The sequence below is a fragment of the Podarcis liolepis genome, assembly GCF_965112155.1.
Source record: "Podarcis liolepis genome assembly, chromosome: 6".
NCBI classification, from domain to species: Eukaryota; Metazoa; Chordata; class Lepidosauria; order Squamata; family Lacertidae; genus Podarcis; species Podarcis liolepis.
In genome coordinates, this window is record NC_139559.1 from 4,963,695 (window position 1) to 5,034,857 (window position 71,163).

General features: G+C 48.8%; 2 protein-coding genes across 2 annotated transcripts; both read left to right on the forward strand.

Moving 5' to 3' along the window:
* Window positions 1-21,238: 21,238 nt before the first annotated feature.
* On the forward strand, window positions 21,239-50,393 carry SCRT2 (scratch family transcriptional repressor 2). Its single transcript, XM_083507715.1, has 2 exons — window positions 21,239-21,446; window positions 47,990-50,393. The coding sequence occupies exons 1-2, from the start codon at window positions 21,305-21,307 to the stop codon at window positions 48,691-48,693; spliced, it is 846 nt and encodes a 281-aa protein (XP_083363841.1). The 5' UTR covers window positions 21,239-21,304; the 3' UTR covers window positions 48,694-50,393.
* A 10,332-nt stretch (window positions 50,394-60,725) lies between these two features.
* SRXN1 (sulfiredoxin 1) lies at window positions 60,726-62,406 on the forward strand. The gene is made up of 2 exons (XM_083507800.1): window positions 60,726-61,305; window positions 61,796-62,406. The coding sequence occupies exons 1-2, from the start codon at window positions 61,060-61,062 to the stop codon at window positions 61,997-61,999; spliced, it is 450 nt and encodes a 149-aa protein (XP_083363926.1). The 5' UTR covers window positions 60,726-61,059; the 3' UTR covers window positions 62,000-62,406.
* The last annotated feature ends 8,757 nt before the right edge of the window (window positions 62,407-71,163 follow it).

Below are 71,163 nucleotides of genomic sequence, written 5' to 3' on the forward strand. Positions count from 1 at the left end.
CATGAGGTGGCCAAAGTCTTGGAGCCTCAGCTTCAGGATCTGTCCTTCCAGTGAGCACTCAGGGCTGATTTCCTTCAGAATGGAGAGGTTTGATCTTCTTGCAGTCCATGGGACTCTCAAGAGTCTCCTCCAGCACCATAATTCAAAAGCATCAATTATTTGGCAATCAGCCTTCTTTATGGTCCAGCTCTCACTTCCATACATCACTACTGGGAAAACCATAGCTTTAACTATACGGACCTTTGTTAATAATAATAATAATAATAATAATAATAATAATAATAATAATAAATAATGAACATTCTGAAGGACATCCGTCACCTGCACCCAGAACAGGCTGACTCCATTTCCCCAAGGCAGGAGTCCACATTCTGCTCCCTGTGTGGATGAGTCCCTGGCAAAATCCCTTGGCATGTGACCAAACCCTCTAATTAGTTAATTTCTTGGAAAGGCCATGCATATTGTCTTTTTCTGCTGATTCCAGGGATGCAATGAGCAGGAGGTTGGATTAGGTGGCCTCAAATGTAGTTTTGAACCCTGTGATTCTACACAGAGGTTTGCAACAAATCGCAATAGCTTTGAGTGCTCCTGGTTCAAGATTCCAACCTCTCCAACTCCATTCACAAACAGAAATTGGAAGTCAGTTTGAGGGAGTAAAGTTTGTGGGTGCTTCTACAAACCTCAGTGCATCCTCACACCTGCTGACACTTCCCTTGCACATGTGCAAAGTGCCATTCTGACACTCTGAACATTAGAAACAGAGGGGATGTACAGTGGTGCCTTGGTTCCCAAACTTAATCCATTCCAGAAGTCTGTTCTTAAACCAAAGCGTTCTAAAACCAAGGTGTGCTTTCCCATAGAAAGTAATGCAAAATGGATTAATCTATTCCAAACTTTTAAAAACAACCCCTAAAACAGAAATTTAACATGAATTTTACTACCTCTATTGTTGTTCTGTTAATGGTTCTCTTGGCGTTGCAGCTTTTATCCATTTCTGCAGTCACACAACAGAAGCACTAAATATAAGCTCCAAATTGGAAGCGGGGTGCTCAAATCAGAAACGGAAAACTCAAACAGGAAGGTAAAGGTAAAATGACCCCTGACCACTAGGTCCAGTCACGGACGACTCTGGGGTTGTGGTGTTCATCTCACTTTATTGGCCGAGGGAGCCGGCATACAGCTTCCGGGTCATGTGGCCAGCATGACTAAGCCGCTTCTGGCAAACCACAGCAGCGCACGGAAACGCCATTTACCTTCCCGCCGGAGCGGTACCTATTTATCTACTTGCACTTTGACGTGCTTTCGAACTGCTAGGTTGGCAGGAGCAGGGACCGAGCAACAGGAGCTCACCCCGTCGCAGGGATTCGAACCGCCGACCTTCTGATAGGCAAGCACTAGGCTCTGTGGTTTAACCCACAGCGCCTCCTGCGTCCCCAAACAGGAAGAGGAACACACTAATCAGAAGCAGAGGACTATAAAAACAGAGCACGTTCAGCTTCCAAAAAAAAAAGTTCGCAAACTGGAACAGTCACTTCCGGGTTTGCAGCGTTCGGGTTCCAAGTTGTTGAAGAACTAAGCTGTTCGAAAACCAAGGTACCACTGTATTTGCGTGTGAAACGAACACCCTTCCAAAAAAATAATAATTGAACAGAGCCCTTGAGATACGGGTGGGTGCTGTTTCGTACTAAAATGGCATGAAACCTGCATTCAGAGAGGCAAATTCTGAAACCAGGGGTTGTCTGTGTGTCCCTGATGCCAAGTTCCATCTGTCTGGAATCCCCCATAAAGTTGGCAGAAGGTTTAGAATGATTCCAACCCCCCCCCCTCCCCTCTCGCTCCAGCCCTGGCCAATTTTCCAGGCATAAATTTGGTTGCAATTTTGCCTCCAGCCTGCAGGAGTCATCCTCAAGAGACGTCTGTGTGTGTGTGTGTGTGTGTGTGTGTGTGTGTGTGATGGGGAGGGGTATAATTAACTCGGAGCTAATAAAATGCCGATTTGGGGGTTCTTTTGTGCTGGCTGCAGAAGGCAGCATTGAGATGCAAAGTGCATCATGTCAGCGCCTGGTTGCCGATATCCCTCCTTGGCTGCAGCTGGCCAGGAATGGCCAGCTGTACATGCCAGATTTGTCTGAGGGTGCAGATCTGGAGCTGGAGTGGGGGGAGGCAGGAGAGAAAACCTTCACCCCCCCCCCCATTTCTCCTGTAAGTGGCTGACTCCATCCACTCAGGCCTCGAAATTCTCCCTGTTTGCACACAGGAGATCAGTACGATTGGACACTCTTAGGTACAGCCAGGATAGATAATAATAAAGCAGATTATTATTATTAGTAGTAGTAGTAGTAGTAGTAGTATTACCTTGCCCATCTGGGCGGCTTCCAACAGAATATTGAAAACACAATAAAACATCAAACATTAAAAACTTCCCTGAACAGGGCTGCCTTCAGATGTCTTCTAAAAATCAGATAGCTGTTTATTTCCTTGACATTTGATGGGAGGGTGTTAGGACTTGAACCAATGGAGTCAAGATACAAGAATTCTGCCTGAAAAAATCAGGACGAACTTTATGACAGAAAGAGCTTCTTTGACAGTGGAACAGTTTCCCTTGGGAGGTGGTAATAATAATAATAATAATAATAATTTATTTATACCCCACCCATCTGACTGGCAGAAAATTAAAAGAGTGTTTGGAGGTACCCCATGGATTGAGCCTGAGAACCTGGCATGAAGGAAAAGGGTTCAAGCTCCCCCTTCTTCTCCCTGTTGCTTTGATCTTAACTTCCACGGCTGCTTTCAAGTTAAATCAATCATTCGATCCATCAGGAGTTGCAACATCATGTCAATTTGGCCCTGCAGACAAGCGGGCAATGAGCCCATCAAATATCACCCAGGCACTCTTTCCTTCCCCAGGTGGTAAAGCAGGAGTGGGAAAATCTATGGCCGTCCATAGGTGGTTGGACTCCCAGGAGCCCCAGGAAGCATGGACAATGGTCATGAGAACATCAGAAGGCATCAGGCCAATGGCACATCTAATCCAGCATCTTGGCCAACCAGATGACCGTGAGAAGCATTCAAGCAGAAAGAGGAGCACAAGGAAGCTCACCCAACTGTATTCGGAAGCAACTGTGCAGGCAGAGCTTCTTTCTTCTTCTTTGGCGACAACATGTAGCCAAGTAAGATTGTCTTCCATAAACAGGGTTTTAACAGTGAGTCCATAAGTGACTGTGGAGGCCAATTCTGTGGAGGCCACACATCCTTCCAGAGTGGGGACATAGGTTTCCAGGCAGGAGTTGATCACGGTGTGGATTTGCCAAGCGTGCCTTCCTCTTAGCACGTTTCTCCCTTGCATCCTGAGTTCGAGCATCTTCAAAGCCCATGACACCTTTGGTAAAGGCTGTTCTCCAATTGCAGCACTCGCAGGCCAGTGTTTCCCAGTTGTCGGTGTTTAATAATACATATTTTTTTTTAGATTTGCCTTCAGCGAGTCCTTAAACCTCTTTTGTTGACCACCAGCATTACGCTTTCCATTTTTAAGTTCGGAATAGAGTAGTTGTTTTGGAAGACAATAAGAAGAAGGAGTTTGGATTTGATATCCCCCTTTATCACTACCCGAAGGAGTCTCAAAGCGGCTAACAATCTCCTTTCCCTTCCTCCCCAACAACAAACACTCTGTGAGGTGAGTGGGGCTGAGAGACTTCAGAGAAGTGTGACTGGCCCAAGGTCACCCAGCAGCTGCATGTGGAGGAGCGGAGACACAAACCCAGTTCACCAGATTACGAGTCTACCGCTCTAGCCACTACACCACATGATAATCAGGCATCTGCACAACATGACCAGTCCAGCGAAGCTGATGTTGAAGAATCGTTACTTCAACACTGGTGAGCTTTGCTTCTTTCAGTACACTGGCATTAGTTCGCCTGCCTTCCCAAGTGATGTGTAAAAAATTTCAGAGACACCATTGATGGAATCTTTTGAGGAGTTGGAGATGGCGTTGATAAGTGGTCCATGTTTCGAAAGCATACAGATCATGGGTAGAGTTATCAATAGCCCTCTCCTCCATGAATTGGTCTCATCCTCTTTCAAAGCCCACCAAGTTGGGGGCCATCACTGCCTCATGGAGGAGTGCATTCCAAAGTACAGTGATACCTCGGGTTAAGAACTTAATTCGTTCTGGAGGTCCATTCTTAACCTGAAACTGTTCTTAACCTGAAGCACCACTTTAGCTAATGTGGCCTCCTCCTTCCGCCGTGCCATTGTTGTGCAATTTCTGTTCTCACCCTGAAGCAAAGTTCTTAACCCGAGGTTCTATTTCTGGGTTAGTGGAGTCTGTAACCTGAAGCGTCTGTAACCCGAGGTACCACTGTACAGATCTGGCCACCCTATAAGATCAATTTCTTGCAAGTGCAGAATTAATATTACTTGGCCCTTTCAGCATTGCCAGTTCGGTAGTTTTCTGGTGTGGCATAAAATACACACTCAAATCCGTGAGCAGTAAGGGGGCAGCTGTCCCCTCCACTCACCCCACACCCATGTCCTGAGGGCAGATCTGGAGCTGTCAACCCCCCCCCCACACACACACACAACAACAACTGCAATTCAGTGCAAGAGAACAGGGGATAATTGAGCTTCCCTTCCTTTCCAAGAGTCAGAAATGCAGATCCTCCAATTTGTTTGCTGTCTTGGGTTCCCCAACAAATGGAGCAAGCAGCATGGGGTGTCACAAACAGCTCGATCCAATCAAGCTGCTAAGCGAAGACCCTCCAGTGTGTGGAGCACAGCTATCAATTTCTGCTGAGAGAGAGAGAGAGAGAGAGAGAGAGAGAGAGAGAGAGAGAGAGAGAGAGAGGAAGGTTTCTGCAAGGAGCCTGATAATTGCATTCCACCTGCATCCTCAGCTTAGGATGCTGAACTATTGATCCGAGACCCCACTGAGAGATGGGCTGGGGGACTATGCAGAGAGAGAGAGAGAGAGGCAAAATGGATTTCAGAGAAAGCCTTATGGCGGACAGCTCCATCCACAACTATTAGGTATGATTGCCTAAAATGGTGGCACCAAGCTGAGAGGCGGCATAACTTGCCTCCTCACAGCGAATGCAAACAACAAAGGCATCATTGTTGCCTGTATTTTTATTTACTCATGTTTTATTATGATTAATTAAATTTGTATACCACCCTTCATCTGTAGATCTCAGGGTAAGGTAAAGGTAAAGGGACCCCTGACCATTAGGTCCAGTCACAGACGACTCTGGGGTTGCGGCGCTCATCTCGCTTTATTGGCCAAGGGAGCCGGCGTACAGCTTCCGGGTCATGTGGCCAGCATGACTAAGCCTCTTCTGGTGAACCAGAGCAGCGCACGGAAACGCCGTTTACCTTCCCGCCAGAGTGGTACCTATTTATCTACTTGCACTTTGACGTGCTTTCGCACTGCTAGGTTGGCAGGAGCAGGGACCGAGCAACGGGAGCTCACCCCGTAGCGGGGATTCAAACCTCCAACCTTCTGATCGGCAAGCCCTGGGCTCTGTGGTTTAACCCACAGCGCCACCCGCGTCCCCTCAGATCTCAGGGTAGTTTACAACATAAAAAATACAAGATGAAAACACAAAATACAAACATGCACACAGACCAATAACCTCCTTGCCCCACCCCCTCCCAAAAACTTATTTAAAAGGGGCATCGGGTGACACTCAGCCCAAGGCCTGGTTGAGGAGGACCATTTTCACCTGGCACCTAAAGATGCACAGTGAAGGCACCAGGCGAGCCTCCCTGGGGAGAGCATTCCACCAATGGGGAGCCACTGCAGGTAAGGCCCCGTTCTCATGTTGCCACCCTCTGGATTTCACGTGGAGGAGGCACATGACAAAGGGCCTCAGATGGTGATCTCAGGGTCCGGGTTGGTTCATATGAAGAGAAGCAGTCCTTGAGGTATTGCTATCCTGAGCAGTTTAAAGCTTTGTAGGTCAAAACCAGCACTTTGAATTGAGCCCAGAAACTAATTGGTAGCCAGTGCAGTCAGGCCAGGATCAGTGCAATATGCTCAAACTTTCTTGCCCCAGTGAGCAACCAGGCCACTTAATTCTGCACATCTTACAATAATCTAACCCCATCTTTCTTCCATCAGGAAACCCAACGGGGCACACCTGTGATTCCTGCATTGAAAGGGTTTGGACCAGGGGATTACAATTCTATGATTCTGTGTGGGCCCCAGGTGGTCTCCCATCCAGGCACTGACCACCCCGAGACCTGCTTAGCTTCAGTAAGGTGGCTGCCACATGAATCCTCAGGTCAGGCCCAGACTGCACGTTGTGAGAGTTTCCCTTTTGTAAAAACTGAGCTGCCTTATATCGAGTCAGATACCACTGGTCCAACTAGCTTTGTTCCTGTTGCTCTATCCCAGCTCCTGCCAACCTAGCAGTTCAAAAGCATGCCAGTGCAAGTAGATAAATAGATACTCTTGTGGCAGGAAGGTAAACGGTGTTTCCTTGTGCTCTGGCACTCGTCACAGTGTCCCGTTGCGCCAGAAGCAGTTTAGTCCTGCTGGCCACACGATCCGGAAAGCTGTCTGTGGACAAACGCCGGCTCCCTCTGCCTGAAAGCGAGATGAGCGCCGCAACCCCATAGTCGCCTTTGACTGGATTTAACAGAAACCCGCTCTGGACAGCTACTGCCAGTCCGTTTAGACAAGAGCTAGATGAAGCGACTCAGCATAAAGCCTTTTTCTTTCAAAAGTGGAGCGACGTGCATGGCAGGGGGTTGGACTAGATGACATGGGTGTCATCCAAAATGGACGTATTATTCAATGTGAAAATTAAGCACTGCGCTTTCTACATGCTTCCAAAAAACCGCCAATGCAAGTGTTAAGGAAAACCTCAATGAGAGGCGTTGAGAGGGGTTGTTTTTCGTGGCTACGCTACGAAGTCCTGGCTCCCTTTTCCCTCCTGGAGAGACCAGGTTCCTCCTTGGCCTGCTATCCCTTCATCCCCCAAGCAGAACCCCACTTGCCCCCCCAAAGGAGACCCTTTTTTATCGCTGGCCCTTTTGACGACCGGCACGTCCAAGATCAAATTAACTTTTGCACACTTAATTATGCCTCCTTCTCCTCTCCTACCCCCACAATGAGACACACACACACACACACACACACACACACACACACACACAAGGCGGCCAGATCTCACACTCCAGTCCTTTGGGCAATTAATCTTCGCACCTCAACCAGCCAACTGGCTATTGTGCGGCCATGAATGGGATGGGGGCGCAGGCAGGAGCCATGGGGCTCAGGGCCTGTTCATGGTGATAAGGAAGAGACACACTGCCAAGGCTGCTTCCCCCTTTGTGAGGGGCTCAGGGAGAAATGGATAACCCCCCCACACACACACACACACAGGCACACTCCTCCTTGGCTGTCTCGCTCCCCTCCTCCTTCCCCTTTCGCCTTCCATCCATCTGTTTGCACAGGACTATTCCCCCAGGGTGCTGGGAAGGGGGGAAACAGAGAGAGAGAGAGAGAGAGAGAGAGAGAGAGAGCTGATCTATGGCTTTTGTGTCTCCTCGTTACTGCATGAAAGTATAATTATTTGGGGAAGGAATGGGGTGGGGGGTGGGAGGTTGCAAAATAATTGTTCTGGAGCTGAACTTGGCATCCCGATCATGAAGTCACCAGGGGCCATCAGAAAGGGGCCCATGATTTCCTCCCCATCCTCTCTCAGCGATGGAGATCAGGAAGTTCGAATCCAAGTGGGAATGTCAAAGAGAAAAAAGACCACCTTCAGCTAAGTCATCTCCTGCCCCAGTTCAAATAAACGGGAGCTGTCCAGTTTACTTCTAGAAGACGGAAAACCAAAGATTACAGCATGAGTTGCAAAATTTTACACGACAACGTACGAAATACATCAGTCATTCCTGCCTACTGGGTCTACATAGACTTTCTATCTCTTTTTCAAGTTATTAAATCTTTAGTTTTGTTTACCTACCATTTTATTTCTCTCTATTTTATCCACATTAGTATTGGTTGTATTAAACAGAGTGTGCTCATTTTTAACCGTATAATAAATTATACTCCATCCCCCCCAAAAAAACAATAAAAAAAAACCGGGAGCTGTGCAACACGATGTCGGAATCCTTGCTCCTTCCCATTTTGGGGCAAATGCAGGCAATAATATAAATTTAGCAACGGCATTCAGTTTATGCAGGACAAAGGATTCTATTTTTTCTCGGAACAGAATTTGGGCTGCCTGGGGTCCTCATTATGTTTCCGCTTTCTATCGGCATACAAGGAGACACAACTTTGTCTGCGTGGGCCTCTTGCTGCTGGGTCCTGTCACACATGAAAATAGGTAAGAACAATCTAACAAATGGGTTGGTGGTAGCAGGCAGGCAGGTTTCCCAGCACCACCACCACCCCACAAAAAAACAGCATTTGTTTGCTGGTTTGCTTCCATGCAAAATGCTCTGAGGAAGGCAAGCCCGAGTAGGGGGAAGCCACAGCCAAGAACTTGATTGATCACAATAATAATCCAGTTAATTAAAATTGGAATCTGGGAAGGAGGCATCCTCCGAGGCTCTGGGGAAGGCTTCGATACATTCTGTTATAAGCTCGGGTTTTTTTGGACTGCAAACGTTGGCACTTGGGCCTGTCTGGTGTCCACGCCACTCCTGGTTCAATTTCCCCTTGCTATGTTAGAATCAAAGAATTGTAGAGTTGGAAGGGATCCCCAAGGGTTATCTAGTCCAACCCTCACAATGCAGAAATTCAATTTTGCCTGAACTCATGACAGAGCCAAGGGTGAACTTGTGCAAATTGCAAAATGACTCAGGCTACTGCCGGGGGCAGGGTGGATGGTGGCTAATGGATTGAGGTTGAATCCTGACAAGACAGAAGTACTGTTTTGGGGGGACAGGAGGCGGGCAGGTGTGGAGGACTCCCTGGTCCTGAATGGGGTAACTGTGCCCCTGAAGGACTAGGTGCGCAGCCTAGGAGTCATTTTGGACTCACAGCTGTCCATGGAGGCGCAGGTCAGTTCTGTGTCCAGGGCAGCTGTCTACCAGCTCCATCTGGTATGCAGGATGAGACCCTACCTGCCCGTGGACTGTCTTGCCAGAGTGGTGCATGCTCTAGTTATCTCCCATTTGGACTACTGCAATGTGCTCTATGTGGGGCTACCTTTGAAGGTGACTCAGAAACTACAACTAATCCAGAATGTGGCAGCTAGACTGGTGACTGGGAGCAGCCGCCGAGACCACATAACACTGGTCTTGAAAGACCTACACTGGCTCCCAGTACATTTCCAAGCACAATTCAAAGTGACCTTTAAAGCCCTAAACGGCCTCGGTCCAGTATACCTGAAGGAGCGTCTCCACCCCCATCGTTCTGCCCGGACACTGAGGTCCAGCACCGAGGGCCTTCTGGCGGTTCCCTCATTGTGAGGAGCAAAGCTACAGGGAACCAGGCAGAGGGCCTTCTCGGTAGTGGCGCCCGCCCTGTGGAACGCCCTCCCACCAGATGTCAAAGAGAAAAATAACTACCTGACATTTAGAAGACATCTGAAGGCAGCCCTGTTCAGGGAAGTTTTTAATGTGTGACATTTTAATGTATTTTTAATCTTTGTTGGAAGCTGCCGAGAGTGGTACAATGGGCGGGGTACAAAAAAATTATTATTATTATTATTATTATTATTATTATTATTATTATTATTATTATTATTATTGATGACCCTTAGGGGTCCCTTCCAAATCTACCGTTCTGTGGTTCTGCAATTCCATGCGCAAACACTGTGCACTCTCCCCTACGGAGAGGCGCTGCGCACATATCATGTTTGAAGCAGCTTGGAAACGGCTCGGACCTCTGGTGCTCCAGCTGCTTAATTGATACGCAGATCGATCCGTTTGATTGGCCGCTGCCGGAGACCTTCTCCTGCGACCTTTCGGCACGGAGGGCCAAGCTGGGTGGGCTCCATTTGCCCACCCTGTGGTGAAGAACAGAGATCGCCGAGCGGTGGTGGGTCTAATTGATACGTGGTTGAGAGGGCCTGAGTGGAGCAAGTTGCAAAAGCGAAAGCCACAGGGCTCTTTCCTCAAGCCGTGAGCAGCCAGAGGATTAAAGGTTTACGAGAGAAAGAGACCAGAAAAAACCCTTCTCATTGTTGGCCGCCGTGTAAGTCGTCCTGCCAAGCGATGAGAAGCCCTGCGGCAAATCGAAGCTTGAGGTTGTTCAAATAAATATGTATTTACATAGTATAGCAAAGATTTGGAAGCAGCCATGCCTGGTTATTGTATCTGATTTAGACGGTCAAATTCTGAACCTTTAGAATGGAAAGTTCTGTTGATATGCTTGTGCCCATACTTCACTTACTTGCCTTCACTCACCAAACTTAGTACAGTGGTACCTCGTGTTACAGATGCTTCAGGTTACAGACGCTTCAGGTTACAGACTCCGCTAACCCAGAAATAGTACCTCGGGTTAAGAACTTTGCTTCAGGGTGAGAACAGAAATTGCACAATGATGGCACACGGCAGCAGCAGGAGGCCCCATTAGCTAAAGTGGTGCTTCAGGTTAAGAACAGTTTCAGGTTAAGAACGTATCTCCGGAACGAATTACGTTCTTAACCTGAGGTACCACTGTACCATAGAACTGTCTAGTTGGAAAGGGACGCCAAGGGTCATCTAGTCCAACCCCCTGCAATGCAGGAAATTCAACACAAAGATCCAGGGCAGATGGCCATCCAACTTCTGCTTAAAAACCTCCAAGGCAGAAGAGTCCACAACCTCCCATGGAAGACTGTTCCAATGACGAACAGCTCTTACTGCCAGAAAATTATTCCTGATGTTTAGCTGGAATCTCCCTTGTTCAGTTGGAATCTTCTTTCTTGTAGCTTGAAGCCATGGGTTTGAGTCCTACAGAGCAGGAGAAAACAAAGTTGCTACCTCTTCCATGTGACAGCCCTTTAGATATTGGAAGATGGCTCTCGTATCTCCTCTCAGTCTCCTCTCTTCCAGGCTAAAGATACCCAGCTCCTCCAAGGACTCCTCGTAAGACTTGGCTTCCAGACCCTTGATCATCTTGGTCGCCCTCCTCTGCACACATTCCATCTTGCCAACATCCTTCTTAAACTCTGGTGCCCAGAACTGGACACAGTATTCCAAGTGTGGTCTGACCAAGGCAGAAGAGACCAACCACAGAGTCTAGGACTTGCCGGTCAGAAGGTCGGCAGTTCGAATCCCCGCAACGGGGTGAGCTCCCATTGCTCGGTCCCAGCTCCTGCCAACCTAGCAGTTCAAAAGCACATCAAAGTGCAAGCAGATAAATAGGTACCGCTCCGGCGGGAAGGTACACGGCATTTCCATGTGCTGCACTGGTTCGCCAGAAGCGGCTTAGTTATGACCCGGAAGCTGTACGCCGGCTCCCTCGGCCAGTAAAGCGAGATGAGCGCTGCAACCCCAGAGTCGGCCGCAACTGGACCTAATGGTCAGGGGTCCCTTCACATTTACCTTTACTTTATGTGTACAGGTATAAAGTACAACTGACTTTCAGTTTTGTTTGTGCTAAAGAAAACTCAATAAAAAGCATTTGAAAAACAAACAAACAGAGGGGAAGTCACCTAAGGTTTTTTTTTTTTTTTTTTTTTTTGAAGAAGAAGAAGAAGAAGAGGAGGAGGAGGAGGAGGAGGAGGAGGAGGAGGAGGAGTAAAGACCCAGGAGAGGAAAATACTGAGATACAGGCTCAGCGCTGAATAGACAAAAGGGAGCCAGAAACTCAGGAGGTGTGATCAAAACTCTCCAACCACCACAAATTATGCAGCCTTAAGGAAATGCAAAACTCCTTCAGAAGTGAGGCTGTGCCATCCATTTGAGCAGCTGGCACTGTCAGCAATCAAAGCAGGGCGGCTCCTGACCCCACTCTGAAAACGCCCAACAAGTCCCTTCTGAAACTGGGGCACAATTCCCAGGCCACCATCCTCAGCTGCCCTCCTCATGCCAGCAAGGAAGAACAGCCGAAACACCTGTTTCCTCCTTCCCCTTTAAAAGGGTCCAAGATGCCCTTTCCTTTTCTCCACCCCCCTTCTTTTATTTGGGATGCTTCCCTTTCTCTCTGTGCCCCTTGACTCCAGCTGGGGTTTTATGGGACGGCTGCGATGCTAACCTGTCTTAAATCAAGGCAGCAGGGCAGGCAGGATGAAAGATGCCACAAGGAGCCAGGTGTGCCCAGCAGAAAAGATGGAGGTCTGAGGTTGTGAATGTGCCACCTGTGAGCTCTCTGCCCTCCCCCCTACTGCCTGCCCCCCAGCCCCCCAGGCTACCAAGGAGGGGGCCAGTTTCGTGATTCATGAGTGAGCGGGCCAGAGCATGTCGGGCAGGTGGTGTCAGGGAAATAACCAAACAGAGCCCAGCCATCCCCAATTCCAACTCTTAGGTTTAACACAGAAGCATTCAGATTATGATTCCCAGAACCAACGCTTAATCCTACACAGGGGCGTAGGAAAGGGGGGGGCGGACAGCCCCAAGTACCATCATGGGGGGGGGGGTGACAAATTATCAAGGAACAATAACTGCCCTACTAGGGCAGTTCATAAAAAACTTTTTTAAAAAAATGCCTGTTCCAAAGGTTCTTATTTTACTACACTAGGGATTATATAGCTATATATGAAATTTCATGCATATCAGTTAATATCTTGACCCTCCTTCACCAAAATAGCTGTTTACTTGGACATTTTCCTATGTCGTGAAGGCTGAAATTTCAATTCAGTGGAAAGCTTAATGTTCCCAACCCTAACCCTGCGGAAAGCCATCCAATTAGACTTTAATTTGATTTTGACATGTTTTTAGGAGGTAATTTAATTATTGTTTGATTTTATACCAATGTTATGTTTCTGATGTTAGCCGCCCTGAGCCCGACTTTAGCTGGGGAGGGCGGGATATAAATAAAAGTTGTTTATTATTATTATTATTATTATTATTATTATTATTATTATTAATTCCTTTGTAAGAAAATATGAAATAATGTAAAACCATTTTTGCAGGCGAAAAAAAGAAAAAGTCAATGTGTCTGTGGGGGGGGGGGTGACAAGCAATTTTCCGCGCTGAGTACCACCTGTCCTTCCTATGCCTCTGATCCTACATTTAAAAAACACACACCGCTATTTACACTTAGAATCGTAGAGTTGTAAGGGAAGAAGAAGAAGAGTTTGGATTTGATATCCCGCTTTATCACTAGCCGAAGGAGTCTCAAAGCGGCTCACATTCTCCTTTCCCTTCCTCCCCCACAACAAACACTCTGTGAGGTGAGTGGGGCTGAGAGACTTCAGAGAAGTGTGACTGGCCCAAGGTCACCCAGCAGCTGCATGTGGAGGAGCGGAGACATGAACCCAGTTCCCCAGATTACAAGTCTATCGCTCTGAACCACTACACCACACTGGCTCTCCCAGCTCTCACCTGGGAGCATCCCTTTCTTCCCCAAGCCTTGGAATGGGTCAAGAGGAAGGTGGCAGACATTCCTGAACCTCTCTGGGAGGGGAGTAAAGGTAAAGGTTAAGTGACCCCTGACCATTAGGTCCATTTGTGGCCGACTCTGGGGTTGCGGCACTCATCTTGCTTTATTGGCCGAGGGAGCCGGCGTACAGCTTCCGGGTCATGTAGCCAGCATGACTAAGCTGCTTCTGGCAAATGAGAGCAGTGCACAGAAACGCCGTTTACCTTCCCGCTGGAGCGGTACCTATTTATCTGCTTGCACTTAGTAGTAGTAGTAGTAGTAGTAGAAGAAGAAGAAGAAGAAGAAGAAGAGGAGGAGGAGGAGGAGTTTGGATTTGATACCCCGCTTTATCACTACCCGAAGGAGTCTCAAAGCGGCTCACATTCTCCTTTCCCTTCCTCCCCCACAACAAACACTCTGTGAGGTGAGTGGGGCTGAGAGACTTCAGAGAAGTGTGACTGGCCCAGGGTCACCCAGCAGCTGCATGTGGAGGAGAAGGGAATCGAACCCGGTTCACCAGATTACGAGTCCACCGCTCTTAACCACTACACCACACTGGCTCTTGGGAGACCCTAAGAGTCATCTAGTCCAATGCTGGCATCACAGCTAGAAAATCCCTGACAGGTAGCCGTTCAACCTCTGTTTAAGGAGAGACCACCACCTCCCAGAGTAGTCTGCTCTGCTGTTCTACCATCAGAAAGTTCTTCCTGACTTTTAGTCGGAATCTCCCTTCTTGCCATTTGAATCCATTGCTTCGGGTCCTAGTCCCTGGAGCAGCGGAAAACAAGCTTGTTCCATCTTCCATGTGGCAGCTCCTCAGCCCTTCAGGAGGGCTGCCCACTGAGGGCCTGAAGGGCCCTGTCCTTTCCTCTCTCAACGCCAGTGTGGTGCAGTGGTTAAGAGCAGTGGACTCGTAATCTGGTGAACCAGGTTCGCGTCTCCGCTCCTCCATATGCAGCTGCTGGGTGACTTAGGGCTAGTCACACTTCTCTGAAGTCTCTCAGCCCCACTCACCTCACAGAGTGTTTGTTGTGGGGGAGGAAGGGAAAGGAGAATGTGAGCCGCTTTGAGACTCCTTTGGGCAGGGATAAAGCGGGATATCAAATCCAAACTCTTCTTCCTCTTCTTCTCTCCACCTGGCTTGGGGCGGGGCCTGACAGGCTTCACAAGGACCACGGCTGCTGCTCAGCAGAGAGGGCTCCTCTTTCAAAATTGTTTTTAATTTTTATCTGCATTGTTTTAAATGAGACCATCTTCTTGGCTGTGAGCCCTGGAAGACCCACACCCTGCCTTGCTGGCCATTTCCCATCTGGCCTGGGAGAGTGGAGTGCGGACTGACTCCAGCTACAAAAGCTGAGGCTGTTGAACTGATTCTTGGGCTGGAGTACAGTGGTACCTCGGGTTACAGACGCTTCAGGTTACAGATGCTTCAGGTTACAGACTCTGCTAACCCAGAAATAGTGCCTCGGGTTAAGAACTTTGCTTCAGGATGGGAACAGAAATTGTGCAGCTGCGGTGCAGCGGTAGCAGGAGGCCCCATTAGCTAAAGTCGTGCTTCAGGTTAAGAACAGTTTCAGGTTAAGAATGGACCTCCAGAACAAATTAAGTTCTTATCCGAGGTACCACTGTATTGTTTACGGAGGATTGAGAGAGCTGCCGCTGTTATAAATATTATTGTTGTTTAGTTTTAGAACTTATGATTTACGTGGAAATTGTTTCCATTTGGCTGTGTACTTTTTGATGTGTTTTATTTATCGTTTATGACTTCTGCTATGTTTGTAATTGTGTAAATCTTGTCGTGTTGAGCATAGTTTCAACTATGGAAAGGCAGCTACAAATAAAAGAATGAAGATGATGATGATGATAATGATTGAAGGTGGCTCTCAAATCAACGCCCAGTCTTCTCTCCTCCAACTTGTTTGCTCAAACCACATCTCATATTTGCTCTCATTGCCTCCAACATTTCTCTGATAAAAATAGGGGAAAGCGGGACATTCCAGGATCAAATAAAAAAGAAAGATGGGATGGCTGCTGTAAATCTGGGATTGTCCCTGGAAAATCGGGACAGTCGGAAGGTCTGTATTCATGCTTTCCACCTCCAAATCACCACACGCACATAACACCCTCCTGAAACGACACATGGCCCATGAGAACAATCTGGGGCTCTTTATGACATCATAGCCCATCTGTCCTCCCGGCAAGGAGCCGTGACATCACACGCCTTGCAAGTTCAAGGTTAGCGGTCCCCCTGGAGCAAACAGAAGCCACCTCTCCAGACAACTTGCCTTTTAGGTCCGCAAAGGGCAGCTCTTATTTAAATGCCGCTGCTTAGCAATCCCCCCCCCTTTCTCCCTGAACCCCTCTTCTTGTTGCTCCTTTATTGCATGTTTCGGAGATTCCCTTTCGCAAGGCCTTGGGCGGTGGTGGGGAGATAGAAGAGTCCGGTTTTCCCTGTACCTTATCTGTTAATATGGAATCCTGTTTCCCTTTCCTTCCTCGGAGGCACAGCAAGCGAATTGGCGATTACTCATGCCCTATTTGTGCCAAGCACACTTGCCCGCTGCCCTGCGATATTTCTGCACCCCTCCCCACCCCGATGTAGTGCAATAAGCGGGGTAATTAAGTGTAAAAGACAAGGTAGGGGTGCGGATTGGGGAGGGGGGAGCTAGAGGGACGGCTGGGGAGGAGAAAGAGAATAGCCCCCCCCCTCTTTTCAGGAGCAGGGGACTGAGATAATATATGCTAATAACCGGCAATCAGAGCTGCCGAGTGGCATTAATACTGCTGACTGTGTGCAGCCCCCCTCGCCAAATGCACACAAAGAACCCCCTTCTCCGTGCACAAAAAAGGACAGAGGGGAGAGACACACAAGGAAGAATTCAAACCTTTTCTTCCACGCTAGGAAGAAAGGACCCCCCCCCCCCCAGCCTCCAGCAACCCACAATGATCTTAAAATTCGTGGCTTTCTGGGCAGCTGTATGGAAATAATTTTCCTCAGCTGAATGTGATAGCCCCCAATGTGAGGTTGGTGAGGGTTTTAAAAAAAAAGTGGGGGTGGTGAAGGAGTTAAGAGTACGGGGCTGTATTGAGGAAGGGGGAACAGATACAGAAAGCCAGTGGGGTGCAATGGTTAGAGTGGCGGACTTGGGCAGACAAGGGCAGGGTTCGAATCCTCCCTTGGCCATGAAGCTCTCTGGCTGACCTTGTGCAGGTCACTGCTTCTCAGTCTAACCTACCTCACAGGGTTGTTGTGGGGATTAAATAAGAAGCAGGGAGAACCACATACCCCTCCTTGAGCTCCGGGGTAGGGAGAAGGGGGGATATGAATTTTTTAAGATTTGCCTTGAGAGAGTCTTTGAATCTCTTTTGTTGGCATTACGCTTTCCATTTTTACTTTCAGAATAGAGTAGTTGCTTTGGAAGATGATAATCAAGCATCTGAACAACATGACCAGTCCAACAAAGTTGATGTTGAAGACAGTGGCGTAGCGTGGGTTGTCAGCACCCGGGGCAAGGCAAGTAATTTGCACCCCCTAACCCGTGGATTTGCGCCTCCTAACCCTAACCCCCAGATGTTGCGCCCGGTGCGGCCGGCCCCCCCTGCACCCCCCACGCTACGCCACTGGTTGAAGAATCATCAACCAGTTGAAGAATCATCAACCAAGACCAGTCCAATAAAGTTGATGTTGTCCAGAGGAGGGCAACCAAAATGGTCAAAGGCCTGGAAACGATGCCTTATGAGGAACGGCTAAGGGAGCTGGGCATGTTTAGCCTGGAGAAGAGGAGGTTAAGGGGTGATATGATAGCCATGTTCAAATATAGAAAAGGATGTCACATAGAGGAGGGAGAAAGGTTGTTTTCTGCTGCTCCAGAGAAGCGGACACGGAGCAATGGATCCAAACTACAAGAAAGAAGATTCCACCTAAACATTAGGAAGAACTTCCTGACAGTAAGAGCTGTTCGACAGTGGAATTTGCTGCCAAGGAGTGTGGTGGAGTCTCCTACTTTGGAGGTCTTTAAGCCGAGGCTTGGCAACCATATGTCAGGAGTGCTCTGATGGTGTTTCCTGCTTGGCAGGGGGTTGGACTCGATGGCCCTTGTGGTCTCTTCCAACTCTAGGATTCTATGATTCTATGATCCCTGCAGGAGCAACACACAAAATTATTCAAACACGCAGCAGTGATACGATCACTTACCTGGCTTGTGGCCCAGGGTGGAGGGGTGCAGGCTATTGTTTACTTTTTATTTATTGTTAAATTTAATTTCCATTCTGTGTTTATATACAATATGTATATAATTGAAATACCAATTTCAAAATAAATTTTATTTCAAGTTTTTTTAAAAAAAATCATTTTAATAGAAAAACTCCACAGGGCAGGTTGTGGGGACTCCAAATCCCATCAGCCCCCAGTAGGGATGAGGGGAGAAATTTGGCACAGTTCACATTTTAATGCACGCCTACATGATTCACGCGGGATGTGGGTAGCACTGTGGGTTTAAACCACAGAGCCTAGGACTTGCTGATCAGAAGGTTGGTGGTTCGAATCCCTGCGACTGAGTGAGCTCCCGTTGCTCAGTCCCTGCTCCTGCCAACCTAGCAATTCGAAAGCACGTCCAAGTGCAAATGGATAAATAGGTACTGCTCTGGTGGGAAGGTAAACAGCGTTTCCGTGCGCTGCTCTGATTCACCAGAAGCGGCTTAGTCATGCTGGCCACATGACCCGGAAGCTGTACGCCGGCTCCCTCGGCCAATAAAGCGAGATGAGCGCCGCAACCCCAGAGTCGGCCACGACTGGACCTAATGGTCAGGGGTCCCTTTACCTTACACGATTCACAGTTCCTGAAACAATGCGGAATGAAACAAGGCTCATTTTCATCTGGGTCAAAGAAACGTTGCTGTGTACAAACACAGGCTGGGAGTCTCAATGGTGCCCCTCTGAAGGCTTCACCCAGAACAACAACAAAAATGTGACTAGCCCCCACCCCCCACCCCAATAGCTATGACTCTGAACAAAGCATGAAATAAAACACAGGTATCCAAAAGTCACACTTCTCCAAATTTTGCAGCAAAGCTTTCCAACCAAATAATGTGTAGAAGAATGCATATGCCGCAAAAAAGCGAGCATTATAATTCAAATAAAAGTAATAGCGTACTACTACTATTAGATTGCAAAATGTGTATAGTGGGTAAATATGCCAATATTACGAGAAATTTGCACAAAACTGCTGACAGATTTTCACAGGGACTCTTTAGAGTTACATAAATGTTGAGAACTGAACTATTTCCAAAATGAGAAACTTTAAGAACCAAACTGGAAAGATTTGTCCACCCCTGAGCCCCAGTCAGAATGGGCAATAGTCTGGGATAATGTGAACATCTGGGATATGGCAACATCTGTAATGTCACAGGTCCGCCACAGCTGCTTCCTAGATTAAGGACGGTGCGTTAGTTTCTGCTCTGAAAGCTGCAGGGAAACTTTGCAATCTGTAGCCTTCCTGGTGCAGTAGTTAGGCCACAGGCTAAACAAACAATGGTTGCGATAAAATGAATTATCCAAGGACACGGAGGACAGGATTCATTTCATCCCCAGGCTGGCAACGCTTTGTGGATTTGAGAGGGAGCCATTTCAACAGGCTGCTTGGCCCAAGCTGACAGGCATTGGCAACAGGCAAAGAAACACCATCCGTCAAACGCCTGGTGGACTTTTTAGTGGCTGTCCTGGCCTGATGGCACAGCGTAAGGAACAGGCCCTGATTTATACCCCGAAGGAACTGGAAATGGTCAAAGTCAAAAAGAGTCTGTGCAGAACACATACACACAAGTTTGCAATGCACCTTGAACAAGCTGGGGTCTGGGCTGTCCTCCCATTACAACTGCCCTTTTCTGGGGTCAAATGAAGACACAGGCAGCTTCACGACTAGGCAAGGGGCAGCTGGATGATTAGGGCTGTGATCAAGGGCTATGGAACAGGAGAGCAAGTTCGAGGTCTGGACCCTCAGGGGTCTCAGATTTCAGCGGCGCTCTGTGCGATGCCAGAATTCGGCCTACACACACCCTGCTTGCCGTGCGACCGAACCAGTCGCACTGCCCTGAATCCGGCTCTGTCTGGGGTGCAATCCGCTGCAAATGTCTCCTGTTGAAAAGTAACCAGAAGCTGTGCACTGGGGCTTGTGGGGGAGAATTACCTCCGTGGGTTGTGTGCCTCGCATTATTTCAGAGGGTGGTGGTGGTGAAACCATTGAGGGTTTTGTTTTCTCCTTCTCAAGCAGCAAAATAACTTCAGCTGGCTCTAGATAAAAGGAATAAACTGACTCTTCTCCTTCTCCATTCTCGCTTTTCCAAAGGTCAAAGTACTCCACCTTTTGTTGAACTGGGAAATCAGGGTCTCTCCCCGCCCTTGAATCCAGGCTCAATAACAATCATAATTTGCTGGGTCTTAAACCACCCTGGGTTTGTGCCAAGACAAAGAAACCGTGGATGGTGGTGAAGAGAGGGATGTGGGGGCGGGGGGCGAGAGAGAGAGAGAGAGAATCTTTCCCCCCCTCTCCATCCCCTCTCCCCTCCTCTTCTTCCTCAGACACGTGTCCCTATTGTTCTGCCTTTGGCTGGACACGAGGAAGGGGAGGGGAGGCAAGAGTTAATCAACCCTCCGGGTGGAGAGAAACGACTGTCGAAGGAGCAGTTTTGCTCGAGGGGAGGGGGTCGATTTGGAGGAGGAAGGGGAGGGGAAACGACGAGGGGGGCGGAGGAATTCCCTGCATGGCGAGGAATTTGGGTAGCTGTGTTAGGAAACGTTGCGGGGGGGGGGGAGAGGAAGAGTGTTTCCAAAAGGGGCAGAAAATGCCGGCCTGTTCTGGAGCTTTGCTCAGTGGGGAGAGAAAGGGACGGATGCAGTGGAGGGAGCGATAGGGATCGATAGGTACAGTACCTATTTTTGCCTCCATCCCTCTGGCAACCAGCATTCCATTTCATTTTCTGGGGTGCAGAAGGGGGAGGAAAAAAGTTATCTTGCACTGATTTTAGAACGGATTTCAGAGCGCCGGCCTCTCTCCTCATCTTGGGTACAGACTTTGCCTGAGAATTTCTCCCGGAGCTGAAATTGGCCGTCGCCGCGCGGGTTATACAATGCTGGCGCGGGGGTGGGAGAGTCGAATAATATGGAAAAGGTGTTTATAGGCTCAAACCTTGGACTCTAGACGTGTGTGTGTGTGTGTCGCAGTGTTAACCCGATGGGCAAAGGAATACTGTGTTCCCTCCCTCCTCTTCTCTCTTTCTCTCTCTCTCTCTCTCTCTCTCTCTCTCTCTCTCTCTTCCTCCCCCCCCCCTCACCGCACTGCCAACCCGGTCCCCTTGTCTGCTTCACCCTCCTCTCACTTTCTCCCTCCCCTGCCCCCCTCCCCTCCTCCCACCCTTGCCTTGCCTCTCGCAATATCCCCCCCAACTCCCCCCCAACACACAACGCCCCCATCCTTTAGCCCGGCCTGTTCTTTGCTCACGTGCTGACGGTCCTGGGGGACCGTTGATGGATTAATCCACCTGATCGCCCCCCCCCAACCCCACTCCCCGCAGCCTGCGTCCCATATAAAGACAGGAGGAAGGGGGGCGAGGCTGGAGCGTGCTGCTGACCTCAGCTATTCCTCGCCAGTTCCCGCCTCCCCCCCCAACCTTGTCTCCTCCTCCACTTTCCTCCCCCCCCCCCCGCTTCCCATCTCCGCCCCTCCCTCCTCTCGCTCCCAAGCGGAGAGCGGGCGCTGTCCAAAGTGCTGATCGCGGCTCAGGAGGCGGCAGCAGCAGTAGCAGCAGCCAGAGGCGGCGGAGGCGGCGGCGTCTCGGGTCCTTTGCACGATGCCTCGCTCTTTCCTGGTCAAGAAGATCAAGGCGGACGCTTTCCAGCCCAGCCCGGCGACCCCCACTTACCACCCCTTGGAAACTTCCTACAATGAGTTGGCGGGACCCCTGGGAGCCGGCGACCCTGGGGTGGAGGATGGTAAGGAGGCGAGAGGAGCTCTGAGAAGGGTCGGAGGGCGGGGGGCGCGTGCGATGCTAGGAAGGGGGCGCCGTGAGCGTGAGAGCGAAAGTGTGGGGATGAGGGAGAGGGGACTTAGAAGGGGACAGGAGGAGCGTGTAAAGGGGGAACACTTGGCTATGCGCGTGCGGGGTGAGCCAAGAGCGGGCGCAACCTATTTGGCAAGGTCTGGGTCGTTTTGCATAGAGGGACCTCGATTATAACCACGGTGGGTGTTAATGGAGTTCTCCTTCCCCCTTCCTCGGTCTCTCTGTTCCCCGGACACAGCGACACTCCCCTCCATTGCTCCTCTAGGGAACGGAAACAGGCACCAAAAAGTGGTGTCAATATTTTTTAAAAAAAAACAACACAAAACACAAAACTGCCTGCAGGGTGAGCGCGGAGGGGGGGGGGTCTCTTCTACTGCTCCCACCCATCCTCCCACAGCATTATTGTACCAGAGGGATAGTCCTGAACGTTAGAACAGGATTGTGTGTGTGTGTGTGTGATTGCCGGGGGGGGGGGGTACATCGCCAGTGAGCAGGGAGAAATAACCTTTGTGAGAGAGCGTTGGATGCGTTATGACACATCGGCACCCAAGGTCTGGCTGGGCAAAGTTTGGAACAGGCAGTGGTCCTCACTCACACACACACACCCCTACAACTGAAAGGGTACACAAAACAGGGGAGGGCAGAGATGATACTGTACTTAAATTGGGATGCTTTTTCCCCCGTTACGCAATGTGAGATCTTAGAGTTTTCTGTAAGGGGAGAAATGTTCTGAGTCCAAGAGATTTGTATAAATACATTTTTTAAACGGGGCGCAGGGGCAGAGAGAGAGATGGATAGGGTTTGCTCGCCCCAAGGCCGCAAAAGGAGGTTTTGAGCTCAAGGTAGGATAGGCAAAGCCTCAGCTCGCGGCCCGGACTCAGGATTCTTCCTTGCTTTCTTTCATCCATTTCGTCCTACAAAGAGGGAGGATGTTCTCCCCTCCCCCCTTCTCCTCCCAGCCGCTTTCATCCTCGGCTGCCTTCTTCCATCTCCCAAGTTTATGACCCAAAGCAGCAGCAGAAGTACCTCCCATTCTCTCCCCCGCCAACCAGAACCCATGTTGGACAGCTCAGGTGGACGACTTTAGCGGAGCCGTTGCAAAAAAAAAAAAATGGGGCATGGAAAAGTTTGATCTTTCTCGCGTTTTGTGCGTGGCTAGCTATGTGTGTGTGTGTGTTGGAAAGGGCATTCTGCGCGTGTTTCTCGAACCTCAGGCATTGGCCCAATGTATGTGAAAGCGAAGGACGCGTTTGCAAAGAGCGGCTCCGTGTTTTTGTTTGTGTGTGTGTGTTGTCGTGCTAGTTTATTGCAGATGAATTCCCATAGGTGCACCCTGCGTAAAACTGCTGCGTCTGCAGAAATATGACATTCCTTCCTGAGTGGATGCGGTGGCCTTTGCAAGGAGTTTTGGTTCTGTGAGTGGCGTCGCTCCAGTCCGTTCGCCCTGACAGGACTGCTATGCGAAGCTTCAATGGGTCAAGGGTGTGGATGTGTTTCTAAGGATTTAAGAGATGTGTTGCTGGCCCAGATCAAAAGGTCACACACTGTGTTAACAGCGGTCAGTGCCTTAAAACGCTTGTAGCAAGAAAACAATGGAACGCTCCTGTTGTTTCACCCCAGTATTTGGGATGAAGAGATATACTGTCCCTGTAGCAGGAGGCTTGATTAAACCATCATGACTAAGAGCTGGTGGTAGTCTGATCTTCCATAAATTTTAATTAAATTCTGATGGATACATATCATTCATTCATTCATTCAAAAGTGGGATCCCCATCTTTCCTCTGTGAACAATGATACCAGGGAGCAGGTCAGTCCCATTGAGATCAATGGGTCTTACTTCCAAGTAGACCTACACGGGATTGATGAGGCTATATATTCTGTGGTTGATGGGTTGTTGTTGTTTAAATCAAATTACTGTACTAAGGAAATCTGACTCCTGTGATCAGGGTAATCTGCGGAACAACCCTCTATCGCGTTATTTTGAGAAGGCTGCATCTTGCATGCGATGTAGGCTTCTGAGAGGATTTGAAACTTTTTTTTGCAAGCGTTGGGAATGGGAAGCAAAATGATTTGAAGATTTGAGGATGTGGGATTTAGGGACGGGAGCCAGGAGATAGGAGGAGGAGGAGAACCACATGGCTGGGGCAGGGCGCATTGGATTCAAGCCTTCACCCCCCCCCACCCCCAGTTAGTGGGAATCCTGCTCAATCACCCTCTGACATATGAGATTTCACACCTGCCCTCCCATTTACAAGGATATACTATGCAGTCATGGAAGAAAAGGAGAGAGAAAGGGAGATTGTAATCCATTTTTTTGTGACTCTTGGGCAGCGGACCTCCTTGTTTAAGAACAAGGAATTTGGAGGAGGTGGGAAGAGAACATTCCTGTGTCCAAATGATTTTTGCAAGCATGTGAGAGGTAGTGTCCAGAGTGCTGGACTAGTACCAAGGAGACCCAGAAAAGCTATGAGATTCCTGGGGTGTTGTTGTTGTTGTTTAGTCATTTAGTCATGTCCGACTCCTTGTGACTCCATGGACCAGAGCACGCCAGGCACTCCTGTCTTCCACTGCCTCCCGCAGTTTGGTCAAACTCATGCTGGTAGCTTCAAGAACACTGTCCAACCATCTCGTCCTCTGTCGTCCCCTTCTCCTTGTGCCCTCCATCTTTCCCAACATCAGGGTCTTTTCCAGGGAGTCTTCTCTTCTCATGAGGTGGTCAAAGTCTTTGAGCCTCAGCTTCAGGATCTGTCCTTCCAGTGAGCACTCAGGGCTGATTTCCTTCAGAATGGATAGGTTTGATCTTCTTGCAGTCCATGGGACTCTCAAGAATCTCCTCCAGCACCAGAATTCAAAAGCATCAATTCTTCGGCGATCAGCCTTCTTTGTGGTCCAGCTCTCACTTCCATACATCACTACTGGGAAAACCATAGCTTTAACTATACGGACCTTTGTTGGCAAGGTCATGTTGATCTTCTTGCAGTCCATGGGACTCTCAAGAGTCTCCTCCATCACCATAATTCAAAAGCATCCATTCTTTGGCGATCAGCCTTCTTTATGGTCCTGCTCTCACTTCCATACATCACTGCTGGGAAAAGTCAAATCCCCACTCAAGACATGAGGTTCTCTAGATGACCTTGAGCCAACCTCTCTCTAACCTGCCTCACAGGGTCCTTGTGGGTTTCAAAGTGGAGGAGAACTTTCCCATTTCTTTGCTACCCTACTTGTGCCAAGGCTAAAATGGGGAAATCAGATTCACTTTACACTCAGATAGCTCAGTTGGTAGAGCATGAGACTCTCAGGGCCATGGGTTTGAGCCCACGCTGGGCAAAAAGATTCCTGCACTGCAGGAGGTTGGACTAGATGACCCTCAGGGTCCCTTCCAACTACAATTCTATGATTCCAGCTGCCTCCATTGCAACTAAAGGACTGTGTTGCTCTTCTCCTTATCCATCCTCCTCAAGAACAGAGCCTCTCCTATTTCTTGGCCCTCTAAGTTTACCACCCAGGTCATACATTGATGATGGTGTGCATGAAAATATTCAGTCCATGATCAAGGATGATGGAGTTGTCATCCCATGTTGGCTGCCTCTGATGCCTTCCTTCGTCCTGCCTCCTAAGACCCCCTCTACGATAGGGGATGGAGCTCAGCGGTCCCTAACCCTCTCCAGATGGTGTGGACTACAACTCTCAACATCCTCACTCAGCATGGCCAACGGTCAAAGATGATGGGAGTTGTAGTCTATCACTGACGCCTTCCTTCGTCCTGCCTCCTGAGACCTCCTCTGCGAGAGGAGATGGAGCTCAGAGATCCCTAGCCGGCATCAGCAATAGCCAACATGGGATGACAACTCCCCTAATCTTTTGACCATTGGCTGTGGGCTGGATATTCTAATCTGAATGCACACCATCAAGTTGTGACCTGGGTCCTTTAGTTACAGTGCAGGCAGATGGACGCTGTGGTCCAAAGCACCCTGGAGAAGGCAGCTGATGTAGCTCATTAGCAGAGTGCTGACTTTGCATCCCGCAGTCAAGCTCCAACATCTCCAGGTCTTGTTGGTTTGTTTTGTTTTTTAAGGCTCTTGTGTACCTGCTTGAGAATCGCCTCTTTCTGCCTGGGTCCCAGAAACCCTGGCAGATCCCTTTTATCCAGCCAAGAGCTCTGAGCATCTGGTAGAGTCTAGGTGCCATTTTGATTCCCCAACGGAGCGCAGTTCTGGGGCATTGTGGGAAATGTAAATGTTGGCTCACTAGCCCCCAGTGCTGCTGGCTGGTAAGCTCACTGGGGCCCAGCCAGAGAGGAGGGGGTTTGCCAGTGTGGTGTAGTGGTTAAGAGCGGTAGTCTTGCAATCTGGGGAACCGGGTTCGCGTCTCCGCTCCTCCACATGCAGCTGCTGGGTGACCCTGGGCTAGTCACACTTCTCTGAAGTCTCTCAGCCTCACTCACCTCACAGAGTGTTTGTTGTGGGGGAGGAATGGAAAGGAGAATGTTAGCCGCTTTGAGACTCCTTCGGGTAGTGATAAAGCGGGATATCAAATCCAAACTCTTCTTCTTCTTCTTCTTCTTCTCCACAAACCTGCAGCTGATCTTGACCTGGGATACAGCCAATGCACACATTCCCCCATGTTCCCTTTTAGCCTTGGCAACTTCCCTGCTGTGACCCTGTGGATAGGCAGCTCTGATCTGCTGTCATGTCCACAGTCCCACAGGTGTGCTGAATGCACAAAATGCTGCTTACATGCAAGCGGGGGGCATCTGAAATTATTTCTCACTGTTGTGCTACAACATTTTGTTGTGGCGCTGCATGGCTTGTGCGAAATGTTTTCCAAGGTTTTGCAGCAAGAGTCATCTATCTTTGCAGTGGCATAATAATAATAATAATAATAATAATAATAATAATAATAATAATAATAATAATGTTTTTTATGCCGCCCATCTGATCTGACTAGGTTGCTCCAGCCACTCTGGGCAGCTTCCAACAAATTAAAACACAATACGACATCAAACATTAAAAACTTCCCTAAACAGGGCATGATTCTTGATGGGCACATTAGGGGAGGGGTCAGCAAACTTTTTAAGCAGGGGGCTGGTCCACTGTCCCTCAGACCTTGTGGGGGGCCGGATTATATTTTTTTTGGGGGGGAATAATGAACGAATTCCTATGCCCCACAAATAACCCAGAGATGCATTTTAAATAAAAGCACACATTCTACTCATGTAAAAACACGCAGATTCCGGGATCATCCGCAGGCCGTATTTAGAAGGCAATTGGGCCGCATCTGGCCCCCAGGCCTTAGTTTGCCTACCCATGTCCTAGAAAGCTACTGCCAGTTTGTGCTGGCAATATGGAGACAGGTGGACCAAGCATCTGATTCACTGCTAAGACAGCTTTCTGTGTTCCACTGGGACTCTGTCTTGCGCAGGCTCCATCGTTTCCCCTTCCTTTCCACAGGGGACCCTGCAGGACGACATCTGAGGGGGGTTGTTAACCATCGCAAGGAACCGGAGAGTCAATTCTCCCCTGGTGGAACCGAGGCAAAACAAAGGCAAATTGACTGGCAAGAGCTCTCTCTCTTGTCTCAGGCAGCGGGGGCTGGCAGATCAATGGCAAGAGGAAAGCAGCAAGACCATATGGATTGCTTTTCCCCAGGGGGGAAGATTCCGGAGTGTGGGGGGAGAGCATGAACAACCCTGCAAAGAGAGGGGGGGAGGGAGAGGAAGAAAGCAGCAGAGCGTGCTGCCATTGGCCTACCAGGCTGTCAGCTACAAGCATCCATGCATGTAGCTGCATTGTGTTAGATCTGCACTTTAGCCTCCCTGCCCCCACCTACAGTTGTCCCTTGAGGGTATGAGGACTTCCATGTGCACACAGAAAGAGAGAGAGCTGTCCTGTATCCGGGCGCCTCCCCATTCCCTTCAATGGAACAGGATGCGTCTCAATCCATTCAACGGTAGATTAATCAACTAAAAGTTTATATTGATCAATTTATCGGGGAGGGTCCATTATTAGGTAAAGGTAAAGGGGACCCCTGACCATTAGGTCCAGTCATGGCCGACTCTGAGGTTGCGGCGCTCATCTCACTTTATTGGCCAAGGGAGCCGGCATACAGCTTCCAGGTCATGTGGCCAGCTGTGGTCTAGGTCGGTGGTTCAAATCCCCACAACGGGGTGAGCCCCTCAAACCCCCACTATAATTCTGAACTGTCTTTTCTTCTCTGGAAGGGTCAGGCTGGAGAGGTGGTCTCCACCGTTCCTCCCCTGCCCAGTCCCTGACACAGGGTTGTGAAGGCTAGGCAAGATGCCCTCCATGAGCAGGTCCATCCTCTCTGCACTGCTGTGGAGCAAAGGGCCATAGCTCAGTGGTAGAACTTCTGCTCTGCACGCAGAAGGTCACCGGTTCAATCCCCAGCATTTCATATATATATATATATATATATATATATATATATATATATATATATATACATACATACATACATACATTTTTAGTTGTTATTTTTTAACATATCATTTCCAACAATCATATAACATAAATTCTTATCTTATACAATATTTTGGACTTCCGTCAACACCTCTGATGATTTTTCATTCTTTATCACTTATTCTGCATTTCTTAATTTCTCTATTACTCTTAATTATCATTAACTAATAATTCTCCTCATAGTCTTTCTTGCAATAGTCCTCCATACAAAACTACTTGCAATCCTACTAGCGTAATCTGTTCATTACAGTTACTTTTCAAATAGTTCATATATTTACTCCAGTCTTCTAAGAATCTCTGGTCCCGCAGGTTTCGAATCCTTCCAGTTAATTTACCCAATTCTGCGTAGTCCATCAATTTCATCTGCCATTCTTCTTCCGTCGGTAATTCTTCTTCCTTCCATTTTTGTGCCAATAATATTCTTGCTGCCATCATTGCATATAAAAACAACTTACAGTCCTGTCTGTTAATATCATTTCCTACAATGCCAAGTAAAAATGCTTCTGGTTTCTTAATAAATGTATATTTCAGCATCTTTTTCATCTCATTATATATCATTTCCCAGAAGAATCCCCGGCATTTCCAAGTATGGCTAGGACTATCTCTTGCCAGAAACCCTCGACAGCTGCTGCCAGTCAGAGTCCATATTGCAGTGTCTCCCTCCCCCCTATTTATTTTTATTTCATGTATTAAATTGCATACATAGCCCCACCTTTCCCTCACGGAGCTCTCCTCCTCCCTATTGTACCTACACAACAACCTGTGAGGTAGGTTAGGCTGAGAAAGAGAGGATGACTATCCCAAGGTCACCCTTGGCTGAATGAGGATTTGAACTCGGGCCTTAGCCCAACACTCTAACCACTAGTCTACACTGTCTCTTTCTTCCTCCCCTCCCCGCCCCAGCAGGCTCTGAACGCTTGTGCCAGAGGTCTCAACTGGCTGCTTGGAGAGACCCTTTGAAAGTAGGCTGAGGAGGAACAGAGGGACGCAGATAGCCCACCCCTTTACTGAATTGTGGGCTGCCTGCTCCGTACAGCTCAGCACATTTGGAGAAAATGCAACATCTTTGATCACAAGTCAGAGCTGCTTCTGAGAAGGTCTCCCTTCCTTCCCTCCCTCCCTGTAAAGAAAACCAGACATTTCAGGGAGGAAAGCAAGAATCAGGGGAAGGATTAAGCTGTCCTGGGCTGAGTGAGAAGATGAGCTGTCAAAAGCTTTATGCTTCAAAGTCTTGGCAGGCCTCTTCTGCCCAGGGAGGCTGCAGAAACCTGGGAACTTGAAAGGAGGGCGGGTGCAAAGTCTTTTCCTACCAGTCCCCCTGAGATCCTTCAACTCCTTCTTTAGGAGTTAAAATGCACTGCAGAAGTGGTAGAGGTGGCTAGCTTGGCCCAACCTCAGCTAGAAAAGTGCCAGCCCTCGCAAATGCAGCATTTGGCCCAGGAGGGGAATAATAATAATAATAATAATAATAATAATAATAATAATAATAATAATAATTTATTTATTATTTATACCCCACCTATCTGGCTGGGCTTCCCCAGCCACTCTGGGCGGCTTCCAACAAAATACTGAAACACAGTAATGCATCAAACATTAAAAGCTTCCCTAAACAGGGCTGCCTTCAGATGTCTTCTAAAAGTCTGGTAGTTGTTGTTCTCTTTGACATCTGATGGGAATGCGTTCCACAGGGTGGGTGCCACTACCGAGAAGGCCCTCTGCCTGGTTCCCTGTAACCTGGCTTCTCACAGTGAGGGAACCACCAGAAGGCCCTCAGCGCTGGACCTCAGTGTCCGGCAGTGACGTAGCGTGGGTTGTCAGCACCCGGGGCAAGGCAAGTAATTTGCGTCCCCTAACCCATGGATTTGCTCCCCCTAACCCTAACCCCCAGGTGTTGCGCCCGGTGCGGCCGCCCCCCCCTGCACCCCCCACACTACGCCACTGGTGTCTGGGCAGAATGATGGGGGTGAATACGCTCCTTCATATATACTGTCCCTAATTGTGGTGGACACATCATCAGATACTGGGATCTTGCCCAGAAAAGGGCGACCACACCGTTTTAGCTACATGTCCTGCACTGCAAGGGTTGGACTGGATGACCCTTTGGGTCCCTGCCAGCACTACAATTCTGTGTGGGAATGTTGAGGAAAGTAGGAGAGGATATATTGATTAAATATTACCCCTCCTCACTCACTCTAGTGAGCAAGCAGCAGAGCACATTTCCTTGCAGATTTCTGGAAGCAAGTTGATGATTCATTAGAATCCTTTAAGTTAAGCAATCCAGTCTGGCTTGTCCAGTCTGGATTGTTCCTGGTAAGTTTCCCCTTTTATTTCCCTCTTAAAATTTTAATAATGACACAACAGTCTTGATTAAAAGTAAGAGTAAAGTTTACTTACAGTGGACGCTCGGGTTACAAATGCGATCCATGTGGGAGGCACGTTCGCAACCCGCAGCGTTCACAACTGACAGTGCCACATCTGAGCACGCGCGGGTTGCATTTCGGCACCTCTGTGCATGCGCAAAGCGCGATTTAGCGCTTCTGCGCATGCGCGGCTGCCAAAACCCGGAATTAACTGGTACTTCCGGGTTTCGGCAGGTCCATAACCCCAAAAAAATGCAACCTGAAGCATCTGTAACCCGAGGTATGACTGTACATTCAGTCCTAAGTAGTATTCTGAAGCCAGGCTTCATCTTGTGGTTACAGTTACCTTTGTAGAGAAAAGAAATCTGAGTTAGGCCTCAGACTTTCTGCTTTCCCATAGACATCTGGTTGGCCTCTGCACTGAACTAGAGGGGCCTTTGGTCTGATCCTGCTGGACTTTTAGGACAGTGGCTGCTTTTCTACTCAGGCAAATAGCAACTTGGGGTGAGGAGTTTGGGGCGGTTCTTCAAAGGAGAATTCTAATTCATGGCACTGGGTGATTATACATGACAGTTCAGTGGCGTACCATAGGTTGCCTGAGTCCGGGGTGCACAAGCTGTCGCTGTCGGGGTGCCTCCCTCCCCACTGGAGCCAAGTGGGGCTGTGCTGCGCGACCTGCCTGCCCACATAGGGGTGGGGATCCTGGCCAGCCAACACAGCCCTTGGCGGGCAAATCTCCCCCCGCCCAATGCCTGTGGAGAGGAGTGTCAGGCCTGGGCTGCTTTGCTGCCTTCACCGGGACAGGATAGTGCAGGATCCTGCATGGGAGCAACTGGTTGTGCCCCCTCAGAATTTTGTGCCCAGGGCACAGCCCCCTGCCTCCCCTGCTACGCCACTGAGTTCAATAGAACCTCCTTCAGAAAGTGTGCTTTTGAATGTCAGGTGCTATGGACAAGGAACAGGGCAGGATATGTGCAGTAAAATAAACACAGGCTCCCTGATTGCTTATGATCTTGATCTTTTCTTAAACTCACTATATATTGAACAGTTGGAATGTGATTCAACCCTAACCAAGCTGCACGGCTTTTATGATTAAATTATTTAACGCCAGCTGGCAATACGGTGGGTCTCTGTTTTGGTGATGGCTTCTCCATTTTCCTGGGAACGCGGGTGGTGCTGTGGGTTAAAACCACAGAGCCTAGGACTTGCTGATCAGAAGGTCGGCGGTTTGAATCCCCGCAACGGGGTGAGCTCCCATTGCTCCCTGCTCCTGCCAACCTAGCAGTTCAAAAGCACATCAAAGTGCAAGTAGATAAATAGGTACCTGTAATGGTTCTAGGGGTTGCTCGTGCGTAAATCGGCACCACCACTGGCTGGGTTACCTGGGTGAACTCTCACTGTCCGGACAGCCATTCACCCGTGGCTGTCTCAATCGCTGGCAGAATCCGTCAGTGGGCGTTTCTTGAACTTCTTCCAGCATAAAAGTTCTTTGACGCCTAGTCACCGCCTACTCTCCCTGCGCGGAAGCCTTCTGCGCAAGGAGGGTGTGGGCACCGGAGGGCCAGTGCTCTCCCCGCTGGTCTCCGGCGAAGAGTCATGGAGCCACCTCGCCGATTCCCCCATCTGCCCCCCTTCTCCACTGGTGCTACGCTGATTTCCTTCCCCATAAGATGGGCTGCTTCTCTCCCTCCCAGGACGCTCTCTGGAATCCCTCTGGACTCCTTCCTCTTCCTCTGGCTCCGATGGCAGTTCCCTGACAGTACCGCTCCGGCAGGAAGCTAAATGGCGTTTCTGTGCGCTGCTCTGGTTCGCCAGAAGCGGCTTAGTCATGCTGGCCACATGACCCGGAAGCTGGACGCCGGCTCCCTCGGCCAGTAAAGCGAGGTGAGCGCCGCAACCCCCGAGTGGGCCATGACTGGACCTAATGGTCAGGGGTCCATTTACCTATTTCCATTTCCACCTTTACCTATTTCCATTTCCTGAGTGTCATTGTAGCCCCTGGGTTGTGGTTTGCGATCTGCAACAGTTTTTAAATTGCTCAACCGTTCATTACCCAGAGAACTTTGGATATAGGGCAACTAACAGTTCGCTAATTGATCAGCAGATTAATAGCCACTCTTTGAAACAGGATGCCAGCCCAGATGAAGAAGATCTGGTTTTTTTTGTTTCTCTCTTCTCAGTGCATAAGCATGCGCTGAAAAGGTGGGAGGGGAGAGGGAGAGAATCCAGGAATCTGAAAGAGAGAGAAGGTGCTTTTAGTGCATTAAGGAGCAATCAGTGTCAAGTGTTCTTGAGCAGGGACTCTGGGAATAGCAGGAGAGGCAAGAGAGTGAATGGGCTGCTGCTATAGATCTCCCTCCCCCTCTCCTCCTTAATTCACAAATACCTGCCTGGGGCTTTGAGGCCTGTTTCCCTTCCCATCCCCCTTTCCATAATCAGAAAAGCTGAGAGAGGCAGAAAAACCTGGTGCTTGGCATGTTCTTTGTTGAAGGGAACAGGTGCCCTTGAGAAGCTGATGTTTCTGCGAGGACACCAATAAAGGGAAGTTTGTAGCACCCCGGCGGTGCAGAGGGAGGCAAGGTGGATATGGTTGCATTCTGCATGCCAGGAACAAGGGCAGAGGGGCAGCTGAGATCTGAGCCGCGATAGGGGACGGATTTCCATAAATCGTGACCGAGCCACCCACTCCAAAAGCCCCACCCACTTTCTGCAATGTTGAGAGGGGTTGAAGAGGGTGCAGAAAAATAAATAATGTTTGCCTATTGTGCAGGTGGAGGGTACAAGTCCTGGCACTCCCTACAGTTTTGTGCCCTCGTGCAATGATGCTGCCATCGGGCAACCTGGCAAAACCAGAAGTTGCTGTTGTTTAGTCATTTAGTCATGTCCTACTCTTCGTGACCCCCTGGACCAGAGCACGCCAGGCACTCCCGTCTTCCACTGCCTTCCGCAGTTTGGTCAAACTCATGCTGGTAGCTTCAAGAACACTGTCCAACCATCTCGTCCTCTGTCGTCCCCTTCTCCTTGTGCCCTCCATCTTTCCCAACATCAGGGTCTTTTCCAGGGAGTCTTCTCTTCTCATGAGGTGGCCAAAGTCTTGGAGCCTCAGCTTCATGATCTGTCCTTCCAATGAGCACTCAGGGCTGATTTCCTTAAGAATAAGTTTGATCCTCTTGCAGTCCATGGGACTCTCAAGAGTCTCCTCCAGCACCAGAATTCAAAAGCATCAGCCTTCTTTGTGGTCCAGTTCTCACTTCCATACATCACTACTGGGAAAACCATAGCTTTAACTATACGGACCTTTGTTGGCAAGGTCATGTCTCTGCTTTTTAAGATGCTGTCTAGGTTTGTCATTGCTTTTCTCCCAAGAAGCAGGCATCTTCTAATTTTGTGACTGCTGTGATCATGGAGCCCAAGAAAGTAAAATCTCCCACTGCCTCCATTTCTTCCCCTTCTGTTTGCCAGGAGGTGATGGGACCAGTGGCCATGATCTTAGTTTTTTTGATATTGAGCTTCAGACCATATTTTGTGCTCTCCTCTTTCATCCTCATTAAAATCAGAAGTGCCATCCTCCAAAAACACATGCCTCCTCTTCCCCACCCCTCCTCATTTATCATCATCATCATCAGTTTACTTATATGCCACTTTTCCACAGTTGTGCTCAAAGCGGCTCACAAGATACCACACAGGCAATAATAAATATAATTTTTAAAAGTGTTAATTAGAAATAATCATAATGCAGAAGATAAATCCTTATAAAAACATACAAACAAGGCAACACACCCTCATTTGTCTGTCAAAGGGTGCCACAATATCGTCATATTCACTATGTGATCCCTGATTGGCTGAGATCACATAAAGAGTGTGGAGGGGGGAACCCCAAGGAAACAGTAAATGTGTGAGGACACAGGACTCTTCATCCAATGTTCGTGTGTTCAAGTCCCACGTTGGACCTATATGAATAGAGCTGAATTCGCACAGGGTGCCTTTTTCACTAATGGGGATCATATCCAATGAGTGCACTCCTGTTCCAATCCCCCACCCCCCCAAAAAATTATTATTCTCTGACTCCCTCTTAGTGCTCTCCATATGTTTTTGAAATACAAGCACCATGCTGGCTGGGCCACCAAGCTGGCAAAGACTACTCTATGCTGAAGTGTCACAAAGAACAGGGAGACTTGAAAGACTCGTTATCACCTCATATGGAGCAAAGTGGAGCCCGTCAATTACTCTGAAAAAGGATGGTTGCTCCTGCTCTGAGGGGGTTGGAAGAGTCTCCCCCTCCCCTGTCAAAAAACCCCCCAAAATCATAATTTTAATATGCTGGAGAGGATAAACGGAACCCGCTGCTTGACAATTTGAGGAGAGAAGGTTTGTCAGGAAGGAACACGGGACGCATCCTAAAAGATTCCCGACACAGACATTGTTTCCCTTCCATCCCTGTTGCTGGAAGCAGCTCCTTGCCTGAAATAGTTTGCTCCTCTTGGCAATAACCTTGCTGTGCGTTCCAGCGAAAGTGTGAAAAATTGCTGAGGAGTGCATTTTTCCGCCAAGAGTGTGTGACTGCACTTGGTAAACAAGGAGGAGGGGGAGGGGGAGAAGGCGAACCAGGAGGGGGGGAATCGTAGAGATTGCCAGGGTTGGGGGGGACGTCTCTTAAACCTTCTGAATTGCACATCTGCCAAAATAATAAAAATCAAAGGTGGGTTCTATTTTTAAAGACCCATCTCAGCCAGAGGGAAGCATCTCCCAGTGATCTTCAACAGCGAGAGAAAGCAAGGATAGCTCTACGCGTTCAGGGATTTCTCTTTCCATTTCTATATAAAAATCTGTATTCAAGAACAGAGATTGGGGGCGGCAAGAGAGGCGTCTGTCATCCTGCAGTGATCTCTGGTGCTGAGTGTTCAAAATGCAGCGCTGAGGGAATGTGTTTTCCTATCCTTAGAAAACTCACCATCTGTTAGGCAGGTTGCTAGTGCCCTCCTTCCTCTGCAAAGGAATGAGTGATGGGATAATAATAATAATAATAATAATAATAATAATAATAATAATATTAATAATAATAATAATAATAATAATTTTTTATTTATACCACACCCTTCCCGGTTCAGAAAAGCAGGCTCAGGGTGGCTAACAACAAATTTAAAACACTTAGAATCATAGAATAGAATCATAGAATCATAGAGTTGGAAGAGACCACAAGGGCCATCGAGTCCAACCCCCTGCCAAGCAGGAAACACCATCAGAGCACTCCTGACATATGGTTGTCAAGCCTCTGCTTAAAGACCTCCAAAGAAGGAGACGCCACCACACTCCTTGGCAGCAAATTCCACTGTCAAACAGCTCTTACTGTCAGGAAGTTCTTCCTAATGTTTAGGTGGAATCTTCTTTCTTGTAGTTTGGATCCATTGCTCCGTGTCCGCTTGTCTGGAGCAGCAGAAAACAACCTTTCTCCCTCCTCTATGTGACATCCTTTTATATCTTTGAACATGGCTATCATATCACCCCTTAACCTCCTCTTCTCCAGGCTAAACATGCCCAGTTCCCTTAGCCGTTCCTCATAAGGCATCGTTTCCAGGCCTTTGACCATTTTGGTTGCCCTCCTCTGGACACGTTCCAGTTTGTCAGTGTCCTTCTTGAATTGTGGTGCCCAGAACTGGACACAGTACTCCAGGTGAGGTCTGACCAGAGCAGAATACAGTGGCACTTTTATATATTTGAACATGGCTATCATATCACACCTTAACCTCCTCTTCTCCAGGCTAAACATGCCCAGCTCCCTTAGCCATTCCTCATAAGGCATCGTTAATTGATGCAACAAAAAAACATTATAAAATACAGTATAAAACGTGAATAACAATAAATTCAAAAATTCAAAAGCGGTTGAGAGTGGCAAAGCCCCAATTTACAGATACACACCCACACACCCTGATGTTGACAGCATCCACCTGCATTCTGCCTGGTGGAAATTTCACTCCTGTATTGCCTTCATGAAGGCGCATTTCAACCTTCAGCTACCCCTCCCCTAAAAGAAATTTGCAAATATGGGACAATAATATTCATCACCGACAGTTAAGAGATTTTGGAAGGATAACAGAGGGCAAAATTACTCCTTATGTACAGTTCTGTGGAGTGCCCCCCCCTCCAACGTCCAAGTTTTTGGACAGTTTTTAAAAAGCTTCATTTTGGAATGAAAAAGGCGGGCAGATGAGACTGCCACTTTCCCTTCCAGAATTGCCCACCTTCCAGCTCCAACTGCTTGGCTCCCTGCAGAGGAAAAGCTAAGGTATGGGTAGGCAAACTAAGGCCCGGGGGCCGGATCCGGCCCAATCGCCTTCTAAAGCCAGCCTGTGGACAGTTTGGGAATCAGCATGTTTTTACATGAGGAGAATGTGTCCTTTCATTTAAAATGCATCTCTGGGTTATTTGTGGGGCATAGGAATTTGTTCATTTTTTTCTTCAAAATATAGTCCGGCACCCCACAAGGTCTGAGAGACAGTGGACTGGCCCCCTGCTGAAAAAGTCTGCTGACCCCTGAGCTAAGCGGATCTGTATCCTTTTCCCTGTGGAGGAGAAAAAGCTGTGTGTGTGTGTGTGAGAGAGAGAGAGAGAGAGGGAGAGAGAGAGAGAGAGTGAGTTTGGGTGACAAATGGCCAGCACCAAAACAGTTAACAACCCTGTCCTGCTCAGCATGTACAATGGTACCTCATGTTACATACGCTTCAGGTTACAGACTCCGCTAACCCAAAAATAGTGCTTCAGGTTAAGAACTTTGCTTCAGGATGAGAACAGAAATTGTGCTCCGGCAGCACGGCAGCAGCAGGAGGCCCCATTAGCTAAAGTTGTGCTTCAGGTTAAGAACAGACCTCCAGAACGAATTAAGTACATAACCTGAGGTACCACTGTACTAAAAATGTTTGTGGGGTGTTTTGAACCCAACTCCTCCCTTGCCCTCCTATCCATCTGGAGAACCTCAGAACCCAGGGGCCAAACTCAGCCCTCTGGTTTTCTCCGTCTGCCCCCAACCAGGTTCTCCCCAAGCCACACCTTCTCGGCAGACCCCCCCCCCCAGCGGTCCTGCTCCATCCCCTCCCAATGTCCTGATTTCCCAGGGATAGTCCCAGAATCACGAAAGCTGTCCCATCTTCCAATTTGATCCCGGAGTGTCCCTATTTCCTTCACCAGCACCACTGCCAAGCTTGCCGCAGCTGCAAGGGATAATAATCCCATTGCTTTTCCATAGCCTCTCCATGGCCACCACTGCTGGCCTCCTCCCTTGGGGAGCTCACAGCTGGAAAACAGGAAAGGAGGAGACTGCTGGCACCAAGACCCAGCCCCATGGGACGTGCCAGCTCTGAGGGCCAGGCAGGGGGCAGGACCACCCTGGGCGGGAAGAAAAAGGGAGCAGAGAGGAGTGCAAGGAGTCTTGGGGTTTTGTTATGCTTTGTGTATCCGTTGGTAATCTTGCCCCTTTCTAAAATTTATTTATTGGGGTGTGTGTGTTTTTTTCTTTCTGTAAATCCACCAAACAATCAAATCTAATCAATTCAGGATTAAGGCGTTTTCTTAGGATGCCAGAGGGCATGTGTGGCACGTCCTGTTGGCATAATGGTGGTGGAGATGGTCTGCAAAGAGGGGGACAAAAAATGGTGAGAATGTTCTGGGTGGCAGGAGAGGATATATTGTTTATTTATATCCTTCCTAACTTGTGTTGGGGACGCGGGTGGCACTGTGGGTGAGACCACATAGCCTAGGGCTTGCCGATCAGAAGGTTGGCGGTTCGAATCCCCGCGACGGGGTGAGCTCCCATTGGTTGGTCCCTCCTCCTGCCAACTTAGCAGTTTGAAAGCACATCAAAGTGCAAGTAGATAAATAGGTACCACTCCGGCGGGAAAGTAAACGGCAGAAGCAGCTCAGTCATGCTGGCCACATGACCCAGAAGCTGTACGCTGGCTCCCTCGGCCAATAAAGCGAGATGAGCGCCGCAACCCCAGAGTCGGCCACGACTGGACATAATGGTCAGGGGTCCCTTTACCTTTACCTTTAACTTGTGTTAGCAAGTTCCTTTACTGAGCAAAGTTTACATTCCCATTTAAACGCACAGCAGATAGCTGGTTGCAAGCTCGTGTGAGCCTCTGACTATTATACAATTTAGTCTGTCTCGGATTGAATTGTACGTTCCTGGTAAGTTCCCTTGAATCCCTCTTAAAAGAATAAAGACATGACAATCTTACTCAAAGCCAATAAAAGAATTTTACTCACATCAGTTCACGGTTGGATCCCTGAAGGCAGACTTAGTTACAAATATGTACATGTGGCTCTACCCCATATGGGGGAATAATCCCAGTTCTTCTGCTAGCTGAGAAGGTAGCAGGACCATTCCTAGCTAAGAAGCTGGTCAAACAACGGAGGAAGTGAAAAAGAGAGAGTGTGCTGCGTGCCTTGTCCTTTTGTTACCTGGACAGGTAAGGTCACGCCCACCTACTAGTCACATGCAAAACGAAGGATGCTCCAGCCAGGAGGAAACAGGAAGTTTTCGACTGACTGGACCAAACATCCCCTTGCATGTCCACTCTAGGAAAACGAGGAATGTTGTACTTGACTGCTCCCAGTGGATTACATCCCACCAAAAAAATGGGGGGTCGAGGAGTGTCAGTTGGGGTGGGAAGTGAGAAATTTCACTATTTTCATACTGTAGCCTATGCTGCTCCACCTCCTCCTTGAGGGGGGTCTTGTCGTCCGGGTGGCCCAGGAGCTCCATGCACACAGCCGAGGCTTACACCCCATAGAGGTCACTTTGGAGCAGCTAACACATAGGTTTGACTTCACCCCTGAAGGCGCATTGTCCCTCGAGACAGACAGGTGCCAGCAACAACTAACTGACTCTGACTGTGAAGGCAGAATATAGCCACCTTGGCTAGTATCCATCAAAAGCCCTCTCTCTTTCATGGATTTGTCAAATTGTCCTTTAAAGCCATCTAGCTTGGTGGCCATCACTGGCTCCTGTGGGAGGGAGTTCCACAGGTTAACAATTAGCTGCGTGAAGAAGGACTTCCTTTTCTCTGTCCTGGGCCATCTTGCAGAACAGTGTTTGTGGAGGCATCACGGAAGCTGCCTGCTGATATGTCGAGGGGCCCGTCTGGAGCCATCTTGGCGGATGACCTCAAATCCATTTGGAGAGAGCTTTCCAGTTAGGGAGTTCTTCTTGGGCGTAAGCAAGAAATTGTTCTCTTGTTTTCTGCCCTAGATCTCAAGAAGATCAGAACAGAAACCATTTATTTCTTTTAAAAAAACCTAAATTTATTTACTTTTATTTGTGGGGGAGGGATTTCGACTCTCCCACTTGCCACATGAACGCCATCTGTAACTGGAATATACCAAATGGGTTAATCTCTCCTGGTTCTTTTCCATAAGGCACAGATGTTGGGACAAATGGTCGCTTCTGGAACCGACTCCCAAGAAGGCGTAATTTGATTTCCTAACATCATTTAGAGCTGAATACATAAAAGGAGCCTGTTGCTTTTCTGTGGTGTGAGTTCCACTCTGCACAGGAAGAATCCAATTAGCTAGCAGGGAATTGTCATTGCTGTGTTTCTCTGAACCATCGTTTTAACCACAGTCAGCCCAAGCGCCAGAACTTTGGATGGTCCGGTCGAATTGATCGCAGCAGGTTTACACTAGAAGAAAGAAATGATTTCTTCATGTGGTTATACTAAACTAACTTTCCTTTGTAAACTGCTTAAGAGGTTTCATTGACTATTAGTAAAGGTAAAGGGACCCCTGACCGTGAGGTCCAGTCATGGCCGACTCTGGGGTTGCGGCGCTCATCTCGCTTTATTGGCTGAGGGAGCCGGCGTACAGCTTCCGGGTCATGTGGCCAGCATGACTAAGCCGCTTCTGGCGAACCAGAGCAGCGCACGGAAACACCATTTACCTTCCTGCCGGAGTGGTACCTATTTATCTACTTGCACTTTGATTTGCTTTCGAACTGCTAGGTTGGCAGGAGCAGGGACCGAGCAACGGGAGCTCACCCCATTGCGGGGATTCAAACCACTGACCTTCTGATCGGCAAATCCTAGGCTCTGTGGTTTAACCCACAGCTCCACCCATGTCCCCATTGACTATTAAGCAGCACACAAATTCTGATGAATGTGGGGTGGGGGGGAATAAGAGGGTTGAGCTAGGACCTGGGAATCCAGGGTTCAAATCCCCACTTAGCCACGGAGCAGACTGGGTGTGCTTTAGCACATTATGGAAAGAAGTCCTATAGTGTTGAGATAGTTTCGTTGGTGCAGCATGAGGCTCCTAATCTCAGGGTTGTGGATTCGAGTCCTACTTGGGCAAAAGATTCCTGCATTGCAGAGGGCTGGACTAGATCAGAGCTTTCCAAACTGTGTGTCGCGACACGTTCGTGTGTCAGCTGCCGTGTGTAGGTGTGTCACACAAACACTCCCAGCACTCCTCCTGGCGCTGGAAATTGGTTAGTTTAACTTCTGGTTTGCTAGTAAAACTGAATAACTGTCTCACGAAATGAACCGTATCTAAAAGGTGTGTCACCAACATGAAAACTTTGGAAAGTTCTGGACTACATGGTCCCTTCAAATTTTACGATTCTATGTTGGGACGCAGGTGGCGCTGTGGGTTAAACCACAGAGCCTAGGGCTCGCCGATCAGAAGGTCGGCGGTTCGAATCCCCGCGACGGGGTGAGCTCCCGTTGCTCGGTGCCTGCTCCTGCCAACCTAGCAGTTTGAAAGCACATCAGTGCAAGTTGATAAATAGGCACCGCTCCAGCGGGAAGGTAAACGGTGTTTCCGTGCGCTGCTCTGGTTTGCCAGAAGCGGCTTAGTCATGCTGGCCACATGACCGGAAGTTGTACGCCAGCTCCTTCAGCCAGTAAAGTGAGATGAGCGCCACAACCCCAGAGTCAGCCACAACTGAACCTAATGGTCAGGGGTCCCTTTCCCTTTCTGATTCTAAGTTAATTGGTGGGAGCCTGTTCTCCAAAAAAAGCTTCTGTAACAGCTGATAGTTATGACTCTGGGTCCAGTTCCAATCCAGATCATTTTTTTTAATTAAATTTTTATTAAAGTTTTAACAAATCACCACAATACAATAACAACACCATAACAATAACATACTAACAAACACACACAAAAAAACACACGTATAACTCCAATTTTTACTTTCTTTTAGCTTACTTTCACGACTTCCTCATACCTTCCCTTTCTGTATTCCAATTTCGAATTCAATTGTCAGCAAATCCTTACCCTACTTTTAAATTAGTTTTTTTAAAAAAAAAATTATTTTCTTCTAATTATCCCTTGCCGCTTTTAACCCCTTAATAACCAATCCAGCATTTTTCTAACCTTCATTAATTTTACAATATTTCTTTAAATACTCTTTAAATTTCTTCCAGTCTTCCTGCGCCGTATCTCTTCCCTGGTCACGGATCTGCTCGTCATTTCCGCCAGTCCCATATAGTCTATCACCTTCAGTTCATAGAATCATAGAATCATAGAATCATAGAGTTGGAAGAGACCACAAGGGCCATCGAGTCCAACCCCCTGCCAAGCAGGAAACACCATCAGAGCACTCCTGACATATGGTTGTCAAGCCTCTGCTTAAAGACCTCCAAAGCAGGAGACTCCACCACACTCCTTGGCAGCAAATTCCACCGTCGAACAGCTCTTACTGTCAGGAAGTTCTTCCTAATGTTTAGGTGGAATCTTCTTTCTTGTAGTTTGGATCCATTGCTCCGTGTCTGCTTCTCTGGAGCAGCAGAAAACAACCTTTCTCCCTCCTCTATGTGACATCCTTTTATATATTTGAACATGGCTATCATATCACCCCTTAACCTCCTCTTCTCCAGGCTAAACATGCCCAGCTCCCTTAGCCGTTCCTCATAAGGCATCGTTTCCAGGCCTTTGACCATTTTGGTTGCCCTCCTCTGGACACGTTCCACTTTGTCAGTGTCCTTCTTGAACTGTGGTGCCCAGAACTGGACACAGTACTCCAGGTGTGGTCTGACCAGAGCAGAATACAGTGGCACTATTACTTCCCTTGATCTAGATGCTATACTCCTATTGATGCAGCCCAGAATTGCATTGGCTTTTTTAGCTGCCGCGTCACACTGTTGGCTCATGTCAAGTTTGTGGTCAACCAAGACTCCTAGATCCTTTTCACATGTACTGCTCTCAAGCCAGGTGTGGGAGGAGCTTATCAGAGTTTTAGCTGTTGCCCAGTTCCAATCCAGATCAATTGCTGTCTCTTGCAGATCACCCTCCCTACATCCCTGCATTAAATATTTGTGTTGCCTGCTAAGAGCTGGGATGGGATCTGGGACAGAGCAACGGGAGCTCACTCCGTCATGGGGATTCGAACCGCCGACCTTCTGATTGGCAAGCCCAAGAGGCTCAGTGGTTTAGACCACTGAGATGTAGTGATGGTGGCCAAGTTAAGTGACTGAAAGATGATTAAGCAAACTCATGAAGGACAAGCCTACCAGTGGCTACTAGTAACAATGGCTATGTGCTAATTCCAGGATCAGAAGGAATCTGAGCACTTCACGGTGCAGAAATATTTGTGCATGTGTGCATTTATATGCATGGGCATTAGAAACGAGATGCACTTAGCCCATCTCAGAGAAATGACACAACCTTCTTTCTGCAAGCATGCCCTCCTCTTGGCAGCTTTCTCCTGCCCGAGGGGGCCACCTACTGGTGCGGAAGTTCAGTGAAGAACAGACTATGAGGACCCCCACATGCACACACATGCATACATACCGTCTCTCAGATTGTGAACACAGATAGTTGTTACTCCAGCCAAAGCTGTTACTCCAGGGTTGTGGTTTTCTAAAATATCAAGCTTCTGTTTGCACAAGCCTGGAATTCCACGGCGTTTCTCCCTAATCGCTTTTTCATAGAATCATAGAATCAAAGAGTTGGAAGAGACCACAAGGGCCATCGAGTCCAACCCCCTGCCAAGCAGGAAACACCATCAGAGCACTCCTGACATATGGTTGTCAAGCCTCTGCTTAAAGACCTCCAAAGTAGGAGACTCCACCACACTCCTTGGCAGCAAATTCCACTGCCGAACAGCTCTTACTGTCAGGAAGTTCTTCCTAATGTTTAGGTGGAATCTTCTTTCTTGTAGTTTGGATCCATTGCTCCGTGTCCGCTTCTCTGGAGCAGCAGAAAACAACCTTTCTCCCTCCTCTATGTGACATCCTTTTATATATTTGAACATGGCTATCATATCACCCCTTAACCTCCTCTTCTCCAGGCTAAACATGCCCAGCTCCCTTAGCCGTTCCTCATAAGGCATCGTTTCCAGGCCTTTGACCATTTTGGTTGCCCTCCTCTGGACACGTTCCAGTTTGTCAGTGTCCTTCTTGAACTGTGGTGCCCAGAACTGGACACAGTACTCCAGGTGAGGTCTGACCAGAGCAGAATACAGTGGCACTATGACTTCCCTTGATCTAGATGCTATACTCCTATTGATGCAGCCCTTTGTTTCTTTTGGAAACAAAGTCACAGGGCTTCCCTGTGGGTCACTGCCATCCACACTTCAGGGATAACTACCCTCTTATCATTTACAACGGGTGTGGGGACCCCCCCCCCATCCTCAGACATTGGCCTTGCAGGATAAACTTACTTCCTCTTCTCCTGGCCCTGGTGTCATATATGGGAATATTCAAGGTGAAGCTTGGAACTTCAAGCCATAGTTAAAAGGACGAACAATTAGGAGAGTACTCAGAACATTCGCTTGACTCCTCCTTTGCATCCCCGACTTGAATTCAAGGGGGGCCCTTCCAAAAGAAGGAAGGAAGGAATCAGAGCTCAGGAAGGAATCAGATAAATTGGATGGATGGTTACAATATTATCAGATTAAAGAATTGTATAAACTTGATAAGAAAAATGGTTTTGCAACAGAAAAATCCAAATTGGAAACGGAATTGTTAGACCCTAATGTTAAAAATCTCTCCAAAATGTGTAATTTGTTGTTAGATTGGCATACAAAGGACGAACAAGTTAAATCTGTGATGATTGATTGGGCAAGAGATGTTGGACACAATATAATGTGGGAAGATTGGGAAAGGCTGTGGAAGAAAGGGGTTAAATTTACTGCATGTACTGTATTGAAAGAAAATATTATGAAAATGATGTATAGATGGTACTTAATCCCATTACTTTTTTTTGAAGCTGCATCACCTGGTGTCGTGGGGAATGCCAGGTGACTGACAGGTGTCCAGCCCCATCCACCTGTCAAAGTGGCCCACTGGGTGTGGCCCACAACTTTGTCGGAAGTTTTAGGTTTTATTCTTTCACTTTTGACAACCCATATTAAGGTAAAAAGGTAAAGGACCCAGGACGGTTAGGTCCAATCAAAGGCGACTATCAGGTTGCAGCACTCATCTCGCTTTCAGGCCGAGGGAGCTGGCGTTTGTCCACAGACAGCTTTCCGGGTCATGTGGCCAGCATGACTAAACCGCTACTGGCACACAGAGGACTGTGACGGAAACCAGAGCGCACGGGAACGCCGTTTACCTTCCCGCCACAGTGGCACCTATTTATCTACTTGCACTGGTGTGCTTTCAAACTGCTAAATTGGCAGAAGCTGGGACAGAGGAACAGGAGCTCACTCCATTGTGCAGATTCGAACCACTGACCTTCCAATCGGCAAGCCCAAGAGGCTGTGGTTTAGACCACAGCGCCACCATATAGGTCAGAACAGGCAGCAGTTAGAAATGGAGGAGTGGGGGAATTTAGGCATCATTTGATTTTATTTTTACATATTTCAGGAGAAGTGGTAGTAAACTGTTCATATATTTCTGGGCTTCCAGTTTAAATTGCAAGCGACTGCAGTGAGTTGAGGAAAACAGTCACAATCAGCATTGCAGGGAGCACAGGGGTGTCTTTCCTTTCCAAAATGAATTGGTTGTGTATCCACCGACCACCTTTGGAGCAAATCCATTGGGTTTTCCCTGTCTCATAAGAAGTGCCAGGTTGCTAAATCATAATCATATTCATAATTTATTATTTATACCCCACCCATCTGGCTGGGTTTCCCCAGTCATGCTAGACTGCTCTCAACGCAATTGGTGATTATGATAATAAAGCGATAAAACAACAGATATTAAAAGCTTCCCTAAACAGGGCTGCCTTCAGATGTCTTCTAAAAATCAGATACTTGTATATCTCTTTGACATCTGATGGGAGGGTGTTCCACAGGGCGGGTGCCACCACCAAGAAGGCCCTCTGCCTGGTTCCCTGTAACCTCACTTCTCGCAGTGAGGAAACAGCCAGAAGGCCCTCAGAGCTCGACCTCAGTGTCCAGGCAGAACGATGGGGGTGGAGATGCTCCTTCAGGTATCACGTCAAGGGCTCATCTAATCCAGAATTCTTTTCTCACAATAGCCAACCAGATACCCCAAATAGGAAATTCACAAGTAGGATTCACAAGTGCAGCCCTCTCCCCTTCTGCGGTTTTCAGGAACTGGTAGCCAGAGGCGTATATGTTCAAGCAGTGGAGGTACAACTTAGCCATTGTGGCTAACAGCCCTTACTAACTTTATTGTCCATGAATTTGTCTAATCCTTTTGTTAAGCCCTCCACCTTGTTGGCCATCACTGCATGTTGTGGGAGTTAATTTTATTTTTTTGGCTATACACTATGTGAATAAACTCTTTTGTCCGTCTTGAGTCAGCCTCCTCAGTGACAGACTTACACCATTAGCAAACCGAACGCTTAGAGAGTCACCCAGCTTCCACCTCCACCAAAGCTTCTGGCAAGGTATTAGCCTTTTAAATTTTCACTCTTTTTCAATTGAAAAAAAAAAAAAACATTGGGAAGGTGGGTTGGTGACGTCACAGGCCAACGCCAATTAGTGCTGTGCACGCACCCAGTTTCCCTAGAGTTTGATCCTGGGGATAGGATTGCACCCCATGAACAAAATGCACAAAGCGCCTTTCCGCTCAGCGTGACTGTGACCCATTTCCCGTTTAACTAACTTCTAGGCTATTTGGCAGCTGACAAAATTTAATTCCTTTTTTATTTTCGTGTGAGGCAGATGAGGGGAGGTAATGAGATGACCCGGCTCGCCTCTGCCTTTCCCTCCGTCAATCAAGAGGAAATTGGACAAGACAGAAGGAACGGCCTGAGAAAGAGGTCGGCTCCTTTCCACTTCAGCTCCTTTTATTTCCCCAGGGAAGGGGGGAAACACAAGCGCGTTCGTAGTAGCCTCTCGCTGTGGAACCGTGCGCCCGAAGCTCCTTTGTTTGCTGAGCTCCTTCTGAGTTGCACTCCCTGTTCGCTGACAGCACTGGCTGCCATCAAAGGCTTCCCTGGAAATGGGAGTCAAGAGGAAGACTTGGTTTTCCCTTCATCCAGTGTGGGAAGGGAACACACCGGCCTCTCTTTCTCGAGGAGTTGACATTCTGCAAACCCGGCTATGCAAATGTCTGTCCTCTCTCCCATGCTGTTTCCTAGTTGCAACACCGAAGCATAACTTAGTGGCAAAAACACATGTTTTGCGTGCAAAGGTTCTCAGGTTCAGTGCTGAGAAAATCTAGGTTAATAAGGATCGTCAGATGGAAAGCGATAGGACTCTCTGATGCAGACAGATGGGCAACATATATTATTATTATTATTAGCCCTGATCAAAATAGATGGAGCTCTGTGCAGACATCAAAAGATTCATGAATGAATTATGTGGCACTTTGTTCAGTGAGACCACATTTCTCAGATTTTGTTCCTTTATTCCTTTGCAATTATTTGTTTTCTTACTGTATAGCTATCAGATTTTACTTGTATCCATATTTGGGGTGCAGCACCTCAGAATCCAGGACACGGGTGGCGCTGTGGGTTAAACCACAGAGCCAAGGACTTTCCAATCAGAAGGTCGGCGGTTCGAATCCCCGCAACGGGGTGAGCTCCTGTTGTTTGGTCCCTGCTCCTGCCAACCTAGCAGTTCGAAAGCAGGTCAAAGTGCAAGTAGATCTGGCGGGAAGGTAAACGGTGTTTCGGTGTGCTACTCTGGTTCGCCAGAAGTGGCTTAGTCATGCTGGCCACATGACCCGGAAGCTGTACGCCGGCTCCCTCAGTCAATAAAGCAAGATGAGTGCCGGAACCGCAGAGTTGGTCAGGACTGGACCTAACAGTCAGGGGTCCCTTTACAGTGGTACCTCCGGTTACATACGCTTCAGGTTACAGACTCCACTAACCCAGAAATAGTGTTTCAGGTTAAGAACTTTGCTTCAGGATGAGAACAGAAATCATGATCCAGCAGCGCGGCAGCAGCAGGAGGCCCCATTAGGTAAAGTGGTGCTTCAGGTTAAGAACAGTTTCAGGTTAAGAACGGACCTCCGGCACGAATTTAGAAGACACCTGAAGGCAGCCCTGTTCAGGGAAGTTTTTAATGTGTGACATTTTAAGGTATTTTTAATCTTTGTTGGAAGCCGCCCAGTGGAGCTGGGGAAACCCAGCCAGATGGGCAGGGTACAAATAAATTGGATGGCCCTCTGTCATGGATGATTTAGTTGAGATTCCTGCACTGCAGGGGGGGTTGACTAGATAGCATTTGGGGGTCCCTTTGAACTCTAGGATTCCCTGATTAACTGAACCCTTTCTGTCCTCCGTAGGCTATCTCCAGACCTGCCTCGCGTCGTCCGGCTACAAGAATGAAAAGAAGAAGCTCCACTTGGCGTCCTCAGACCCAATCTACACGCCGTCGCACGAAGACTACAGCGACCCCGAGAGCCCCCAATCCAGCTTGTCGGCGCACTACTTCAACGGCGAAGCCGCCGTCACCGAGAGCTACTCGATGGACGCCTTCTTCATCACCGACGGGCGGTCACGGCGCCAGGGAGAGGGCCAGCGTCGGGGGGCGCACCGCCACTCGTGCAGCGAGTGCGGCAAGACCTACGCCACGTCTTCCAACCTCAGCCGGCACAAACAGACACACCGCAGCCTGGACAGCAAGATGGCGAGGAAGTGCCCCACCTGTTCCAAGGCCTACGTCTCCATGCCCGCCCTGGCCATGCACATCCTGACACACAACCTCAAACACAAGTGCGACGTGTGCGGCAAGGCTTTCAGCCGGCCGTGGCTCCTGCAGGGACACATGCGTTCCCACACGGGCGAGAAGCCCTTCGGCTGCTCCCACTGCGGAAAGGCCTTCGCTGACCGCTCCAACCTGCGGGCTCACATGCAGACGCACTCGGCCTTCAAGCACTACAAGTGCAAGCAATGCGAGAAGACCTTCGCCCTCAAGTCGTACCTCAACAAGCACTACGAGTCGGCCTGCTTCAAGGGGGCTGAGCACGCCTGCGAGGAGGAGAACTGAGCCGGACAGGGGAAGGAGAGAAGGTCCAGGGCAGGACCACGGCAACCGTCTTCAGGGATCTGGGGTTTGGACAAGAAAGGACAAGCGTCGCCCTGGGAGGCGAAAGGGACCGCCGCAACAAATTGCAAGTCGTTCTGTTACTGGGAGGAAGCACTTAAGAACCTGGCAATTGCAACCTGTCCTTCTCAGAAGGTGATGGAGACTTTGGGAAGATGGCAAGCATTGGTCCTGAGGCCCAGCAACCTTCAAACCCAGCGGTGGTCCATGAGATGTTCTCCAGATATTGTTGGACCACCGCTCCCATCAACCACATGTTCAGCAGCGGTGGGAGCTGTGGTCCGCAGAACGTTCTCCACCCCTGGTCCTCCTGACCTGCCTTTTTCTCCTTCCTTCTCCAAATCGTCAACCGAAGCAATAACTCCAGTCAATGCCAGCAGAAGGCCGTCTTCTGGGAGACTCCTTGCTTGGTCTCGCATGAGCGAGACAAGCTTTTGACTTTTCTTCAGGATTACCGGGATGGAGAGAGGGAAAGAAAGAGACAATTGTCTCTCTTTCCATTTCTCTCTCTCTCTCTCTCTTTCAGATAACTTGGGAAATGCCGGGTGTATTTATATTATTTATTACGTTATTTATTTAGTGTGCTGCTCCTTCTTCTCCCCTTGATGGGGAGGAAGAAAAGCTATCAGTGTTGCCCTTTGAGATCTTTTGGGGACAGAACGAGTGCAGAAGCTGTGAAACCCGACTCAGGGGGGCATTGTGAGGAAGGGTACCCACGACGCTGACAAGGCTGGGTGTGGGACGCTTAGACAGAGCGACTTCTCAAATCAAGCTTTGGAAGCGAGGAAGAGAATGATTTGTTGTGTTTGGCATAGGAAACAGGAACTTTTTTTATGTTTGAAGGACCCAGGAAGGCACAATGCGTGGGTGGGGGGAGAGAACCAGTCATTTCTTTCTTTCCATATGGTTGTCAGAATTAGGATCTCCGCCAGACAGCCTGTTTGTTGAGCACCCATCCCAATTTGTTTGCACGGAGGTTATAGGTCTTCTCATTCCCGGTTACTTGACATCTCCACCTAGTGGTTGCTAACAGTGATGCCTTTGAGAGGGAACTTCACCAAAGATGGCCCTCATTCACCCATCTCCACATTGTGGGATGCCCTCACGAGCTTCTGAGGAACCACACCATGTTCCCGAGAAGAACCCAGTGCAAAAACCCCAACCATAACCTCTCCATCCTCCTGTCATCACAAGAGAAGCATTCTTCCTTGAAGGCTGGAAGGGACAAGGGCAAGAAACAGATTGACTGCATAGCTAAATCCAAACATCGTTTCCAGGCATAGCCAGGCAGTGGCGTAGGAAGGTGGTGCGGAGGGTATGGGCCGCCCTGGGTGTCATCACTGAGGGGGATGACAAAATGGCAAAAATATGTGTTTTTGAAAAAATAACTCCCGCACGCCCCTTGCTACGCCACTGCAGAAACACTCTCCCCTTGAGTGATTTCCATAAACCAGAAGCATTGCTGTCTCTTAACTTTGCAGGCAGAGCACAGCCTTTATGACTAGTAGCCTTCGACAGCCCTCTTCTCCATGAACCTGCCTAATTCAGAGGCGTAGCTAGGTGAGGCGGGGGCACTGGGTGCCACACATCAGGGCCTGCAGCGTGCCTGAGCCATGCGTCTCTCCTGAGGGGAAGGTGATGGGTAGACTGCCTGCAAGCTCCGTGCTGCTTTTTTGAGCAGCGTGGGGCTTGCGTCTTCCCACCGCCTCAGCCGCCCTACAGCTGAGGGGGAGGCTGCAGAGAGGCCCCACGCAGTGTGCACTGCCTTGGCTCGCCCCGTCCCCATGGGCGGCTTGCTCCACCCCTGGCTGCAGGGTGCGCATACCGCCCCGGGCACCAGAGCAGCTAGCTACACCACTGTAGCCAAGAAGCCCTGTTTCTGTTGTCATTCCACATTTGTTAATGGCGGGTGTGGAATCTCTTGCTGCTACAGAGGCGCCTGTATTAAATGCCCATAGTCTTCCTTTGAGAAGTGTCAATGGATTGTGGTGGAACCATTTGCCTTTCAGCCAATCAGGAGGCCTTTCTGCTCAGCTCCCACCTCCTTGCCTTTGCAAGCCCATCAGAGGTATGGGATGTAACGGCAGCTTTATGCCACTCTCGTAGCAGAAATATAGTGCATCCATTTCCCTTTGATTGAGGAGTTTGTCCTTTCAAGCGTGTGAGTTAGCAAGAATGGCAGCTGCTGCCATAAATTTAGGAGCTCTCTATTTTAAAGTTCTAATTTATCCTATTTATACTATTTATTGTTTAAGAAGAATGGGTGGGTGAAACATTGGGGGTTTCTTTGCATGAATCCTAGCAAGCAGGACGTCGATGGCAGAAGCTGTTTGCAGGTACACCATTGTCACAGAAGCTGGAGGCATATTAGAGCTCTGTAGCGGCAGCGGCTGTTTTCAAAGAGCTAGGATCCATTTGCAAGGAGGAATCACCAATTTACTTTGACCTGTGTTAGTGATGGTTGTTGAATGATGGGAACTGGACTTTGAATATTCACATGCAAAACATACCCTATTTCGTTGCGCTGTGGGTCTTTGCCTAAGGTTAGTCAGATGCTGCCCCTGGGATGGGATGGGGGGAGACCGAGAGAGAATACAGGATTCCTCAGATGACCTGTATATTGAACATGTGTCCTGAATTGCTTGCACAAAGCTTACGGGGAAAGGTAGATTGTACCTGGTCTCTACAGAGCAATCTAAATTGTTTGTGGTGAGGCTATATGACAATGAGCATTCATCCTGCATTCATCCTGATCTGCTTGTGGGAATATCAGTGGCGTAGCGTGGGTTGTCAGCACCCGGGGCAAGGCAAGTAATTTGCGCCCCCTAACCCGTGGATTTGCGCCCCCTAACCCTAACCCCCAGATATTGTGCCCGGTGCGGCTGGCCCCCCCTGCACCCCCCACGCTACACCACTGGGGAATATTTACATCTCCATGCGTTAGCTCATACCATACTTTTCACAGCATTTTGCCATTACTTCCCTAAGTGCAAACTGTTTGCTTTTAAAGCGCATTTGTAGCAAGAGCGCTTTAATCCACTTTAACTGCGCAAACCCGAAATTTCCGGTATGCGCTCGAACTCTTCCTGCAAAATAGTGACAGTGTGGAGGCAGCCAAAACTCACCTAGACAGCTCACCACAGAGGCAATATTTCAGACGGAGACTTCCTGATTGGCAGCTCTGCCTCGTAGCCAATATCTGGCACCACTTTTCTCGAACGAAAAGCAGGACAAAATAAACACAGGCGTGCTCTGGGAACCAAAGTCTTTCTCAAACAACCATCCGTTCTCTTCCTAGCCATCATTTCCAGCCTAAAACAAGAGTTAAGAACCAGGAGGGGGCAACTCCTCATTAAATGACATTTATATTTTGCTGATAAAGTGATGGATTTTTTTTTAAATTGAAAAAAGGTAGGGGGGCACAGAACTCTACACTCAGCCGAACGAGTAAAAGCCATGCGGGAAGTGGAATGTTTCAGAAGATGATTTTTCAGTCTCATTGCCCCCTTCGGAACAGACTGTGTTTTGGGCTGTGCAAGACCTGTTCGAAGGCAAAGCTGTTCCGTCACGTCTTCCTCACTGATGAGAAACGTCGGCTCCTCCGTGGGCTGCAATTCCAGGTGATGGGAAGCAACAGCCGCTTCTATGCAAACTCTCCAGGTGAACGTTACCTCTCCAGCCTCTGCCATTTTGCATGTGCTTAAAACTTTTTGGCGCTGCGGACAACAGTACATAAACAACATCAGTGTCTTCCAGATGTGGACATATAAGCCTCTGGGGACAGGAAAGGGCCCCAACAATGAATGTGACAAGAGACTCATCCACTTTTTGTGACACCTCCGATTTTCTACCTCTGACCCAATGAGCCATCTCGCAGGACAAGGGACACAACTCGGCAACGGTCTTCTCGGTTGTCCAAGAAAACTGTTTGTTGTTAGAACAGGTGCGCCAAATGCCACAACGCATCAACACATCCCCCCTCCACCTTTGGAATGCACCCTTCTTCCACAAGCCACAAGTCCCATACATTCTCCTGGAGTTGTAACTTCCACTGGGGAGCCAAAACACATTAATGCATCGCAAGAGGGTTAACGGGGTGGGTAGCTAATAATCAAAGGCTCCTCTGAGCTCAAAGAATCCAGGTTGCCCCTTTCTCTGCATGAGTCTCTGCCCCAAGAGCACCGGAGCTGCTCTCCTGCCTGTGACTTTATATGGGAAGGGGCGCATCGCCCCTCTGGGGGAAAAGGAACCCTGTTTGTTACATGCTCAGAAAAAGCAAACCCTTTTGAGGGTGTGTGTATGTAAAAAAATAACACGTGCTTCCAATTTTAATTCAGGGGGAAAGTGTGCCTCGGCTACCAAAAGTTTGGAAATGACCATTCCGTAGGAGCAGGAATGTGTGAATGGTGGAAAAGCAGTTTTGCTACAATTCCAACTTGATGTGCTCATTTGAAACATGGTTTGTTCCCCTCTCTCTGCCCCACAGAGCTGCCTCTCCCCATCTCTGCCCCACCATCGTTCTCGCTTTCCCCCCAGGTTTCTTTCCCCACTTCCAACAACAGCAACACACAAGGTTTTCGCCACCCCAGCAGCTCACACACACTGGGAGGGAATCTTTGGTGCAGGCTGGCCGTACAGTATGGGTTAAAGGTAAAGGTAAAGGGACCCCTGACCATTAGGTCCAGTCGTGACCGACTCTGGGGTTGCGGCGCTCATCTCGCTTTATTGGCCAAGGGAGCCGGCATACAGCTTCCGGGTCACGTGGCCAGCATGACTAAGCCGCTTCTGGCAAACCAGAGCAGCGCACGGAAATGCCGCTTACCTTCCCGCCGGAGCTGTACCTATTTATCTACTTGCACTTTGATGTGCTTTCGAACTGCTAGGTTGGAAGGAGCTGGGACTGAAGAACGGGAGCTCACCCTGTTGCAGGGATTCGAACCGCCAACCTTCTGATCGGCAAGCCCTAGGCTCTGTGGTTTAACCCACAGCGCCACCCGCGTCCCTACAGTATGGGTTACGGGGACCTCGATACAGGCATTATCCTACCTTTTCCCTCCTCTTAGGGCTTGGGCAAGTCTTAGCTGTTCTCACCAAGGAGTGGGAAACGGCTGTATACAATAATCATTTGCAATTTCCCCCACGGGGCACAAATAGCACAACTCAAAAACATGCCGAGGCTCAAGGTATTGCTAATGTCTTCTTAGGTGCCATGACGACACTTTTGGAATTCCGCACATGGTTTCAGCACCACCATATTCCTGTGCTTGCACATGCACATTCAAAGCAGCATCCATGTGATGGTTACATTATTTCGTCATAGATATCATTTCGTTACAAAAAAATAAAAACCACCTCCCTCTGACATGAGCGACAAGCAGCAGAAAGCTTCTTTCTGTAAAGGAAGGTTCCTGGTTTCTCGCCTGTTGCTTTTTGCACTGGGAACGATCAAGGTCAACCCAGATCCTCGTTAGTGTTTATACTGTAAATAAGATAAGACAGCAATAATTTTCTCTGCATGATAGAGTCTTGTTTTCTCTTGCCAGATTTTGAACTGGACAGATCATGGGGAAGAGAAACAAATCTCTCCCCCCAGATGAAACTACCTGCAGTATTGTAAAACGCAATTCAGGGATAATAAAAAAGGGCCTTCTTCTGCTACAGAATTGTGTTGTCTGTATTTGAATTGATGGAGTGAGTGGGGGGGGGGAGAGCAGGGGCAAGCACAAAGCTCTGTACATATTTATTCCGATTATTGCTGTCCCGCCGTTTGCACAACCGAGAGGGCAGTTTAAAACTGAATCGAGGAAGATAAAAAGCATCCATGAAGTAACACAGGCCTTAAAATGCAGCAAAACAACAACTCAAATAATTCAGTTTGTTAATAGCTGCAGCAACCACCATATTTTTTGCTCCATAAGACGCACCTGACCATAAGACGCACCTAGTTTTTAGAGGAGGAAAACAAGAAAAAAAAATTCTGAACGAAACAATGGATGTACGATTTTTGTGGTTCATGCTGTGGCCACAGACATGTGACTTGACGGTGAGTTTGGGGTGACCCAATGCAAAAATCCTGAGAATCCATGTGGATCCGTGCTTTGTAACCACATTTTTGTGCCATTGTGGCCCCACGAAACAGTGGATGTGTGATTTTTTTGGTGCAGGCTGTAGCCATGGACATGCTATGTGAACAGATTGTGAATTTGGGGTGACCCAATGCAAAAATCCTAAGGATCCATGGGCTTTTACCTCCCCCCTCCTAGGCAGCCTCCTTTATCGCTAGCCTCCCTTATCTCCCTCCCAATCACTTACTGATCAGCTGCTTCCTTTCAACACTCCCTTCCCTCTTGTTTGCCTTAGTGACTTTTCCTTAGCTGGAGCAGTTTTTTGCTCCTCCTTTTCTTCTAATTTCTCTCCTCATTGCTTTAGTCTTCCTGTCTCCTCTCCTTGCAAGTTCCCTGTCTTTACCTCCCCCCTCCCAGGCAGCCTCCTTTATTACTAGCGTCCCTTATCTCCCTCCCTGATTGCCTGCTGATCAGCGGCTTTGTTTGAACACCCACTTCCATCTTTCAAAAAAAAAAAGAGCATGATCTGCTTTTCACCCCTGGACAATTCGGCTCCAGGGACCACACATTTGCTCCATAAGACGCACAGGCATTTCCCCTTACTTTTTAGGAAGAAAAAGGTGCGTCTTATGGAGTGAAAAATACGGTAACCCCTTTGTCTAAGCAGGTCTCTCTCTCCTCCAAACAGATGTTGAAAAGGTGGGTCTTTACCAATCACCAAAAGCTATAGTCCTGGGGTCAACAAAATTGTTGTGTCTTGGGCCGGTTCACGGTCCCGCAGATGCTGCGGCAGGCCAGAGTGTGTGTGTGCGCGCGCATGCACAAACGCTATTTCCGGCGCTCCTTCCAGCACGGAGGAGGCGTGCGCAGTTTCCCATTGGCCGCAGGAGCTTTCCGCAGCCAATGGGAAGCTGGCCAGCATCACGGAGTGTGGTCCCCGCTCTGCTACGCGCCAGTTTAGCGTGGCGCATGGGAGCCGATGGAGCGGGCGGCGGGGGTCCACGGGCCTTAGGTGGCCAACCCCTGCAAGAAACACAGGGCCAGGCACACCTAAGGAGACAAGGAGGTTCAAATGCGAGGAAGGATCACTGCAAAGGCCCAAGGACCCACAAAGGCCAGCCCAAGAGAGGGAGACTTTTACTTCCCGAAAGCTGGCCCCAGATCAGGGAAGATTGCATCAGTAATCCCACCTTTGTCACACCTCCTTTGCTGAAAAGACCACCTAGAATCATAGAATCATAGAGCTGGAAGAGACCACAAGGGCCATCGAGTCCAACCCCCTGCCAAGCAGGAAACACCATCAGAGCACTCCTGACATATGGTTGTCAAGCCTCTGCTTAAAGACCTCCAAAGTAGGAGACTCCACCACACTCCTTGGCAGCAAATTCCACTGTCGAACAGCTCTTACTGTCAGGAAGTTCTTCCTAATGTTTAGGTGGAATCTTCTTTCTTGTAGTTTGGATCCATTGCTCCGTGTCCGCTTCTCTGGAGCAGCAGAAAACAACCTTTCTCCCTCCTCTATGTGACACCCTTTTATATATTTGAACAGGGCTATCATATCACCCCTTAACCTCCTCTTCTCCAGGCTAAACATGCCCAGCTCCCTTAGCCGTTCCTCATAAGGCATCGTTTCCAGGCCTTTGACCATTTTGGTTGCCCTCCTCTGGACACGTTCCAGTTTGTGTCCTTCTTGAACTGTGGTGCCCAGAACTGGACACAGTACTCCAGGTGAGGTCTGACCAGAGCAGAATACAGTGGCACTATTACTTCCCTTGCTCTAGATGCTATACTCCTATTGATGCAGCCCAGAATTGCATTGGCTTTTTTAGCTGCCGCGTCACACTGTTGGCTCATGTCAAGTTTGTGGTCAACCAAGACTCCTAGATCCTTTTCACATGTACTGCTCTCAAGCCAGAGTAGTTGCATGCTTCAGAAAACCCCAATGGCATTTGTTCCCTTTGAGAACAAAAACTGCACCCACCACCAAGAGATGTGGGTTGTCCTGGATTTGCTCACAAAACCCTGCAAAGTACATTGCCCAACTGATGGTGCAGCATACATCATCGGGAAGAATACTAGGATAGCTTGACTTCTTCCCAAGCAGATCCAAATTCCCCTTTCACCCCACTCCTGCAAATCCACCTTCCCAGCTACAAAGTCCTCATTATGGAGATTTTGGATCCCCCAAAGGCTTCTACACAGTTTGTCCCCAACAACCAGCTTGCAGTGAGCTAGACTTTCTTATGGAGGTTCTTTTAGCAACGGATACACCTATAGGCAGAGGTTCTTTCAACATGATCTATCTCATCCCCCCCCCCCCCAAATTGTATAGTTCTTCCATAACAATCCTTCAGCAAAAAGGTATTTTGAAGGTTAAGCATTTCCAGGGGTCAGCAAACTTTTTCAGCAGGGGGTCGGTCCACTGTCCCTCAGACCCATAGCTGTCAACGTTTCCCTTTTTTTAAGGGAAATTCCCTTATTCCGAATAGGATTCCTTGCAAGAAAAGGGAAAAGTTGACAGCTATGCTCAGACCTTGGGGGGGGGGGCGGACTGTATTTTTTTTGGGGGGGGAAATAAATGAATTCCTATGCCTCACAAATAACCCAGAGATGAATTTTAAATAAAAGGACACATTCTGCTCATGTGAAAACACCAGGCAGGCCCCACAAATAACCCAGAGATGCATTTTAAATAAAAGGACACATTCTACTTATGTAAAAACACGCCGATTCCCGGACCGTCCGCGGGCCGGATTGAGAAGGCGATTGGGCCGGATCCGGCCCCCAGGCCTTAGTTTGCCTACCCATGAACTAGACCTCTTGACTAATAAGGGAAATACATGAACAAACAAACAACGTCTTTGGACCTCGTTCTTAGTGACAAGAAGGAAGCATAATGCAATAGCCTGATGTCATGAAAGGGGCCAACCATCATTGTGAAATCAGGAAGTACAGTACATAAAACATGACATTTACCCACCTAATGCTTTTAAAATTAAGGACGTCTCTAAAGACTGAAGCCTAAGGGAAAGATTAAGAAACTTCAAACAGCGCAGATTTATGCCGCAGGCAAAAGGGGGAGACACAATAAATATCTCAAGGTGCACTTTGGAAAAGGGGGAGAGAGAATTTAAGCACCAAGGAACCAGGGCAGGGAAAATTGAAACACTCTGCTCCAACCCCTCCCCTCTGCTCCAGGTCAAGACCCAGACCTTCAGAGGGCTGAAAAGACTGTGGTGCCCACACCACACATGTACCGTATTTTTCGCCCTATAGGACACACTTTTTCCCCTCCAAAAATGAAGAGGAAATCTGGGTGCGTCCTATGGGGCGAATGCAGGCTTTCGCTGAAGCTTGGAGAGCGAGAGGGGTCAGTGTGCACCGACCCCTCTCGCTCTCCGGGCTTCAGGAAGACATCCGCAGCCTAGGCAGCCCTGTGGGAGGTCCCGCAGGGATGTCTAGGCTGCGGATAGCAGCCTGCCACCCAGCGCGAGGGGCGCCCTGAAGCAGAGCACCCCCCGTGCCGGGCAGACATCCGCAGCGTGTTGGAGCCCTGCAGGAGTTCCCCGCAGGGCTCCCCACGCTGCGGATAGCAGCCTGCCGCCCGGCGGGCAGGGCACCCTGAAACAGAGCGCCCCGCGCGCCGGGCAGACATCGGCCAGCCCCACAAGCTCGGGGGACAGCAGGGAGGCGCAGCGCCGCCATCCCGCTGTTCCTCGACCTGGTTCCGTTTCCCCGACCTGCTTTTGGGGGGGAAATAAAGGGGGAAAATTTCCTTTATTTCCCCCCCCAAAAAAAAACTAGGTGCATCCTATGGGACGGAGTGTCCTATGGGACGAAAACTGCGGTAATTCGAATTCAAAAATACTAAACTGTAAAATAAAAAAAATAAATAAATGGCACAAAGCTTACAGCTATGCTGAAATGCATGTGCAAACATGTGCTTTGCAACACAGGACCAGATCTGACCTCCTCGCATTTTTTCGATCTATGTCAGTAGGATGTGGCCCCCCCTTAAGCTTAGGGGTGGGGATAAGCAGTAAAAAGAGAAAAGGAAAATATTAGGAGGCGTGTAAGGAAGTCTAACAAACCCCTGATTTTTCCCAGGATGGTTAATTGCATGGGTGTAGCGGGGGTGGGGGGTGGGCAGAGGGGCAGTTGCCCCTCTAAATCAATAGAAATACTTAACTAACCAATCACGTCGGTTCTGGCCCCCCCCCAAACAAAAGTCCTGCCCCGCCCTAACAAAAATCATGGCTACACCCATGGCTAATTCAGTATAAATATTTAATTCTCCCCCCCCCAAAAAAAAACCCGCATCAGTGCCAGATTTACATATAAGCTAAACAAGCTATAGCTTAGGGCCCCACTCTCTTGGGGGCCCCAAAAAAATTTAAAGGGGGAAAAAACTGGATGTACATTTCCAAAATATAAGATAAAAAACAAATAAAACAAAACCTACACACAGCAACAGTGTTTAACACACAGCAACAGTGTTTTGTGTTGCGTAGGCTCCTATTTGTTATGTGCAAATGGCTTTAGATACCTATTAGGTCCATAAATTACCATAGAGAATATATTCAACACAAAAAACAGTGGCAATTTGTTGTTGACAAAGGACAACTGGACATATAAAGGGCCCCATTATCTTCAGTAGCTTAGGGCAGGGGTCAGCAAACTTTTTCAGCAGGGGGCCGCTCCACTGTCCCTCAGACCTTGTGGGGGGATGGACTATATTATTTTGGGGGGTGGGATGAATGAATTCCTATGCCCCACAAATAACCCAGAGATGCATTTTAAATAAAAGGACACATTCTACTCATGTAAAAACACGCTGATTCCCAGACCATCCATGGGCTGTGGCCCCGGCCTGGTGGAACGCTCTGTCCCAAGAGACTAGGGCCCTGCAGGACTTGACATCTTTCCGCAGGGCCTGCAAGACAGAGCTGTTCCACCTGGCCTTTGGCCAAGGCACAGTCTGACCCCCTCCTTCGGTAATCCTCAGAACTCTAGCCCAATGGTTGCCATTAATCTGATTTGAATTGATTTTAGAATGAAATGATTTTAGAATGTTGTATCATTTTACTGTTGTTAGCCGCTCTGAGCCCGGCTTTGGCTGGGGAGGGCGGGATATAAATAAAATTTTATTATTAACATTATTATTGCCTACCCATGGTTTAGGGCTTCATCCAGTCTAAATCCAGCCCTGATTACCGCATTTATTTTTGGTGACTCTGCTTTGTGAGAACTAACTACGTGTTTACTCTGCCCATTGGGCAATCCAGCCCCAATGCCAATGGAGCTACGATTCTTCTTGGTCTCTAACAATCAATTCCTCCTTCTTCCCAAAAGGATCAGTGTGGGAAAATGGTTGTTTGTACATAAAAGCATGAACAAAAGCTTTTATTATTGCAGGGTGATTTTGTAGCACAAGACATTGCTTGGAGCATGATGAGCGCGTGAACACCTCATGTTAGACTAATGATTGGCCCACGTAGCATAACGGGGTCTGGTGTGATGACCTGATGCCAAAAATATAGCAACTTCTTTGTCTGCGGGCAGAGGCAAGGTTACATTCTTGTGATTGTTACTTTTGGGTACGAGGCAGAACAAACGTTGGGCTGGAGGCAGAGAGGATGTATTTTTTGCTGTGCACAATAAATGTTGGCTATTAGGCTTTTTGAATCCAACTTGGCGTGAGGCTGATTATTGATGACGAGCAGGTTCTCGACAGATCAGCAGCTGAAAGTTTCGGCAGCCGAAAGCTGGGGCTTCCCCCCATACGAAGGAATTCTCCCCGGCCCTTCCTCCCCCCCAGGTTCCTCAGGACGAGTGGAAACCGGTTCCGGGTCTGATCCCCGGTCCAGATCGAGCGGCGGCTGCTGCAGCAGCGCCCGGCTTCCTCCTCCGTCGACTTTTCTGCTGCCTCATCGTGACTCAGCCAAAAAACTTCTGACCCAGCCCAGGAAAAGCGCTTGCCCACGTGCGCGTGTGATTCATCCGGACGAGACGCTTCCATTGGGGACTGCAGGGGGGAACGGGTGTCGGGATCCTGCGGGGATCCCTTGCTCTCTTGCAAGCTCGGCATCGGGGATCGGGTTCACAAGGCATCGCGCAGCCCAGGCAAGTGGGGGGTGGGGGGTGTCTGTGGCTCCTCCGCCTGCCTCTTTCTCTTCCTCTCTCTCGTCCACCCCCGCGGCCCAGCGGTGGTGCGATCCGGTGCAAGCCCTCCGGACGGCGTTATATGAGCCCCAGGATGTGGGGAGTGAGATTGCGAGCTTGGAGGGAGCTGCTGGGGCTGGATCTGGGAAGGCGGAGGCGCATCGGGGCCGGAAACGTCGCCAACATGGCAAGCGAAGGCGGCGCAGGGCGAAGCATCCATTCGGACAACATCGCCGCGGTCCACGAGGTGCCCATGAAGGTGATCATCAGACCCATCCCTCCTGTCTTGGAGGAAGGCAAGGTGGAGAGTCTCATGAGGACCATCCAGGTACGGCTTCAGGCAAAAAGCACACACACACAGAGAGAGAGAGGGACTCAGGGGTCAACCTGATTTACTACAGTGGTACCTCGGGTTACTCCTGCCAACCTAGCAGTTCGAAAGCACGTCAAAGTGCAAGTGGATAAATAGGTACCGCTCCGGCAGGAAGGTAAACGGCGTTTCCGTGCGCTGCTCTGGTTTGCCAGAAGCGGCTTAGTCATGCTGGACACATGACCCGGAAGCTGTACGCTGGCTCCCTCGGCCAATAAAGTGAGATGAGCGCCGCAACCCCAGAGTCGGCCACGACTGGACCTAATGGTCAGGGGTCCCTTTACCTTTTTACCTCAGGTTACAGATGCTTCAGGTGACAGACTCCGCTAACCCAGAAATCATACCTCAGGTTAACACCCACCTTGCTCCGCCCCTGAAGACAGCTTCCTTTTTAAAATTATTTACCTTCTTTACGAATCACCCTTTACTCCATCTCTCACCCTCCAAGGAAGAAGCTGACCGCGTGCCCCCGATAGATGTCCTCTGGATCAAAGGCCGAGAAGGGGGCGACTATTTCTACTCTTTTGGAGGGTGCCACCGTTACGCAGCCTACAAGCGGCTGGGCAAAGAGACCATCCCAGCTAAAATCATCTGCTCCACCATCAGCGACCTGCGCACTTACCTGGGTTCTTCCCTGCCTGATTTGCGGTAGGGATGCTCTGGGGTCCAAGTGGTCCTCAGGAGGGGAGAGTTGATCTTGTGTTCGAATCCTGCTTGCGGCTTTCCCACAGGCCTCGGGTTGGCCCCTGCGAGAACAGGATGCTGGACTAAACGGGCCGTGGGCCTCATCCTGCCACTCTCTTCTTGTGTTCCTCAAGGAGATGAGCTTTGCTCTCAGGATGGCAGGCTTCCGATAAGGAGACTGTTGAATCGCAACAGAAACAGAGACTGTTTTTTACCTCAGGTAATTTCTCCTCCTGGCTTTAGTCATCTGGCTTTTGTATATTTTTTTTAAAAAACGTTTTTTATATCGTAAAACACTTTTTATGGACTTTTCACAATAGGCTTTGGAAAGATTGAAGAGAAGCCTATAAATGAATAAAGGAAAATGTACCAGAAGTCGTTGTTGTTTTTAATTGTTTAATTCTGTTTAAAAAGTTGGCGCCTTGAGGGTCTCCTGACTGAGAGACGGGATCGAGATGCGTAACTTAATGTGAAAAGATTTTGCCCATCCTGTCAGGCCTTTTGCTCCCATTCGGAGTTTAGCAGGGAAAGAAGGGGGTGGTAGAAGCATGGAGGCTTTTATCATTTATTTTTATTACATTTATATTTCACTCTTCCTCCAAGGAGCCAAAGCTTATCGGCATGGTTTCACTACTACTCTCCATTTTGTGCTTTTACAACAGGCATCCCCAATCTTGGCCCTCCAGCTGTTTTGGGACTACACTTCCCATCATCCCTGACCACTGGTCCTGTTAGCTAGGGATGATGGGAGTTGTGGTCCCAAAATATCTGGAGGGCCAAGTTTGGGGGTGCCTGCTTTTACAACAACCCTGTGAGGTAGGTTAAGCTGAGAGGCAGTGACTGGCCCAAGCTTTGAACCCTAGTTTGCCAGGACACGCTAACCACTACACAACACTGCTTCCCTAGCTATAGGCTTACCTGCTGGCAACCTGCTGAAAACCACACAGACTAGGCAGGCAGAGGGGCAGAGTTCAGGCACCGGTGGACCCTCCCAGAGTGTTTGGGCCCTGGCAACATCCGGCAACTTCCAGGTGTTGCTTCCACAGCTGGCTTCATTTCTCTGCCCTGTCTTGGCTTACAGGCTAAATCAATTCCTGCTCCCGGGATTGGCCTATTCTGCAATCTTGCTAGCCCCGATTTAGAAATGGCAGGAAGCAAAATAATGCCTGCACAAATCAAAGCTGTGCGTTCCGCATTTGTGAGAATTTGACCGTTTCCGAGCACAATTCAATGTGTTGGTGCTAACCTTAAAAGCCCTAAACGGCCTCAGTCCAGTATACCTGAAGGAGCATCTCCACCTCCATCGTTCTGCCCGTACACTGAGGTCCAGCTCTGAGGGCCTTCTGGCGGTTCCCTCGCTGCGAGAAGCCAAGTTACAGGGAACCAGGCAGAGGGCCTTCTCAGTGGTGCCACCTGCCCTGTGGAACTCCCTCCCACCAGATGCCAAAGAAATAAACAACTATCTAACTTTTAGAAGACATCTGAAAGCAGCCCTGTTTAGGGAAGCTTTTAATGTTTAATAGGTTATTGTATTTTAATATTCAGTTGGAAGCTGCCCAGAGTATTATTATGTGTGGCAGCATCCATCCTTTGGAACTCCCTGTTTATTGACATCAGGCAGGTGCCTTCACTGTGCTCTTTTTGGCACCTGCAAAAAACAACAAGATTTTTTAGACAAGGCCTCATAGATGTTTAAAAAGCTGGTGTACGTTTTCATCTCTCTTTTGTTCATTTTAACAATTTGAAAGTTTAAAATTCTTGGTATTGATAATTTTATCACCTTTTTTGCAAACTGCTTTGAGGGTCTTTTTTTTTTACAATCAAGCAGTGTATAAATTCTCTGAAATAATACATTTAAAGTACACATCCCCAAAGAATCCTGGGAATTGTAGCTTACCCTGCACTGCCCAGCACCCTTAAACTACAATTCCCCACATTATTTTGGGTGGGAGAGAAATGTGCTTTAAATGCGCATGGACAGCCTGACTCTTGGAATTGCATTGCTTTTTGGTGTTTATGTACATGCTTTTATCTCCAGCGGTAAAATGTTTCCCCGTTTCCTGATCAATGTATGAATTAATACGAGCAGTCCATATGGAATGGCCTTTGCTGTATATGAGAGTCTTTGATTTGGAAGAAGTCCCTGCCTTAACAAGAGCGCCAGCAGATGGCGCCACTGTCCTGAAATTATGGGATTGCTCTCGATCTCAGCAACACATTTAGACAGTTTGCATTGAAAAGGGGGAAATCAACTTGCTCTCTGGTGTTAAGATTGGAAACATCATCACCTCTGTTCTGATGCAACAGGAAGCCAGGGAGGGAATGTCCTCCGTACGAAACTGCCTTGTTTCAAATCTTAAAATTTGAACACCTGGTGCTGCCCCAATACAGCTGCTTCCGTCGCTGGGCTCCATTAAAAGCGGCTTCTTAATGGAAACCAGGAAATGACCTCCCCAAACAACAGAATGACTTCTTTTCTTATCCCTCTGGCTGCGATCTCCTGGGTGATGTGGGCACTGTTAGGCAGTTGAATGTTCATGCATACGTCATCTGTTTCCCTCCTGCCACGCAGCCCCAGGAGCTGGCAACCCACGCTACGCCACTGTGTGCAGGCACCAACATTTTACGAGCCAGGGGAGAACTCTTGGAAAGAAGTGAGCTTTCACCCGAGACACTGGTTGCCATTGCAGGAAACCAAACACAGGCCTTTCCAGACAGGGGTCAGCAAAAAACTTTAGCCGCGGGACAGTCCAGTGTCCCTCAGACCTTGTGGCGGGCCACAGAGTGAGGTCGTCTGCTCCGCTCTCTGGCCCGCAGGAGCACCTGAGCAGCAGCGGCAGAGGGAAGATGAGCGACGCGAAAGGGCTGGCTCTGGAGAGGGGCTGCTTAAAATGGTACGATACGGTAATATTTATTGTCATTGTCCCATACAGAACAACGAAATTGAAAAAAATCTGCATTAGACATTCAAAAACCAACAAGCCTGCTATCCCAACTATCCCAGCCTGGTTAGCCCCTAAAAACTCTGATACCCCATAATTGAATACAATACTCTCACATAGAGACTACCTTACACTGCGTTTGAAACCAAAATCACATTTGGATAGAAAGCGTTTCTCAGGTGGCTAGTCCTAGTCTTTATAACGCTGTTCCTTCTTCCAGAAGGCAGAAACTGAAAGAGATCTTTTCTGGGGTGTGCACTGTCCTGCGCTACCTCTGCAGCTTTCTTATGGCACCTGGAAGCATAGATTTGATCCAAGGTAGGAAGAGTGCACCCAATTATTCTCTCCACAGTCATTACAACCCTGGATAGCATTGTTTTCCCCCTGACCGTGCAGCTCCCAAACCACACACACAGACCATAAGTTAATACACTCTCCACAGTACAATGGTAAAATGCCATCAACAGGTCCTTTGAGAGATTGTTTTTCCAGCCCAATCATAGAATAGTACAAAGGTGCTCAGACAGCTCAGCCCAGCCCCCTTCCTCCTCTAGGCAGGGCAGGGAGAAGCCAGGGGGAGGAAGTAGGAGCCGCCGCAGTGTGTTTGGGGGAGAGGGAGGGAATGGAATGGCACTGGGGGGGATGGCACAGCCCAAAGGAACAGAATCCCCACGCCGATCCATGGACAGTCCGCAGGCCGGATCCTGAAGGCAATTGGGCCTGATCTGGCCCGCGGCCCTTATTTGCCAACCCCTGCCCTAGATGCAGCAGGCCTTTCCTTGCGTTATTATGAATGAATGAATGAATGAATGAATGAATGAATGAATGAATGAATGAAATGCAAAATAGTACCATTGGAGGAAGCGAGGGAATCCTTTTGCAATGAATGAATGCAACGCAAGAGATGCAGGATCCTGCTAGGCAGGAGCCACGTGCTTCGGGAGAGAAAGCCATTTCCTCAGGAGGTCACTGCAGGGCGGAAGAGAAGGAGGTGAGACTGGATGGCTCCTTCCCTTGAGCAGGAGAGACCGCTGGCTTCCCCGCGCAGCATCAAAGCATCCCTCCGGCCCGCAGGAAACGTTGCGAGGGCTCGTGGAGGCAAAGACCCTGGGCATCGGCTCCCCTGGAGGATTATAAATTTTGCCCGAAGAATTGTGGCGTGCCAAAAAGTTTCCTCTTGCAAAGACCGGCGGAGGGGAAGGGGGGTTGCGAAAGGAACCACTTGCGAAGGAGTTGTCTCAACAGAGAGTCCTGTCGCTGTCTTACTGGTCACACCCACCCCTGCAGCGAAAACAGGGGGACACTGTCGTCAGCAAGGGGGAAACGGCAGCTTCCAGAGCCTTAGAGACAAACGTTTGAGTTCTTATTATCTGGAAGTGCCTGGGGTTTGGGCATCTGTCCAGCAAAAAAAGGAGGAGGATGTTGGGGGATTCTTTTCGGGCGTGCGGACGGAGCGTTTCTGCCCCCGCTCTTTGGCTGGAAAGCTTCCCAAAGTGTGTCATTGATGTAGCAGTCTCAACGCTTTACGACACGAAAGGGGAAAGGGTTGGGGAAGGAAGAGGGGCAAAGCAAACTCAATCTGGTAAGTGAAATAATCCCAGGGGAAGGCAACGAGGAGACAAGTTTCCCTGTGGTCAGACATGCGCTGGTGCCAGGTCAAAAAGTGCATTTATGCGCCTCTTCAGCTTCACAGTGTGACGCGGGTGGCGCTGTGGGTTAAACCACAGAGCCTAGGGCTTGCCGATCAGAAGGTCGGCAGTTCGAATCCCCGCGACAGGGTGAGCTCCCGTTGCTCGGTCCCTGCTCCTGCCAACCTAGCAGTTTGAAAGCACGTCAAAGTGCAAGTAGATAAATAGGTACCACTCCGGTGGGAAGGTAAACGGCGTTTCCGTGTGCTGCTCTGGTTCGCCAGACGCAGCTTAGTCCCCCTGGCCACATGACCTGGAAGCTGTCTGCGGACAAACACCGGCTCCCTCGGCCAGTAAAGCAAGATGAGTGCCGCAACCCCAGAGTCATCCGTGACTGGACCTAACGGTCAGGGGTCCCTTTATCTTTACCTTCAGCCTCACAGTGGTTTAGCATTCAGTCCCTCTTCCCAGGGAACTCTGGGAGGGGGAAAGGGGTCCCCTAAGAGCTCTCAGCACCCATAACAAACTACAGCTCCCATAATCCTTTGGGGGAAGCCACGACTCTGCAAAGTGGTATTACTACTACTACTACTACTAATAATAATAATAATAATACCCTACTCTCCCCGGCCAGAGCTGGGCTCAGGGTGGCTAACACCAGTAAAATTGCAATCAAAACATAATAGGGGGAAACAATTTAAAATACAGCTTAAAATGCAATTTAAAATGCAACCTCATTTTAAAAGTAGCCCATGGATCAAAACCGTAAGGGGCGGGAAGACATAATTTATTATTATTTAAAAACAGCTTGAAGGTCCCAGGCCACAGAGAAGTTAGGCTGGCCTCAACTAGAGCCAGGGCTTTTTCGGCTGTGGCTCCGATCTGGTGGAACACTCTGTCACAAGAGACCAGGGCCCTGCGGGATTTGACATCCTTCCGCAGGGCCTGCAAGACAGAGCTGTTCCACCAGGCCTTTGGCCAGGGCACAGCCTGACTCCCTCCCTCGGCAATCTTCGCAGAGCTCTGGCCCAATGGTTGCTAGTGGCTTGAATTAATTAATTTTTATAATGAATGATTTTAGAATGTTGTTTATGTTGTACTTTTGTACTGTTTTACTGTTGTTAGCCGCCCTGAGCCCGGCTTCGGCTGGGGAGGGCGGGATATAAATAAAATTTATTATTATTATTATAAGGGTCAGACTGAGTCCAAACCAAAGGCCAGGCGGAACAGCTCTGTCTTGCAGGCCCTGCGGAAAGATGTCAATTCCCGCAGGGCCCTAGTCTCTTTGGACAGAGTGTTCTGCCAAGTCGGGGCCAGTACTGAAAAGGCCCTGGCCCTAGTTGAGACCAATCTAACCACCTTGCGACCTGGGACCTCCAGAATGTTGTCATTTGTGGACCTTAAGGTCCTCCGTGGGGCATACCAGGAGAGGCGGCCGTAATAGGGCTTTGAATCTATGGTGTGAAATGTACCCAGAGCCCTTTCTTTCCCTGAGTCATATGGCATGGCATTGCAGTCCAACAAGCAGCTCTGGGTGTCCACAGGGAGCGAAAGGACGGCATTATTTATCTCTGTTTGCTCTGTTGATGTTGCCTCTGCCCACCTGTCTCCCTTGCCTGCCTGACCTGCAACTGGACTCCTCTCGCAAGCCAGGCTGACAAACGGCCTCAGCTGCCTCCAATCCATTTGTTCCAGGAGAGGAACAAAGGCGCTTTGTGGGATCCGCTCTCTTTTCTTAATCTTGCGTGGCTCACCGGCATCCCTGGGTCCGGAACTCGGAGAGACTTCCTCCAAAGACAGCCGTGTAATGCCTTCCAGGTTTCCTCCGCTGAGTCCTCAGATGGGCTGGACCAACGATCTGTGATTCAGCCCTTAGCCAAGCAGAGGGGAGAGCTCTGCCAGGTATGGGAAAATGAAGGTGAACTGGTCTCTCTCTCTCTCTCTCTCTCCCTCTCTCCAACAGGAATGTCAGGAGTACAGAAGACACAACCTTTCCGCGCCCCTTCCTTGCCCAGGCAGCGGAGGCTAGGGGCATGTTCCACAGCCCTGGCATTCACACTAGCTTGAGAATTTGCTTTGATTTCCCTTTGAAGAAAGGTTGCCACGTTGGGGAGTTTTTTATTTTAAAGAAAGCTGAGTAAGAGGCACCATGATCAAAGTCTGCAAAATTATATACAGGTGAAACTCGATAAATTAGAATATCATGAAAAAGTCCATTTATTTCAGTTGTTGTTGTTTAGTCGTTTAGTCATGTCCAACTCTTTGTGACCCCCTGGACCAGAGCACGCCAGGCACTCCTGTCTTCCACTGCCTCCCGCAGTTTGGTCAAACTCATGTTGGTAGCTTTGAGAACCCTGTCCCACCATCTCGTTCTCTGTTGTCCCCTTCTCCTTGTGCCCTCCATCTTTCCCAACACCAGGGTCTTTTCCAAGGAGTCTTCTCTTCTCATGAGGTGGCCAAAGTCTTGGAGCCTCAGCTTCAGGATCTGTCCTTCCAGTGAGCACTCAGGGCTGATTTCCTTCAGAATGGAGAGGTTTGATCTTCTTGCAGTCCATGGGACTCTCAAGAGTCTCCTCCAGCACCATAATTCAAAAGCATCAGCCTTCTTTGTGGTCCAGTTCTCACTTCCATACATCACTACTGGGAACCAGGCAGGGGGCCTTCTCGGTAGTGGCACCCGCCCTGTGGAACGCCCTCCCACCAGATGTCAAAGAGAACAACAACTACCAGACTTTTAGAAGACATCTGAAGGCAGCCCTGTTTAGGGAAGCATTTAATGTTTGATGTATCACAGTATTTTAATATTCTTTTGGAAGCCACCCAGAGTGGCTGGGGAAGCCCAGCCAGATGGGCGGAGTATAAATGATAAATTATTATTATTTATTATTATTATTATATGGACCTTTGTCGGCAAGGTGATGTCTCTGCTTTTTAAGATGCTGTCTAGGTTTGTCTTTGCTTTTCTCCCAAGAAGCAGGCGTCTTTTAATTTCGTGGCTGCTGTCACCATCTGCAGTGATCATGGAGCCCAAGAAAGTAAAATCTCTCACTGCCTCCATTTCTTCCCCTTCTATTTGCCAGGAGGTGATGGGACCAGTGGCCATGATCTAAGCTTTTTTGATGTTGAGCTTCAGACCATATTTTGTGCTCTATTTATTATAGTAATTCAACTTAAAAGGTGAAACTAATATATAAGATAGACTCGTGACATGCAAAGTGAGATAGGCTTCTACTTCTCAGAGGTCCAATATTGCTCTATTTGCAATCCTTGTTTTGCTGATTTCATTTAATATTCTAATTTTCTGAGATTGTTAATTTGGAGTTTTCATCAGCTATACGCCATGATCATCACAATTATAACAAATCAAGGCTTGAAATATCTCGCTTTGCATGTCATGAGTCTGAACAGGGCTGCCTTCAGATGTCTTCTAAATGTCAAGTAGTTGTTTATCTCTTTGACATCTGGCGGGAGGGCGTTCCACAGGGCGGGCGCCAACACCGATAAGGCCCTCTGCCTGGTTCCCTGTAGCTTTGCTTCTCGCAGCGAGGGAACCGCCAGAAGGCCCTCGGAGCTGGACCTCAGTGTCCGGGGCTGAACGATGGGGTTGGAGACGCTCCTTCAGGTATACTGGGCCGAGGCCGTTTACGGCTTTTAAAGGTCACCACATGCTCTGACCACAGCTCCCATCCACGCTTGGCTGGGAGAGGCTGTTCCAGCAGATGCTGTCTTACGGGCTTTCGATATTCATTTGGCTGCAAATGGCTCTGAAATTTAGTGACAAACAAACAGCAACTTTTAATATGGATATAAAAAGGGGATATTGTTGCAAACAGGTGCCCGCAGATGTCAGATGTTCAAAGAGATGTTCAGAGATGAAAGTCTCTGCCCTCCCGCAGAGCAATCCAATTTGAGAGCGAATCTGATTCTCCTTTCAGAGTTTCTCAGCTGAGATCCAGTTTCCAGTTGAGGAACGAAAATGGGGGAAAAGCAGGCGCAGAGCTGGGTTATGTTTTATATGTCACAGGTGTGTGTTTCGCAGCAACATCAATAGTCTGAGTAAGAATGGCCAGGAACCGCAGGCGTCCCCGGAGGGGGAAAAGAGCGGCAGCAGAGCCCCCCCGGCACCCGGTATTTCCCTTGCACCGAGACGGCAACTCATCTGCGTGGGCTGCGAATGAGACATGTTAATCACCGCAAACATGTGCGCAGACACCGCCATCCCCTGGGGGCCCCACAGACCAAGAGCAAAGGGTTAAGCCTCATACTCTCCAGTTTCATCTCCCCAATCCCTGTTCTCAACAAGCAAATATTTCAGGTTATTTCGCACATTGGGGGGAGTATTGTCTTTCTCCTTCTTTGGCGATCCCTCGTGGCCGAGTAAGATTGTCTTCCAAAGACACGGTTTTAACACTGAGTCCGTAAGTGACTGTGGAGGCCAATTCTGGACCCACACGTCCTTCCACAGTGGGGACATTGGTTTCCGGGCAGGAGTTGATCACAGTGAGGTTTTGCCAAGCGTGCCTTCCTCTTAGCACGTTTCTCTCTTGCGCCCTGAATTCAAG

Excerpts from the sequence above, each read along its gene's own strand:
- SCRT2 (XM_083507715.1), top strand. The coding sequence starts at position 21,305 with ATGCCTCGCTCTTTCCTGGTCAAGAAGATCAAGGCGGACGCTTTCCAG. Across the intron at positions 21,447-47,989 it reads CGACCCTGGGGTGGAGGATG|GCTATCTCCAGACCTGCCTC; the intron begins GTAAGGAGGCGA and ends TGTCCTCCGTAG.
- SRXN1 (XM_083507800.1), top strand. The coding sequence starts at position 61,060 with ATGAGCCCCAGGATGTGGGGAGTGAGATTGCGAGCTTGGAGGGAGCTG. Across the intron at positions 61,306-61,795 it reads GTCTCATGAGGACCATCCAG|GAAGAAGCTGACCGCGTGCC; the intron begins GTACGGCTTCAG and ends TCACCCTCCAAG.